This window comes from Pristis pectinata, chromosome 31, assembly GCF_009764475.1.
Source record: "Pristis pectinata isolate sPriPec2 chromosome 31, sPriPec2.1.pri, whole genome shotgun sequence".
Lineage (NCBI taxonomy): Eukaryota > Metazoa > Chordata > Chondrichthyes > Rhinopristiformes > Pristidae > Pristis > Pristis pectinata.
Window position 1 is genome coordinate 10,889,214 of NC_067435.1, and position 72,089 is coordinate 10,961,302.

Here is a 72,089-nt window from a genome sequence, read left to right on the forward strand (position 1 = left end):
CCGAATAAGTGCAGCCTTATCTACAATGCCCTCAAAGACACGAGTTACCAACTGTGGAAGAACAAAATAGCCTTCTTTGACTATGCTGGGGGCTGATGGAATACTTGACATTGTATAAGGGAACTGGGTCCTACAGTCAGCAGTCCTGCAGGAACTGCTGAAACTAGACCCTTTGTATAAACAGGTTGTGAGTCCTGTCTTGGATGTGCTGAGAAGAGGAACTGGCTAGATCTTATCTTTTCTAACACCTTGACTAAGGATTAAGTATGTTACAATTGTAACTAAAACAGTCACAGGATAAACTGTCATCTCAAAGTACAAAATAAGCTTGTAACCAGCTGTAAGTTAGAGTCTGGGTGATGGTGGAGATCGCTGCCCACTCTCCACGGTACCATGCATAAATAAAGCCTTGGAACGAGACTTGGAGTTATCGTCTTTATTATAGATTAAGTAGAATTTCTGCGACACCAACCATCCAGAATGAAACCTCCAGGAATTGAAGGTTAATCCCCAGACCACTGCAAGCAAACTTCAGAGAAAGATCATCAGGAAAGAATTAAATTATTATTTTCACTTTCTTTGACAGATTTTATTTATTGCTTCCAAAAATATTGACAGTTCAGGGGGAAAGCGTTGTGACTGATAAACTTGAAGACACGTCAACTTCCTGCTCATGAGTGACTGATTAATGGTGGGGAATTTGACAATGGTAATGCTATTAAATGTCAAGGATTAGATGGCTTATTGCCTGTCCCTGCGAGTCAAGATAGAATTATCTGGTTCCTTTCTAATTAGTACATCTCTTCCAGTGAATAAAGTTGCACTCAATTCATATTTACCTATTCATTCATTTTCAGAATGCAGGCATCCCTGGCAAGGCCATTATGCATTGCCTATTTGTCCTTGAGATGGTGGTGATGGGTGTCCCTCTTTAAACCACTGCAGCCCTGATGAAGGTGCACCCACAATGCTGGTAGGTAAGGAATACCAGGATTTAAGAGCTTGCTTTAATGAAGAAACTACAGTACATAGGTGACCCCCACATTAGTGGGGGTGGGTTGTGTTCTGAGAAAACTGTATCACGATTTTCCAAAACCTGAAGTAGTGTCATCTGCACAGGCATCAAGGAATTCCAGCTGAAAAAGAAAGTTTATTTTCTTTCCCCTCACACAAATTCCGTAAGAGTGAATTTTATTTTCTATCTCCAATTTTTGGGGAGTGATTCATCCTTTACCCCAACAGGGATAATGCAGGAGGTCTCCTGTATTTCCAAGACATAATGATGCATGACTTGAGAGGGGAACCCAGAGGCACTGGTGTTCTCACTACCTTGTTGGTAGCAGAAGCTGTGGGTTTGGGAGGTATTGTCAGATTAGCCAAGGCAAGTAAATGCAGTGTATTTTGTAAACATTACACAGTACAGCCACCGTGCGTGAGTAGTGTAGGAATTAAATACTTAGGGCTGTGAAAATCAAAAGTGGTGCTAATCAAGTGAACTGCTCAGTCCTAGGTAGTGTTGAGCTTCTCGTGCTGTTGGATTTGTGTAAGTGGAGATTATTCAGTAACACTCCTGACTTCTGCCTTAAGAATGGTGGGAAGGCTCGAGGATATCAGAAGTCTCTTTCCGCAAGATACTCACTTAGTCTTGTAGCCACAGTTGAGTTTCAGCTCAAGGGCAACTCCCATCAGAGGTGGGGCTCAGCAATAGTAATACTATTGCATGGCAAAGTTGGTGGTTAAACTCATTGCTTGTACTTGCTTTGAAAGTGTTAATTACCACTCATTAGCCCATGCACAAATGTTGTCTAGGTCCTGTTGCCTGCAGGTGTAGACTGCTTCATTTTCTGGAGGAGTTGCAACTGGAATTGAAGATTTTACATTCAGAAAGTATCTCCACTTCTGACCTTCCAGAATAAAGGTTATTGAGGAAGCAGCTGAAGCTGGTTGAGCCAAGGACATCGCCCTGAAGAACTATTGCAATGAATATGCTGGGACTGCAGTGATTTCCATCCGGAATGTTCTCCCTTCCATGCCACACTTGGTCAAGTTCTGCCTTGATCTCAAAGACCATTACTCTCACCTCACCACTGCAATGCAACTTTAGTGTAAACAGAGTTGAAATGAAGTCTGGAGTCAAGTGATCCTGGCAAAACCCATAGTGGGCACTAGTGAACAGGTTATTGGGAATAAGTGCAATTTGATAGCACTATCATGATGCCTTCCATTAGTAGGCTGATGTTTGAGGCTAGACTGACTGGGCTTTGTTGTACTATACTATCCACAAAAAAAAAACATTTTCCACTGTTGAAACTGTACTTGAACAGCTTGACTAGATGTACGTCAAGTTCTGCAATACTAGTCCTCAGAACTACAGCTAGAATGTGGTCTGATCCCATAACCTTTGCTGTGCAGTGTCTCAGACATTTCTTGGTATCATGTGGAATTAATCAAATTTGGCTGAAAACTGAGTGATGGTGGATATTTATGAGGAAACAGATTAATCATCCACTCAGAATTTCCAGCTAAGGCTGGTCTTCCATACTCGTGTTGAGGATGTGCATGGCTGATCTACACCAGGCCTCATCTTCTCTGCTGTACCAGTTCCCCCATATGTCTCAATTCCCTGATCTTTCAAAAATTTATCTACCCTATCACGTTACCCCTTGTATCTTCAGTAAGATCACCCCTCATTCTTCTAAACCATAAAAGAGACCGATTTAATTTCTTTCACCACTCTTGATAGGACAACCCTCTCATCTCAGGAATTTGCCTGTATTTCAGTCACCGAGTCACAGTATGCAAGCAGTCCACACCAACTCAAGCACCCATTTACAGTAACCCTACACTGAATCCACTTTTTATTCTCCCCATATTCTGATCAACTCCCCCACCCCAGGATTGTATCATTCAACTAATCCACAGCAGCCAATTAACCTACCAACCTACATATCTTTGAGATGTGGAAGGAATCTGGAGCACCTGGAGGAAACCCATATGGTCACAGGAGGAACTTGCAAACTTCGCAGTCAGCAGCCAAGACTCTGGCACTGAGGCAGCACCTCTACCAGCTGTGCCATTGTACTGCCCTCTCCCTTTTACACTGCCTCCAATGCCAGTGTAGCCTTTCTTAAATGGGGGAATCAAAACTAAGCACAGTACTACAGGTGTGACCTCACCAGTACCCTGTAATAGTTCCCCACTTCTGAACTCCAACCTCCTTTTCATAAAGAACAACATACCATTTGCTTGGACAGGTACATGAATAGGAAAGGGTTAGGAAGGATATGGGCCAAATGTGGGCAGGAATCTTGGTCAGCATGAACTAGATTGGCCAAAGGACCCGATTCCATGCTGCATGACACTATGACAGTAAACTAATGAAGTCCTCAATACCTTATTAACTTTATTGGCAGAGAATTGTTGGGGGGAGCAAGGGTGGGCTTAAAACAAAAATATCAAGGCCTTCAGTTTGGTGTCACCTTTACCTGACAACTCATGCAAGGTTAGGAACTGCAAAAAAATACTACAAATGCAGTAGAAAATAATTCATTTAATGTGCATTGAAGTTAAAACAATCCAACATGAACACATTTCAGTCATTATGTCTCAAACCAAAGACTTTGCCCAGATCTCAGGTTTTCTCCCCATCATTATACTGCCAACGACCATGAGTGCAAACATGGCCACCCTTAACTACACACCCAGACCAAAGCAAACAGTTACTGCAAGCTGCCAAATAGCAAAACTTTTGTAACAAGAGCTTTGAAAATTAGAGAGAACATAATTCACGACAACCCTAAAATCTGAAAAGGCAACAGGAGGCAAGGAGTTATAAAGTGCCGAGGTAATCCTTTACCAAGTGCTGCTACCAACCACATACACCTGTCCATAAAAATAGCAGAAAATCTGCAGCTCACCAACAGAGCAAACTGCAACTTCATTATACAGTGACAAGTTTCATTTTTGTGATAATGTACCAGCATTATATTAGCAATGTAAAAACTATTCTTGGCTCAGGTTATTTAGATCATTAACAGAAATGACTACAAGGGCTAAATGGCCTGCTCTTGTCCTGAGTAACCAAGTGTCAGCTTTAGCTTAGTGTTGGCCAGAGAACAGTCTTCAAGTCTCACTCCAGATCTTCAACGTACAACATATACAGAAGCACTGCTTCACCACGGGCATCATATTTTCCATATTGTCCTTTTGACAATAGGAAACCTTTCAGCCTGTCAAGATCATGGTAGCTCTCTCAGAATTCCCATTCCCCTCTTATTTCCCTGTAATCTACTCTTGTTCATATCCAACTTTGTCTGATTCTCCTGACACCCACATCACTGATCAACAATCTACAATGTGGGAGGCAACCACAGTCATACCAAGCACCCAAGGTCAGGATCGAACCTGGGTCTCTGGAGCTGTGGGGCAGCAGCACTACCTACTGCACAACTGTGCCATGTTTCAACCACACTAAACTGTAATACAGTACACCGAGATTCCACAACACTCAAGTAGCAAGTTCTCCCTGTGTTCTGGCCAACATTTAGCCTTCAGCCAATATCATCAGAACACATGAACCAAATGCTTAGCTTATTTGCTGTTTGAGCAACTCACACTATGCACTGATCAGCTGATTTTTCTACATCACAATAGCAACTTTCCTGCAAAAGTGACAAGAACAGCAGATAAAAAAGGTGCTATAGAAAGAGGGGTCTTCTCCACTTCCAGGGACAACATGCTGTAGATATCCAACTCAGTGGAGGGAACCTGGAAAAATAGCACAAAATTCCTCATCTCAAAAGCTGTGCTTTCTCCAAGATGTGGGATGCACAGATGTTGACATGGAATGGGGCAAGGTCAGATGATGGGCTTCCACAGGAACATGAAGCAAATCAGGCAGATTTGCTGTTTGCGCCCCAGCACAAGGATCTGCAAATGTAGCCATGATCTAAACTTGTAAGCATCTAAATACCAGTACTAAACTACATACCATACAACTGTTATTGGTTAGTCAAGGATTTTAATAAATGGGCTGTGGAGAGAGACTGGTGGTCATAGCTAGTTCTCATGGTTGACTACAGAGCCGTCATGTGCAGCATATTGTGTATTACAGACAGCTACAAAGTGAGAAGTGCATTAGAATCAAAAAATATAAATACAACAAAACATTTAGTGTTGATAGCTAACTTTGTACAAATTCTTTTAATTGTATACAATTCTGATAGCAGCACTCCAAGGGGAAGGGAGGAGACAACAGAAGGGGCAAAATGCTCAGTGAAATTCTACCACATTGAAAAATTGGATAAGATTTATCTATTCTGTATTTAACAACAAACATGACTATTGACAAAAGGAATGGTTATTAGTGTGCATGTTGATAATATAACTGGATGCCAAAATTGCTGCTCAAACTCAGGCACCTTGCTCCCGTTTGCAAGTATCTGTTTAGTTGTGAGACTCGATAATTACAACAGGCAGCAGGGGCTAAAATTACATGGAGGCAGAGAAAACTAGAGTTGCTCTCCTTTGAGCAGAGAAGGGATTGATTTAAAAGCATTGAAGATTATAAATAGTTTTGATAAAAGTAAATAAGGAGAAACAGAGTATCAGTAACCAGAAGAATTTTCATTTAAGTGCTCAAAGTAATGGGGTGAGAATTTATTTATTTTAAATAGCAAGTTATGGTCTGGAATGCACTGCCTTACAAGACCAGTGGAAACAGATTAAACAGGAATTTCTGAAAAAATAGATAACCACTCGAAAATATTTGCAGAGTTTGGTGGAAAGAGCAGGGAACCAATTGGATTGTTCCTTCAATTCAACAAAGGCAGGACACAGTTGACTGTTGACCATATGGACTTCAATGTTGTAAATTTAAACTATTACTGTGAACTGTTGAGCCCAGCTTGAAGAATTTACTTGAAGGCTTTCCAAATAAGTAATTAATTTTAAAATCACATTCCAGAACTTTATTACATATCCCTTCACAAAAATACTTGGTGCTCAACATGACCCATCAGCAAATCTTTTGTATTTTAACTCTTTAAATGCTAAGGTACAGCCCAACATCCCCCCCTACCTAGGAAGGGAGCAAGAAGAAAATCCAAACCAGCTAATTAGGCTGAGGAAACATTTCTTCAAACTGCTGCTGAACCTGTTAAGGCTAACTGCACATTATTGTGGATACAGCCCAGCCCATCACCAAAGCCAGCCTCCCCTCCAATGATTCTGTCTACACTTCCCACTGCCTTGGGGAAGCAGCCAACATATTCAAGCACACACACCCCTTCCCCCACCTTGGTCACTCTCCATCAGGCAGAAGATACAAAAGCTTGAAAACACATGCCACCAGGCTCAAGGACAGCTTCTATCCCACTGTTATCAGACTCTTGAATGGACCTCTTGTACAATGAAAAGATTCTCGATCTCTCAACCTACCTTGTTGTGGCCCTTGCACCTTATTTGTTTACCTGCACTACACTTTCTCTGCAAATGTAATTATAGCACTTTATTCTGCATTCTGATATTGCTTTTCTCTTTTTACTACCTCAATGTACTTGTCTGGAAGGATCTGTATGGATGGCATGCAAAGTCTTTCGCTGTATCTGGGTACATGTGACAATAATAAATCAATTACATCCTCATAAGCTCCTCCCACAAACCTTTACAAAAAGTCTAATTAAAGCAACAATGCTGGAAATACTTGGATCAGGTAGTATCTTTGGAGGGAGAAGAGTTAATATTTCAGTATTGTTTGCTTTTATTTTAGACGCAGCTTCTGGATTTTCTGCTTTTCAATCCCAGTTAAGTGTTTGGTAAAAGTATTTAATATATTTGTTTTAAATGCTTTAATTCATCTCTTTCCAGACATTACTCAAAGATGGAGCATGCTTGACAGGCAGTCAAAATCTTAAGGGGTTGACTTGAAGGAAATATTTCCATTGCCTACAGGCTCAAATATCAGAGGATGAAGTTAAAAGAAAAAAAAATCACAAATTGCAATCTGGAAGTCAAGTCCAAAAAGGTGGTCAAAGCAGATTCAATAGAACTTCAAAAATGAACTGGATAAATATTTGAAAAGGGAAGAAAATTTTGCAGGGGTACAGGGAAACAGCAGGGCAATGACAATGACAGTAGAGCTCTTTTAAAGAGTTAGTATGTGCACAATGGGCCAAATGGCCACATCCAGTACCATATCATTCTATTTATTTCTGTAGGTTCGGCTTAGTTACTCTGACAGTGCAATGGATTTAATTTCTACTGCTGGTCACCACCAGGTTTTCCACACGCAATATTTTCTTTAAAAAAGTTTACAGGGAGAAGTTTTAAATTTATGAAGTATTGTTTGGACCAGATAATGAACTAAAGGAAGATAAACTGGATTAAGTAACTTGATAATGTAGCTTTTCTTTCCAGAAAGGCAACAGCATGGAGTCAATCACTTGAGATGAAGTCATGCACAAATCAGAAAGAGACAATGCAATCATTAATTAAAAATAGAAAATGCTGGAAACACTCAGCAAGTCAGGCAGCAACTGTGGAAAGAGAAACAGCTAGAACTGGGAAAAAGAGAAAACAAGTTGGATTTTAGTAGTAGAGGTGGGGGAGAGATGGGAAGAACAAAAGGGATCATCACTGAAAGGGTGTAACCAAACAAGTAAATGTGGCACATTGTGCTGCGTTACTAATAGCGGGGCTGTGGAACACGTCCAGCTGATCAGACTATACTGAAGTAGAGAGAAACAGAGCTAAAAAAAATCACATGAACAACCAACAGAAATTGATGGTTCTAACAGACAGAAAGAACAAGTGATCTAAAGTTGGAGAATTCAAGAGTCCAGAACGATGCAACATGTTCAGTTTCCGATGAAGGATCTGAAATCTGAAATGTTAACAGCTTCTTTCCACAGATATTGCCTGATCAGCTGAGTGCTCTGTTTTATTTCAGATTTGCAGCACTTGCAGTTTCTTTTTGCTTTTACTTTACTGTGCAGTGATCAACCTAGTGAGTCACCATGTCCTGACCTACTGTACACATAACAAAGACGATTTAAGTAAATATGCTTATTCAGCTTACATATGATATATAATAACCAGAGAATATTGTACCGCTATGCTCTGAATTTATAGTCACGTAACATCTAGCAGCATCAGAAGACCTCCACATTAAACCCAAACTATGCAGACAAAAGATCCCTCGGCACTGTAGGGGGAGTCCTGTCCACTATCATGGATGACATTTAATCCTCAGCCAATATCACAAGACATCATCACATTGCTGTTTGTGGGATTTTTACTGTGTGCAGTCTGTCTGCTTCATTACAATTGTGGTTGCACTTAAGAAGTATTAGTTGGCTGTAAAGTGCTTTGGGACAGCTTGAGGCTGCGAAACATACCAGCTCTTTCAAGAGAATTCACCACAGGCACTATTTAGGCTGGAAGGTCACAACTGTGACACTGGGTACTTTCATTCCATTTGACTAGAAACCATATGAATATTTCATAGACCCAATATTACAATTCAAGCTCTAATGACATCTCAAATGGGTTAAAAACCAATAGTGCCAAGGGACTGTAGAGCAATCAGTGGTAATGCTTGATGGAATTCCATAGTCCTCTCTTCTAATCTACTGTTTAAAACAGCATTAGTTTATTTCACAAGCAAAAATAGTGCCAAAGCATTTCTTGCAACTCATAATTTTGCAAGTGAAACACCTTGCAAGAGATGGGGGAGAATGATACAAGCCTTTCCCTGCCTTCGCCAAGAGTGCTGCTTCCCAATTCTCAGCCTGAAAGACACCAATGCTTGGCATCTGAAAGTAGAAAAATCAGTACAGACAAAAATATAAAGTACCAGTTAAGAAAGTTAAGATATATCAAGTGTTTCAGTGAAAGAAGCATTCCCTTAGTGCAGTGGTCCCAGATTAGACTGCAGGACCTCTCTTGTGTCAGAGGAGCACTGACAGTTACAGAAAGGCTTTAATAACATTGAGGTAATTTAATTAAAAAGTTCACAAGTAATAAATAAAAATATGCTAGGTGCACTAGCAACTCCAGGTGCAAGGCTACTGGCAGCCCCCAGGAATCCCCAGAACAACCCCATTTCCTTAAAAGTAGAGGCTGTGACATCAGGCCTTTGTGGGTGGGTGCCTATTTCAGCAACTGTGAACAGGTGTGACTTCATTCTAAGGTTAGGAACCAGTGCCTTACTGTTGAGCTCAAACATTTTTTTTTAAATCTGCAGCCTACAAAACCTGGCTGGAATTCAAACCTTGAGAGATTTTTTCCCTCCACATCTACCCCCCGCCCCCGCACCACCACCCCCCCCCCAAAAAAATTGATTCTCATTAGCACACCTGTAAAAATATATTAATAACATTTGCATAATTGTCACAGAAAAATGCTCTCAAAAATCCACTTTGCAGACTCCAGCAGCACGCCACAGTTTAGCACCTAAGCGCCACATGTACCTCCCTACATAAACAGATGTAGTCTAGAAACAATTATTGGTCGATGCAACCGTATAAAACCACTCAGAAATGTTTGTAAAAAGTAACCCAGCACCCAAAGTTCTAAAATTATTAGCATATTTTCTCTATATAAATATTTTTCAATGACGCTTCTATTGAGCTTGAAGTCCTTGCAACTGGCCTTTGACAATCATCGGCCAGCTTTTGCGTCTCCAATTGCACCCCAAACATCGAAGACAAACTCGTCAGGAAATGCAAAGTCGCCAAGGTCCTCGTCAAGTGCCTGTGCAAACTCATCTGGATTCTTCCGGTTCTTGCCCAGGTCCACCATAGTAGCAGCTGTAAAACAAGGCAGAGGTGGATGAGCAAAGTCTGAACATTGATATCTACAAACCCAAGCCACGTTGCCAATACAAACCAACCATTACCCCTCCTCCCTCCCTGCTACCAATTACTGGAGGTTTCATCCCCACTCAATTGCTGAGAGAACAGTCAAAAATATTTGTACAAACACCTTTAATAAAGAAATGGGTGAGCACATTTTGCAAATATATCATCTAACAAACCTGGAGACCAATATTTTAGGATATTAACTGAACTATTGGTTAAGAGAGGTAGGTTTTAAGCAGCATGCCATGGAAAGAGAGAAAAGTGGCTGAGGGAGGAATTCCAGAGGTTAGGCTTTGGTGGATGAACGCACAGCACATGATAGTGACCGGAATGAATGAGACTATAAGCGAGAGCACAGAAATCTCAAGAGGCTTGTGGGTTGGGATATACAGAGATGGAGTGAGCCATCGATGGGAGCTGATAGCACTGAATGCATTTTACAGTAAAATAAACTATGTAACAGCTTGATACAATCATATCCTGTTTTGATGAATTTTCTTGTAAATAATGTCCCCAGGGCAGTTTTCATAATATTTGCTCCCATTCAAATGACCATGTTTATTTTTTGATTCACATAAGAGGTTTTTCCAAAAGTAACTATTCAAACTCTCTGCTGCCTGCAAAAATACAATTTCCCATTTAAAATACATGCACTTTAGCACTTAACCTTCCAGGATAAAGGGAAGAAATTAAGGAACTAGAAGCCTTTTTAAATAAACCTCCACTTTAAATATCACCATGGGAATAAGCAGTCTGGTTGATATGTTAACGAGGGTTGTTAGAGGGAGAGAAAACTGGAGTTACATTTCATCTGCTGCGTGCCCATCCTTCAGTGATGCGTTGGAGCTGCATGACATGGGAGCTAGTGGACCCCATTGTGGTTTCTGGTGACAACATCTGCAGCAAGTGTTAGTTGCTCGAGGAACTCAGGCTCAAAGTTGATATGTTGTAGCTGCATTTCTGGCTTGTTGCTGGTGTTTTCCACAGTGAAGACTGACACAAAATACTTATTCAATTCATCTGCCATTTCTTTGTTCCCCATCACTCCCTCTCCAGCGTCATTTTCCAGTGGTCCGACATCCACTCTTGCCTCCCTTTTACTCTTAGTTTTTCTGAAAGAACTTTTGGTATCCTCTTTTATATTATTGGCTAGCTTACCTTCATATTTCATCTTTTCTCCCCTTACTGCTTTTTTTGTTGCCTTTTGTTGGTTTTTAAAAGCTTCCCAATCCTAGTGCAGGATTCCCTAAAGGTTAACTTACAGGGTGAATCAGTAGTAAGGAAGGCAAATGCAATGTCAGCATTCATTTCGAGAGGATTAGAATATAAAAGAAAGGATGTAATGGTGAGGCTTTATAAGGCATTGGTCAGACCACATTTGGAGTACTGTGAGCAGTTTTGCGCCCCATACCCAAGGGAGGATGTGCCATCGTTGGAGAGGGTTCAGAGGTGGTTTACGAGAATGATCCCAGGTATGAAACAGTCAACATGCAAGGAGCATTTGATGGCTCTGGGCCTATACTCACTGGAGTTTAGAAGGATGTGGAGGGAGGGATCTCAATGGAACCTACCGAATATTGAAAGGCCTGGATAGAGTGGACATGGAGAGAGGAGGTTTTCAGTAGTGGGGGAGTCTAGGACCAGAAGATACAGCCTCAGAATTAAAGGACATCCCTTTAGAACAGAGATGAGGAAGAATTTCTTTAGCCAGAGGATGGTGAATCTGTGGAATTCATTGCCATGGACGGCTGTGGAGGGAGGTTGATAGTTTCTTGATTAGTGAGGGTGTCAAAGGTTATGGAGAGAAGGCAGGAGAATGGGGTTGAGAGGGAAAAATAAAATCAACCGTGATCGAATGGCAGAGCAGACTCGATAGGCCAAATGGCCCAATTCTGCTCCTATGTCTTATGGTCTTAAACCACACTCTATACAAAAAGTTCAAAAACTTGATACCGAGCTTCTAGTTATGTCATTCCCTTCTCTGCAAGTTGATTACCGTCAACCATTTGTCCCAACTCTTTCTCCCTACTTTAAAAAAAACATTATTTTGCTAAATTCCAAATCATAACTTGCTCTTAAGTACAAAAAAAGTAATTAATCAATGCTAGCATTACTCGTTTCTGTAGGAGTGCAGTTAATAAGGACTTTTGCACATTTTATATTACTCTAGACATGCCCCTCACCATCCCTGACCAGCTTGGTCTCAGATGACTGCAAAACCAAAGAGCTGATTGTTGACTTCAAGAAGGGGAAAAGGAGGGCAAACGTGCACCAGTCTACATTGGGGGATTGGCAGTGGAGAGAGTCAGCAGCTTTAAATTCTCGGGTGTTAACTTATCAGATGACCTGTCCAGGGCCCAGTACATTGATGCATCACAAGGAAAGCACACCAGTGTCTTTACTTTCTTAGGAGGTCAAAGAGGTTTGGTTTGGTTTGTCTCCAAACACTAACAAAGTTCTCCAGATGTACTGATGAAAGTATCCTGACTGGTTGCATCATGGTCTGGTACGGCAATTCGAATGCACAGGAATACAAGAAGCTGCAGAGAGTAGTGGACTCAGCCCAATACATCATGGGCACATCCCTCCCCACCATCGGTAGTATCTGTAGGAGGCACTGCCTCAGGAAGGCAACATCTATCAGGGATCCCCACCATCCAGGCCATACCATCTTCTCACAGCTACCATTGGGCAGGAGGTACAGAAGCCTGAAGTCCCACACCACCAGGTTCAAGAACAGCTACTTTCTTTCAACCATTCAGTCTTGAATCAACCAGTGAAACCCTAATCACCACAGTTTAGCAACACTATGACCGCTCTGCACAAAAATTGACTTTGTCCGTATTGTGTTTTCTTGTAAAAATTGTGTATAATGTTTAATTTTTTTCTTGCAAATGCTGCTTACGTGATGCTGATGCAAGTTTTTCATGCCCAAGTACGTGTATGCACAAGTGCAATATGACAATAAAATAGACTTTAACTGTCCAGTGACTGATCTCAAAGATACTCAGACTGGGTAATTTATTGGTAGAGCTCCAACATTCCCACCAGACTGGCTGAACTGCCTTGCCTACAACAATCAACCATCTCGCCTCTGGCACAGGTGAGAAGTCAAGGCAAAGCTAGAACCCAGGAACTTCCAAGATGAGCACTTTGGGGAACAAATGGAGATTGGGAACAGGGACAGATAGAATAACAACATACAATTGTAGCTTAAGTCACAGGGCTGATCCTAAAATTTAAAAAAAGTTTTTTTTTAAAAAACATGTCCAAAATCCAAAAGGTACAATGCTTCTATGTTCGGTCTGCAAATCAAAAATCAAATACTCTATTGTTAGATACAAAACCACAAGCTCGGCTTGGAAGTAATTGGGAAAGTGACCAGCTTTCATGAGCCACAAGGAAACTAACCAAATTTGTGTTTTCCCACAATTTTATCCCAGCTAGGCACTTGTCTGACCCTCAAAAGCAAAAAAAATTGTAAGTAATAATTACAAGTGTCTGGATGATTTTCCTACCTCATTAATAGCTTGATTTTTAGGTCTCCCTTCCTCTAACCTCTGTGTCCAGCAATCCTCCAATACATCTCCAAAATTGCATTCACAAGTGCACACGCTGGCTGAATTAGTTATAATTCTCTCCTTTTCTCCTCAGTTGGTTCCCCTCCAAACCCCATAACCTCAAGACCCTTGAGCTACTTCAGTTTTAACCTCTTGCTGATCTCACAATTTAATCCTCTGTTGGCAGCTGTGCCTTGATCCACTGAGCCCACAGACTCTGGGATTTCCTCCCTAAACTTCTTCTGCCCCTTCCTCTCCTCTTTGAATTCACCATACTTTTGCTCACCCGCCCCAAGCAAAACACTGCATATGCTGAAAATCCAAAATGAAACAGAAAATAGTTAGCTGGTTGAGCAGAATCTTGGACAGAGAGACTCACCATTAACGTTTTAGGTTGAGGTAACTGACCTAAAATATCAACTGTTTTTGCCCAAACACTGATCTTCAGAAAAACCGGGAAATATTAGAAACATTCAGATCAATTTCTTAAAAATAACATTCCTACATAGTACCTTAGGATGTTTATAAAACTACATTAAAAGGTTATATAAAGCACAAGTTATCCTTCTTGACTTGGTAATAATCTCAAATCAGAAGGCCGAATGCTCAAATACAACTTTAGCAAAGGAGCACATTATCTACAGCTCTGACGAAGGGTCTTCAATTGGGAAACATCAACTCTCTTTCCATCGATGCTGTCTGACCCGCTTAGATTTCCTGCATCGTCTATTTTTATTATGGATTTCCAGCCCCCTAGAGTTATTTTTCACTTCAGTCTATGGTTCTCTTCAGGTGGCACCCTTGAAATGGAATGTTAAGCTTGTACATTGTGGTTCAGTTGAAGGTTTAAAATCCCACAGCACAATTAGCTGCTGAGCTGGTAGTTCTTCTGGTGTTTTGGCCAGCGTTCTAGCAAGTGGGAGGTTATGAATCCAGATAACAGTCCTGTGTTTTTTGAACCTAGGGTGTACGAAGGTTGGCTGCTGCACAATAGCCAGTACACCTCAAAGTAATTTGCTGTGAAAGTCATTTAGTGATAACAAACCATATAATGCAACATCACTCCAATGCACAGATGTCAAGGCTAATGGGTTAGCTTGTCAAAAGTTATACATAATTGCCCCCACCCTGGCGCAAATAATTTGTGATAGCATTTAAAAAATAAACCATATTGTTCTGGGGATCTCAGTGCCAACACAAAAGATTTCATATTTAATTCCTTAAGCCACAGGAGGCTATTGGCCCCAATCGAGTTTATGCTGGTTCTCAGGACCTTCACATTGCCCATTAATTTCCTTATTACCTATTCTCTCACACACACCCACAAACTCCACCCTGGTTCTCCTACCATCCACCTACACTTGGGATAATTTAAGGTAGCTAATTAACCTACAATCAGAGCTTTGAGATGAGGGAGGAAACGGGAAAACCCACGCAGTCAGAGGGGAAATGTGCAAAACACATTGCACATCTCTCCTTCAAAATAAGCAAGTTATGAATTTTAAAATAAAAAGTTGAGGTTTCATTCCCAAAAACACAAATACTAATGGCACTCTAAATATAATGATGAATCCAGATTACAGCACTCAATGTTAGATAATGTAGAAAAGCAAGAATTGTGAAATGTTAGTCTGTTATCCATCAAGAAACATACAAGACAAACTATATCTGCTCAAGTCACAAAATTCCCTTGTCTATATTCATCTCGAAGTGTAAGCTTTAATAGATAAAATACTGAACATCTTAGCCAGATAGTTTCCCCTCACCTACCCCACCAACACCTTCGAATCTTTTGCAAAGTTATTGAACATCACTGCATCAGAGTGCTAGATGACTATCAACACGATCACAATGACAGAAATGCAAATGACCCATTTTGCACATTCGGCAGGTTACAATGCAGTGGAATTAGCAAGATCCTTTTGCAGACATCTCAGCTAATGTTCAGCTCACAGCAACTCCCCAAAACAAGGAGCAGCTGAACACCAGAGACAGAATTTGCAACGACCACACACATTTACTGCACTGAGACAGCAGCACCACTACAGGCGGGAGTCAAATTTAGATTGGATTGGAGGGGTTTTTGGATGAGAGCCCAAACTGAGGCAGTGGAAAGTTCTTCACAGCTTGTGGAGATGGAGGAATTACTGTGAAGTACTTTGGGGGGGGGAGGGGAGGGGGGATATGCTGGGAAAGTGAACAGAACAATTATTCAGAGCTGCAAGGAGCAGTGAGAAGGGACGGAGTTGTGGGAGTTTGCAGATGTTGATTGTAGAACAAGGCTGCAGAGGAATCTGTAGGAAGCATAATTCAGGTTGTAGGGTAATGGTTATACCAATAGATGGGAAATACATCATCTGGATTTCAAATCCCACCACATCAGCTAGGGAATTTAAATTCCGTTAATTAAATAAATCTGGAATTAAGACAAGTCTCAGTAATAGTGACAATGAAACTGCCAGACTGACACAGGTACCCATCCAGTTTTAAAATGCTTTCGGAAGTATGCCAGTCTGATCTATTCTCAAATCAAGGTCCCACAGCATTGAGATGAACTCAACTTACCTGTGAAATAGTTTTGAATATCTTATCGCCCCTTAGCTACCCCACAACTGCCTTTGAACTTTTTGCAAAATTAGTGAACATAACTGCATCAGGACAACTGAACAGCCAATATTTGGAAATCTCAACGTTGAGATCTGCCTCACTGGACAATGTTTGCCACACTCCGCTCCCACTGGGGCCCCCTGGTTGCCACTCTTTAAACTGACCAGGATCATGTTTCCTGCACTCCCCTTAAAATTCCCTGGAAAATTTGTTGTAATGCTGTGCAAGATCTAAAAAAAATGTGAATTAAAAATGTGTTGGGGTATTGATATTGAATAACATCCAACGGTAACAAGGGAAAAACAAAAAACATGTGGCTATAATATGTACTCGTGCCACAAATCACCATACCAAAGTAATTAACAGGAGAAGCAGTTTGACATTTAACTCTCGTAAGGTACTAAATTATCTTACTGGGGTAGGGGGATGTTTTACTCACCTAGCTCAGTATCCCGAATTCCCATGTAACTTTCCAGCAGGTCATCCACTTTCTCAATGGCTTTCTCTTCAAATGCTGATGGCTGAGATAAAAATGGATAGGATCAGCAAGTCAACAAACAAGACCAAATGTCAGAAAACAGGAAATACAAGCCAATTTTTTTTAGGGAAAACAATCTAATTACATACCTGATAATGAAAGGATGAAGGAAACTTGGTCACTAATTTGCTCCCCACCCAGGAAAAGCTACATCCCTATTCATTTCCCTCAAAGGCAACCAAACACCGATTTGTGACAGCTCACAATTTTTCACCCTATGCCCCCAATCATCTGTATTATGCTTCTGAAATGCTACACAAAAACCCACCAGAATTCACAAGATAATGCTGTGTGATGTTTGCCAATCCTGATTTGTTGACCCACTGTTAGACGAATGTTAAACCAAAGACTCCTCTGCCCTCTAAAGTAGCACGAGATGCTGTGGTGTTACCAGGAGAGCAGGGGATTTCTGGTGTCCTATCCGATGTCTATTCCCCAACCAAAAAGAAAAAAAATCACAAAACACAATCCAAAAGCAGAACCACTGGAAATCCAAAATAAAACTGAAAATGCTGGCAATACCCAGTAGAGAGAAAACAGAATTGAACCCTCTCTACAGATGCTGCCTGGCCCGTTTGCTTTCATCAAAACAAAGATTGGGCTAGTTTCACACCATTGTGAGTAGGAGCTAGCTTGCACAAATTCATTGCCACAATATCTAAAGCTGCAGCAGAGACTACATTTCAAGATATTTAATTGACCAAATTGCTTTGGGATGTTCTCAAGCCACAGAAGGCAAGATATAAATGCAATCCTTTCTTGCCTCAACCCCACTCCCAAAATACAGTGTCCTAAAATTGCAAGGTAGCAGAAGTATACTCTGCCCTTCACCTAAATGCTGAAAACTAAAAAAAACATGAACAATGCACTGAGAATCCATTGGTGGATATACATGCTCTATTTGAAAGAGGATCCGTAGAATGTGAAGGTCCTAAACAGGGTGCAGAAGAGATTTACTAGAATGATTCCAGGAATGAGGGACTTCTCCTACCACATTTCAATGGTTTTCTCAAACTATAACATGTGTAAACTTAGAAAAAATTAGGAGTGGTACTGTTAATCCTTCACTTAAATTTGAGGAAATTTGGAGCCCATTTATTCAGTATTTCCATATGATGTAAGCAGACCTTTTTTGAATCCCTTTTGATAACCTTCTATTTGAATATAGAGGAGCGGAGCCAACAACATAATGCTTTTTTTTAAAAACTGAAATAACAGTCCAGTTTTTTTTATTTGAAATTTTGTTTGCTTTTATTTTTTTGATTTTGGGGTTCTGTTTTCACATAATCAAATTTCTTTTCAAAATTTTTTGTATCATGTTCACTTACTAAGAGATTAGGAGGTTCAGATTATATACAAACACAGGGAATAAAATATATGTCAATTGTTACTACTGTAATCCCGATCTCTTTGCACCATGCATATAATCACTATTGTTATGTGTATTAATTTGAAATTTAATAAAAAGATTGAAAAGGAGTGAGGGACTTCAGTTGCATAAATAGACTGGAGAAGCCAGAGACTGAGGAGATCTGACAGAGATATTCAAAATCACAAGTGTCTAGACAGAGTAGAGAAAAACTATTCTCATTAGCAGTCTCAAGAACCAGAGGAAAGTGGCAAAAGGAAAGAAAATGTTTTATCATATAAATATGCATATGTACATGCAGTGGGTGATTAAAATTTGGAATAAAATGCTGGAGGCATAGCGAAGGATGTTTCAATCTTAGCATTCACATGTAACTGAAGAATAGGGCAGGGGAGTGAGACCATCTGGCATTGAGCCAATACAATGGGCCAAATGGCTTCCTTCCATGCCATGACCTTTCCAATCTGGGTTACAAACTAAAACTGCTGAATGACTAACAGTATTTTTAATCACCTACGTTGTTTTGATTTCAGTGGAGTTCAACAACAGAGCCAAGCATGTGGGTACAAGTCTCAAGATGTGAGATGATACAAGAATTGACTAAACCAAAATAAAAAGGAAAATCTGACTGCATGCAGGAGCCACAAAATTTTAATTAGAATAAGTTTTCAAATAGACAGTGTAAATCTAATGGAGATATTTAGGGGCTGAGAGGGAAGAGACACTTTCAAATGGAGGCAGCTTGTGCGCTATAAACAGTGGCAAAATCCAACTGAACAAAGTAACACATTGATTCTATGTACAGTAAAACTCCAATTTAAAAATACAAGATGCTGGGAGTGTGCACAGATTCCAGCATCAGCAGTCCTTTGCTTCTCTAGAACTCTGATAATCTCGCATGCTCAGAACATTGGTGGTGCCAATTTTCTGGACTATTAGGTGATATCCCTATTTATACCCTGATACACTTCTAATTCACTTTTTAAAAAAATTATTCAGTACTCCAATAAATTTTCCAACAAACCAAGCTTAAGGGGGAGCACAGAAGCCTGGGCCCCAGCGAGTGGACCTGGTGTGACGGATGCCGAACCATTATTTCCAAATAGTCAGATAGCAGATAAGAGTTTTACTATAATTCTTTTTTAAAAAGTTAATCATATTGTATTTTATTAATGCATTAACTCAATGCAAGTACCCACCCAGTAAGGATCAATGCCCACACTTTCTCAGGACTTTTTGCCTGGCTTGGATGAGGAGGGAATAATTTGCTCAGCATAGCAGACCAACATCACAGCCAGACAGTGATCTGTAGGCAATGTGCTAAGCCATTTGCGGTAGGTAAAAAAGTCCGGCCAGATATTACTGAATGACTTCACAATGTTCACCCTTGGACTCAACCAATGGCACAGCCCACCTGGGGCCATCTCCATACTAACCCAGTGTGTACAAATGCCAAGAGCTCAGCTTTCCTAATTACAGACATCTCAAGTGCCTTTGCAACTAAAACTAGACTTGGATGCCTTCACAAATACTTGCATGTACCATTCATGTAATAGCCACAATGATTATTAAATTAAGTGCACCGTAGCCTAACTCTGCCTTATCTCATACTGAGAAACACAAATTGGAGGCAACCATTCAGCCTTTCATATCACTTCCAACAATTAGATCCAAGTGAATCTGCTCCATAATCATTACCCCAACAAAATCTCACCTCTAAAATTAATTGACCTCTCTCTCCTCAATCTGGTCTCAACCACACTCGTGACCAGGAGGGGATGAAGGACAGTAAGCGCTCCAGCTTTCCAGTTCCCTTTTGTGAGAAGTGTTTTTTGACATCACTGGTAAACATCCTGACTTTGTTTCTATCGTCTTGATTTGGATTTCCTTCCCCAATCACTGTAAAGTTGATCCGATCATGAAAACCAGCCTCCCCTCCATGGACTCAGTCTACACTTCCCACTGCCTTGGGAAAGCAGCCAACATAATCAAAGACCCCTCCCACCCCAGTCATTCTTTCTTCTCCCCCCTTCCATCGGGCAGAAAATAAAAGCTTGAGAACACGTGCACCAGGCTCAAGGTCAGCTTCTATCCCACTGTTATAAGGTTCTTGAACAGACCTCTTATAGATAAAGATGAACTCTTGATTTCTCAATCTACTTCACGGCCCTGGCACTTTAAATCTACCTCCACTTCCTTTAACTGTATATGCAGCATTTTTTCTTGTCTTCTCAGTGTATTATGTATGGTGTGAATCGGTCTGGATGGCATGCAAATAAAAGCTTTTCACCGTATTGCAGTATATATGACAATAATAAACCAAACCAACCAGTGTCAGCATTGATTGAAACTCCTCTACTAGCCCCTAAATAGCTGACCACGTCGTAACAGAGCCTTGCCACAGCGGCTGAGGACAATCCACCCCCATGCAGGTTAACTAATTCTGGCCCTTCTCCCTACTATTCCCCCTACAGCCCTCGACTCCAAGATTCCTCTCTCACTCTCTTTGTAGACTGACCTTATACAGTGGAATTTTAATTGATTGCTCATTTTGGTAAATTGTCACTGAAAGTCATCGGGAGACATTTAATTTAATTTCTCAAAACAATTGATACTTTTCATCCTAGAGCAACATAGAACAATAAAAAAGTGCTTCCACATAATACTTGCTTGCAGCTATAAAGAACACAAGGAATGAGTACATTCTATTCTTCACTGATGATCTATTTATGGGACACCCTTCTTATCACAACATTCAATCTGTACCATAAGCCTGTGTTATCCTGATACCAGCATGCAAACAACCAACCACTCAAAGGGTTTACATGCAGCCACAGGAACAGAATATTTCAAATCCATTTGCTTCCTATGTTGTTCCTTTCGCTACAGTGGCAGGGTAGTTGTGTTAACCCACAGCAGACATTTCACCTCTAGGAACTGAGTTTATATTAAAATAACTTGCCTTTCCATAGCACCTTTGTTTTGCTACACAATGCCCCAAGATAATTCACAGGGACTGCTACCTACTAAAGAATTCACATCAAGCTATATAAAAGAGATATTAGAGGCGACCAAAAATTTAGACAAGAAAAATAAGTTTTAATGGAAATCTCAAAAGGAGCTGCAGGTAGAGTCATAGAGATTTTAGGGAAGAACTCAAAGGTTCTGGGCAACTGAAAGGACAGCATCAATTTTGGTGGGGGTACCCAAGTCATTTCAAAACTGTCAACATAAAACAGCCTACCTCTTCTTCCACAGTGGCTACCCCTTTTGCCCGTAGACGCAGTGTGCCTTTTCCAGTACCCAGTTGCCCACTTGAAGCAGATTTTCCCCCTTTGGAACGCTGACTTATCATGTCTGTAAGAAGAGGTGAATGATGATCAGTGTCAGGCATCAAAACAGACAACAGTTTGGTCCTTGGGAAGGTCCATAAAGTTGGGAATACTCCAGGCCAGAACTCTTCCAAACTAGTTCAATCCTCCACCGCATGTCAAAACTCAGAATGAGTACCTGATAATTATATAGACAAATTACAAAAATGCTCGGAGGATTCCAAGTAGGGTAGGTGACACCTGTGGAGAAAGACAGTTGAAATTTCAGTTCAATGACTTTGCAGTTAGTTCACTGATTTGATCTTGTGGATGAACACATCTGTTGATAGCCACTTGCTGATTAGGTAATGCAGTTAAATGCCGCTGATAAAAGGAAGCTGGGGATTGAGGAAAAGGGGTTACCATCAAGTAAAAAAAAGCTGGCTTGTTACACATGAAGGCATTAAGTACAAAATTCTCACACTTACATCTTCAACATTAAACAAGGTGTTTCATGGAAATGTTACCAGATAAAATTTGACATTGAGACACACTTGGAGATGTTAGATTAGGTGATTGAGAGTTTGGTCAAAAAGATAGCCTTTAAAGAACATTAAAGGGAAAAAGAGAAAGACAGAGGAGTTAATGAAATAAATTCTAGAGTTAGGAGCCTTAGCCATTGAAGGCAGAGCCACCAATGATGGAGTGATTAAATCTGCAAGCAATCAAGCCAAAAGAGTGCAAATCTCAATGGTTCTGGGACAGGGCAGACTTAGATGGGAAGGGTCCAGTGGAGAGATTTGAAAACAAGGATGAGAAAATTAATAGCAGGACAATCCCAGACCAGGAGCCAATTTAGGTCAGCCAGACAGGGATGATCAGTGAATGCGTTCCAGTTCAAATTAGAATTTAGACAGTAGCTGACTAATTTCAAACGGTCAAGCACAAGATTGGAAGTAATCTCAAATCATTGTAAATATTTCAATAATATTGCACCCCCCACTAAAACTTGGTCAAACAATTGTTACTCACTATAAAGCAGAAGTGATTTTAAAAAGGTAAGCTGCTCTATGGAGTTCCACAGAGAACACATTCTAATCAGGACGTGAAATGATAAAAACAAATTTAATTTCTCCCCTCACAAACCACCCCCCCCCCCCACCCCGCCTAGTGATTTTAGAGTCCATGTAGTTTTCAACAGCATAAACACATCCAAGTTCTGACCCACATTAACCTGATTTGACCAGCAATAAATGCAGCAATAGCTACATACACAATAACGATTAATGACATACATAATAGACAAATTGTTTGCTCTCAGCCAAGACTTAGTTTAGCTCATAACAATGATACACAGACTACCTACATAGGTTCAATCACAATTCCCTCTATGTGACAGCAGGGACCAACATCAAAAATATACTTAATTCACTGTGAAGCACTTTGGAGTATTCTAAGTAAGAGATGCTATTGAAATGCAAACTCTCTTAAGGTTTCAGCTACTTACCACAATCACCGACAAGGGTAAAGTTCTGTTATCACTCTTCCTCTTTCTAGTCTGAGCCTCAACACTAAAACTGGACTGATCATTAATCATTGGATGGGGACAAGAATGCAGAAAGAAAATAAGACTGCAGATGCTGGAAAAGATCTCAGCATTTTTGTGTTTTTGTGGAATCCTGTTCTGATTGATGTGCTAACTGCCTACACTCCTATTCATGGTTCTCTTGCGTTTCTGGTCTTGACTAAGTAATATGTTGCTTGGCAGCCAGCAGATGAGGCCATTTTGCTCACCTTCCTAGTCTCAGCCATCATTAGGGATTAAAAAGGGTGCATGCCAATGACATAGACAGAACCCAATCCCACTGAGCTCCTCCAATTCTGGCAATTGGAAATGTGCAAAAGCTTTTCCTTTCATCACTGACACCAGTGTTTCCAGCCCCAAGTACTGATACCCCTCCTAACAATCCTTTCCACCTCTCCTTAAAACCTAAGCCATTGACCAAACTTTTGACCATCTGTCTTATCATAAAATTTTGTTTGATAACTGCACACTTGGGGTGTCTTTCACTTGTAGCAGATGCTGACTAATGAGCAATCCAGCTTTTGTGTTGGCGCACAGACTTCGAGAGATGATTACAGAACTTTACTCTGGTCCATGATGTGATTTGGTAAACTACGTGGGTAACTGAACACACAAGATTTGTTTCAATTGCACCTTTTTTACCCTTGAAATTTTCTAATGCCTTACTACAATAGAGACACAGACACAAGATACATGCAGAAATGAGAGAAATTTTAAAAGGCTGATTATTAACCAATGATATCCTAGTTACTTTTAGTGTTGTTGCTGCTGGAAGGCTTCTCCACAGAGAACTGTAGTTCCCTCTATCTATGCTATATTACCATCTAGTGGCAGTTCTGGATAGTGCCGGCATCAGAAAGAAACAACACATTGGGTTCACCAAAAACAAAATATACAGGAATTCCTGTCATGTTGTGCCTCGCAAGGTTAGTTCAGGATCCCAAATCAGTTAACTCGCATTCTAGTTCTACTTACAAGACAGCCACATTCACCTTCCACAGACTTGCGCACATAACTGTGGCTGATGCTCTCAGTACCAGGGCTGCTGAGTTCTTACAGATGGGGCGTTAATCAAATGCCCCATCCGATCTCTCAGTTAAACAAAAGATCCCATGTCACTATTTGAAATCCCATCACAAAAGTGGTGGGTGACTGGAATGCACTGCCAGGGGTACTGATGGAGGCAGACACGATAGAGGTGTTTAAGAGGCTCTTAGATAGGCTCATGGATGTGCAGAGAATGGACCACGTGCAGGCAGAAGGGATGAGAAGAAATTAGAAGGTAGCCAAAGAGATTATGGAGGCAGTAGCAGTAATTTTTCAAGAATCACGAGATTCAGGAATGGTTCCAGAGGACTGGAAAAATCACAAATGTCACTCCACTCTTTAAGGGAGGGAGGCAAAAGACAGGAAATTATAGGCCAGTTAGCTTGACTTCAGTGGTTGGTAGGATGTTAGAGTCAGGGATGAGGTTTCGGGGTACTTGGAAACACATGATAAAATAGGCCAAAGTCAGCATGGTTTCCTGAAGGGGAGATCTTGCCTGACAAATCTACTGGAATTCCTTGAGGAAGTAACAGGCAGAATAGACAAAGGAGAGTCAGTGGATGTTGTTTACTTAAATATTCGGAAGGCTTTTGACAAGGTGCTGCACACGAGGCTGCTAAACAAGGTAGAAGCACAAGGTATTACAGGAAAGGTACCAGCGTGGATAGAAGTTTGGCTGACTGGCAGAAGGCAAAGAGTGGAAATAAAGGGAGCATTTCCTGGTTGGCTGTCCGTGACTCATGGTATTCCACAAGGGTCGGTGTTGGGTCTGCTACTTTTCGTCTTATACGTTAATGATATGGATGACGGAATCGATGGCTTTGTGGCCAAGTTTGCGGATGATACAAAGAGGGGCAGGTAGTGTTGAGGAAGCAGGGAGTCTGCAGAAGGACTTGGACAGGTTGGGAAGTGTACAGTCATGCACTTCGGTAGAAGGAATAAAGGCGTAGACTATTTTTTTTAAAATGGAGTGAAATCAGAGGTGCAAAGGGACTCGGGAGTCCTGGTGCAGGATTCCCTAAAGGTTAACTTGCAGGTTGAGTTGGTAGTACAGAAGGCAAATGCAATGTTAGCTTTCATTTTGAGGGGACTCAAATATAAAAGCAACGATGTAATGCTGAGGCCTTATAAGACATTTGTCAGACCACAGTTGGAGTATTGACAGCAGTTTAGGGCCCCATATCTAAGGAAGGGTTGCTGGTGTTGGAGACGGTCCAGAGGAGGTTTACAAAAATGATTCTGAAAATGAAAGGGTTGACATACGAGAAGCATTTGATGGCTCTGGGCCTGTACTCGCTGGAGATTAGAAGGATGAGGGGGGATCTCATTGAAACCTACTGAATATTGAAAGGCCTGGATAGAGTGCACGTGGAGAGGATGTTTCCAGTAGTGGGAGAGTCTAAGACCAGAGGGCAGCCTCGAATAGAAGGACGTTCCTTTAAAACAGATGAGGAGGAATTTCTTTAGCCGGAGGATAGTGAATCCTTGGAATTCATTGCCACAGACGACTGTGGAGGCCAAGTCATTGGGTATATTTAAAGCAGAGATTGATTAGTATGGGCAAAGATTATGGGGAGAAGGCAGGAGAATGGGATTGAGAGGGAATAATAAATCAGCCATGATCAAATGGCAGAGCAGACTTGGTGGGCTGAAATGGCCCAATCTGTTCCCAGGTCTTGTGGATTAGGTGTCATTAGCTTAATTAGTTCAGCACCACTTCATGGGCCAAAGGGCTGTTCCTATGCTGTACTGTTCTATGTTCAATGTAAATCAGATGATTTTTGATTGTAATTGCATTGCAGTTTGTGGGATCTTGCTATGCACAAGTCGGGTGCCACGCTCCTTGCACGGCAACAGTGAATAAACCACCGTCGTAAAAGATCAAAAGGGGGCAGCCGTGGACTTGGGTGCTATCTGACAGCTCGTCGCCCTGTCCCCTACTTGACAGCCACAGTGCCTCCTGCGGAGTGTTGAACCGGTGTCACAGGGCTGGTTGCTTCACCCCAAGCAGGATACTTCTGGTCACTAATCCCCCTTCTCCCTCGAACAGGTTCACCTAGACATCTTCCCCTCTGCTCAAACAGCAGAGTGCAATCACTGTTGTAATGTAGAAATTTTTTTTTATTATTTTTCTTTTACATACACACAGCAAGATCCCCAAAAATCTCAATGAGATAAGAGCTTGGTGATGTAGAATGAATGATAAATATTACGGGACACTAGAAGGAACTCCCTTCCCCAGCTTTTCAAGATTACACCTTCAGATCTCTTACAGCCACAGGAGTAGACGGTACCTCAGTTTAACACCTCATTTGAAAGGCACCATTTCTAAAATGGCAATGCCCTCTCACATTTCAGGAGTTTTGCATTTGAGCTCAGATCTCTAGAATGCAACTTGAATTCTGAGATTTAGTTCAAAAGTTGAGTTGTATTTGAGTTGGAATGGTGAACTATTATACAATTAACAAGACAGTTGCATTTTATATTTCTGCTGGGTCTGTGTCAATTTTTTTTTTAGCTGATAACTTGATTGAGGCTGGTGTTTAAATAGAGCCTGGTTCAAAGATCAGAACAAGGGAATGATTTCAGGGCAGGAGCTCAAGATAATGAAGACAGACTCAAGCAACTAAACCCAATGTGGCTTTAAAGCCAACCACAACACCTCAACCCTGGCCAAGGGTTCCATATCTGCCCAGGGAAGGCATTTAAATTGCCTGCAAGGAAATAAAGTGAAGTATGTTAACAACTTAAAGAGGAAGAGGTTCCAGCCTTCCTACTTAGCAGTTGCAGAACCAGCTGCTAGCAGCAGCCCTGCACACAGTACTCACAACCATCTCAGAAGATGAAGTTCCAAGTTGAGCATAAAATGTTAAGCAGTTAGGGAGTATTTCACCATTTTTCAGATGCTAAACCAAGTCTTTATCCCTCAGGTGGACAGCTACACTTTTTCTGGATAAAGAAGTCTCTCTCTGGTGTCCTGGCCAATATTTATCGTTCAAATGTCACCAAATCAGATTATCTGGTCAATATCACATTGCTGTTTGTGGGATCTTGTGCACAAAATGGTTGCCAAGTTTCCTACATTACAAATGACCACACCAAGTATTTGACTGGTTGTAAACCACGTTGGAATGGTGTGAAAGGAGCTATGAAAGCCAATGTGTCAGCATCACTGGGGAGAAAATTTTTATGGTATTCATCAAAACAACAACAGATTTGTTTTTAAATGCAGCAAGGCATGAAATCTGGAACATGGCAATAGATTTGAAAGGAACTTTCAAAAGGGAATTGGATAAATATTTGTCCAAATTTTAATTGATTAGGTATGAAGTTAATTGGCGCCAGATTTTTTTTCCTGTTAAAAAAGACAAGCAGGTTGGGGAAAAAAAATGTGGGATGCAAGGAAAGAAAAAGGCTGCTGGACTAAAATGAGAATTCTTCAAAAGAACCAGCACAGGCAGAACGACCTCTGCCTGAGCTGTAAGATGACGTGATTTCACATTACTGATGAGACAGATCAACTATTATGCAGCACTTAAAGGTGATGATAAATCTGGAGCAAGATCAGCCTAACACAAAGAGGATGCACTTGCATGATTTGCTGAGGGAACAGGCAGGTTTCAGAAGGCAGAGGTGTTTTATTTCCCACAATTCCGTCACTTTAAAATGCATTTACTTGCATGGTAGTGAGCAGAAGGTGCACATCTACCCTTGTTGATCCTGCAATTTCTGCAGGAGGCTTGAGTGCAAAAGATTTCCCCGGGAAACAGTGAAGTGAATTCACCATGGAAGCTTCTGTATCAACCTAACTGCTTAAGCAGAGTGGCATGGCATTGAAAGGTATACTGCTGACCAATATAAAGAGGTAGGTAGGTAGAAGGAATCATAGGCTGGAATGTTATGTTGCGAGGTAACTTCAAGGCAGTGAATGCAAAAAGGCAGATCAGGGTGGGGGTGGGAATTTTGTTTTCCCCAGTTCTACAACCCCAAGTCAAACAGAAGACAGGTGAAAAGAAACTGGTCTTAAATGAAAAGATAAACTCATTTTAGGGCAGGTTGGCGATGGGGAGTACGTAATCCCTACCCTCCCCACCCCTTTAGAAGGGGGTGACAGTTTCCAACTAGACTAAAAATAGCAGCTTGCACTTATATAGTGGGAGCACACCACATGAACCAAGCCTGCTCCCTCATTCAATAAGATCAAGGCTGATATGCTCTTAGCCTCAGCTGTTTCCTGCCTACTCCCCATAATCGTTAATTCTCTATAGACCAAAAATCTTTCAACTTTGAATAGACTTAACAGAATACAACACTGGGGGTAGAGTCCATAATCCATAGAGAGCAAATTCTCCCCCAGCTGTCTTAAATAGGTGACACTTTATCCTGAGACCATGCCTCCGAGTTCTAGATTTTCCACCAGAGAAGCATTCTTCAAGTATTTGCCTTGTCGAGTCCACTCAAACTTAAGTTACTAACATACGAACATGAGAATTTAGGAGGGGTAGGTCACTTAGCCTTTTAAACCTACTCTACTATTCAGTAAAATCACTGTTGATCCAACTGTAACATCAACTGCATTACCATCTATCCATGGTAACCTCTCATCCCCTTACTTAATAAGAATCTATCAGGCTCTGCCTTAATTATTCAAAGACAAAGCTTCTACCATTCTTTGAAGAGAACTCCAGACAGATGACCCTCAAAAGATTTCACTGTGTCTTTAATGGCAATCACTTAAATCCCTAGTTCTAGATTGTCCCAGCGAAGGAAACATCCTCTCCACACCCACCCTGTCAAAACCTCTTAATTTTATGTTTCAATCAAGTCCCCTCTCATTATTCTGAACTCCAGTAGAAACAAACTGGGCCTGGCCAACTTTTCCTCACAAGTAAACGCACCCATTCCGGGTATCAGTCTAGTAAACCATCTCTGAACTGCTGCCACAAAAACAGAAAATGCTGGAAAACTCAACAGGTTAGGCAGCATCTGTGGAATGGGAAGCAGTCAACGTTTTGTGTCCGAATCTTTGTCGGAACTGGGAAGGAGAGAGATGCAAGTTAACTGAGTTTTTCCAGATTTTTCTATTAAATAAAAACGAATTTACATCTCTTTCCCAGTTCTGATGAAGGGTCACAGACCTGAAACATTGACTGTTTCTCCTTCCTTAAATGCTACCTGACCTGTTGAGTTTTTCTAACACATTTTGTTTTTGCTGTTTCAGATTTCCAGCATCTGCCCTTTATTTTTTGATTTTCATTTACTCTGAACTGCTGTCGATGCATTAATGTCCTTCATTAAATAAGTTGACCAAAATTCTACACAACAACTCCAGTTTGGTTTCAATGAAATCCCATACAATTGCAGCAAAACTTCCCTGCTTCTGTACTCCATCTCCTTTACAATAAAAACATCACACGTGCCTTCCTCATTACCTGCTATACCTGCATGTTAACTTTGTTTCTTGCATGAGGATACAAAGATCTTTCTGAACACAAGCATCCATCAGCCTTGGACCGTTATATTGTCTTCCCATTTTTAGATAAGCTCAGTTCCCCATATTACAACACATCTCTTACTTTCATTTCACCCATCAACTTTTCTATATCTCTTTATAGAAATGTTGCTCAGTCCTCACAAATTTCCCATTTTTCCATCAGCAAAAATGGATACAATACTGTCCTTACTAAGTCATTGATATTTTAATGTGGCAATGCCATTTTAAACAAAGTAAGAGTTCCAAGCAACTTTATAGCAGCAGACAGAATATTTCATCATTCACTTAAGGAGATATTGAGTTAAGTGACCAGATGCTTGTCTCAGAGGCAGGTTTTAGTAAGTATCTTAAGAGATAGAACATTATAATTTCACACGAGGATGACTCACTCACCAAAAGCTTTTAGGGGCTCCACAAGACGCAAAGTGAATAACTGCCCCTTCATGAGACCTTTCAGTAGCTTAGCAACTTCGAAGTGGCGGGAACCAATAACACTCTGGCCATTGATCGCCTCAATTAGATCCCCAACTTGGATGACTTGCATTCGGTCAATGAGGCTGCCTTCCTTGATTCTCTGCCAATGAAAACACAGGGTTAAGGGAGGCAGGGCATAGGATGAGCTTTCTGGTCTCTTTGCCATGCTGAAATGCAAAATCTTTTTTGACTGTGTCACTTTACCAAGGTTAAGGGAGCACAGAAAAATGGAATGCGTTTTGCAGCTCTTGAAGGCCTAAAACGATGACATTGCTGACAGCAACAGAACCATTAATGAGACAAGGGGAAATTTAAAACAGTGAGGAAAAACTACAGGGCCCATCACTGTGTAACAACGGGGAAGTACCTCTGAAACTGATCTCTGATAATGTTTAACACTCTTCTGGAGTGACAGAACTCAAGGGAGTGGAAAAAATTGATGTGCTGAGAAATTATGCAAGGCAGCAGGTGAGTGGGAGACCACTCTTCCACAGGAAGGAGGGAGGGCTTCAATAAAGACAGATAATTTGCTTTCTACAGGCAACTTTGCTATAAAGCAGTAGTGCACAAGTTTATTTTCTGGATTGGCCCAAATATGAAATACAAGTGTCTTCTGAGAAGCATTTTATTTTGCACAAGCCTTTCAGAAAATACATAAAGGTCAAGTGTTCTTTTTGAATATGCGAAGAAAAAGAAAAGCATCCTTTCAGATAGCAACAATTCCCATTCTCCTTCCCTCCCCCGAAGTCAGAACACATTTTCTGTCTACTCTCAAGACCACTGCATTTGAACTTCCTATACACTGGTCTACAAGAGTAAACCTCAGGACAAACCACGAAAGGGATGGTAATTCAAAGAATGCTCAATGTGTCTGTAACAGCTCTTTACAAAGGTTTTTACAATTGCATGTAGTGCCAGAGAGAGACTGGTCCCTTCTAGTAGTGACCCATATTGTGACAACACTGATTATCGGTACAATATTTATTATTAGTTAGATACATTCCGGCATATCCACTGCCAAGAAGGTTGAATCCATGGTTTGAAGGATGCAAGGGTACATGGCAGTGATTGGAAATGGCTTACTGAAGAACTGGTGACGCTAGGTAGTAGAGGGAAGTGGGTACATCATATCCAAGAGTTAGCAATTGTATCCCAGGCTTAGGGAGAAGTAGGAAGCACTTACTGAGCAGGTAATGACTGCCACTGATGTACAGGTGAAATGGTACAGCATTTTTGAATTATGAGTAGTCCCCTTCACCACTGGATGCAACTGTCCTATGTTGAATAAGGTTACTGCAAAAAGCTGCAGTATCACACCCAGTACTGACCTGTTGGGCATCGTTTTCCAACAAGAGATGTCAGACTTAGAGGAATTCCAACTTTGCACATTAATTTCCAATCTCCCAGTCTGCCATTCCATCTGGATCAGGCCAGATGTCCTCCAGGGTATTGTCTCAGCCCTGGCATCAGGGACGGGGGAGCCTGCATTCAGCAGCCACAGCCCCTTAAGTACCACTCCTGGTCCCCACGTGACAGGAATGCATGTTCTAAAACACTGTGGCTGTCCCGGGAATTCCCAGGAAGTGTGAGCAAACCTTCTGCTGGGGCAACTGGTAGGATGACTGACTGGATGGGGCAGAAGCAAACCTCACAGGGACAGGCAGCACCTGAGGACCAGATACAACCCACAGGCCACAAACTGTGTGGCACAGATACAAAAGCAGATTGGAAAGCAACTTGCAACATCAAAAAAAAAACTGGTTGTGGCACCACTTCAACCTCTGGCAGTACCCACTTTTCATGTTCAACAGCTCTACCCAGTGGCAAAGTTCAATATTACCAACCCGAAACACTGTGCAACTCCACTTGTGTGCATCTGCTCAAAAACATTTCCTGCCAGGATTCTCAGGTAATTCTTATAAAAAGAGTAAAATTTAACAAGAAAGTCAATGGAAGGAGTTCTCAGTTTAATACCAGAAGCACACAGCACAGTAGAGCACCCCAATCGAACAGACTATTAAGGAGTACACACCTGCCAAACACTGGGGGTGTTGAGGGTCAAGTAAAGCTTTCAAGATCCGGAGCACTGTGGAAGTTCTTTACCCTTTCGTTGCCCATCACAACACCCTGCAAAAAGAAATTTTTGTTTCGGGACCACTCTCTCCACGACTCCCTTGTCCACTCGTCCCTCCCCACTGATAACCCCCCTGGCACTTATCCCTGCAACCGCACCAAGTGCTACACCTGTCCCTACACCTCCTCCCTCACCACCATTCAGGGTCCCAAACAATCCTTCCAGGTGAGGCAGCGCTTCACCTGCAAATCCAAGAGCATCATTTATTGCATCCAGCGCAGCCTCCTGTACATTGGTGAGACCCGACACTGACTGGGTGACCGCTGCAATGAGCGCCTTCGCTCTGTCTGCTGCAACAGCCATGACCTCCCGGTGGCCATTCCACATCCCATTCCCATGCTGACATGTCTATCCATGGCCGCCTCTATTGCCACATTGAGGCCAGGTGCAGGTTGGAGGAGCAACGCCTCATATTCTGGCCTGGGAGTCTCCAACCTGATGGCCTCAACATCAATTTCTCTAACTTCTGGTAACTCTACCCCTTTTTCTTTTCCTCCCACTCCTTTTGTCTTCCCTTATTCCTGTGGCTCCCTTCCCTCACCTTGACAACCTGCCCCTCTCCTCCCCCATCCTTTATTCCATGGTCCACTGCCCTCTCCTACCAGATTCCTCCTCCTCCAGCCCTTGGCTTCTACCTATCAGTTTATTACATCTTCTCCCCCTCCCCCACCCACCTACTATCCCCCTCTCACCTGAACTCACCTGTCCCCTGCCTGCATGTGCTCCTCCCCCTCCTTATTCTGGCTTCTGTCCTCTTCCTTTCCAGTCCTGATGAAGGGTCTCGGCCCAAAATGTCGACTGTTTATTTCCCTCCATGGATGCTGCCTGACCTGCTAAGTTCTCCAGCACTTTTTGTGTATTGCTCCAGAATCCAGCAACTGCAGAAGTTGTGTCTCTGAAATTTTCATTTAGCAATCTTAAATCTGTGTTCCCCTCCACAACACCAGACATGTCACAATTGTAAAACGATTAAAAGTTATTGCTTGCAGTGAGGGTTGGGATGATTCCCATTTAGACAGCATTAAGAACATTTTTTTTGAATGTCTACTTTCTCAAGCCTCTCCCAGAAAGACCAGTTCTACTTAGGTCTGCAAAACCTGCCTGACTGGTTTCTCCTAACATGGGTGGATCTCAAGGATATTGCTGCTGGGAAATTGGTGCTCACAGTAGCTCAATGCAAGGAATCCTTTTGACAAAGGCAGGAGTGCAAATCCCACACCACACAAAAAATGTAGGCAGATGTACCCAGTACAAATCGAAGGGAGTGCCACACTGCCATCATTAGGAGGAGATGTTACTTGCAGCCACACCTCAGCAACAATGTAATTTGTACATAACACAGTATGCCTAGTTTAGGGAGACAAGAGACTGCAGATGCTGGAATCTGGAGCAACAAACAATCTGCTGGGAGAACTCAGCTGAGAGTTCTTCCAGCAGATTGCCTGGTCTAGGGTTGCCAATGTTTCTTCTAAAATATGGAATAGGTTATTGCTGCTGTTCTCTCCCCCTCCGCACCAGAAGTTAAATGTCAACATTTGACAGATGACGTGGTCAATATAGGCATTGCAACCCATCAGTCTTTGTGGTAGCACTGGTTCTTGACTTGCCAGGAAGAATTCCTCCCAGCAGTTCCCTGGAATTTCCTTATGGGGAAGTACTTAGTCAGAACTTACTATTGAAGTAAGCCTCAAGTCAAGAATGCTATCATCAAAATTCAACCACTATCTGTTGGGTAACACCACAAATATTGCTCAGGACAAATACTGCATCAGTTCAAGACTTTGGGTGCCCAGATTGGGACAACTATACAAGGGGGGAAAAAGTGTTTCCTGTATTAAACAAGGCAACTAACTTCCTGTTAAGCAGGAGGCATCCCATTACATAGTGTCTGGCAGCCCTAGTCCAGTTCCTGAAACAGAGCATGTCACTTATTTAGTACGATCAATGGGAGACTGTTGGTTGTAAACCTTTAACTGTTTCAACTTCAAGTGCAATTAAGGATGGCAATAAATGTTGACCCTCCCTAAAACACCTGCATTCCACAAAAGTAAGAACATCTACACATGTCGAAAACCAAGGCACAAGTCATTTGCAAATGGTGAGTGTCTTTGCATTGTCCTCTCTGGACTGCATTCCAATGTGAAACTAAGAGAGAAAGCACCAATCCAAACTGCTTCACTCAAAGACAGTTTCACTCCTTACTGGACTCACCTTTATGAATGCATAACCCGCTCCATTGTCAGTGATGGTCAGTCCCAAAGCATCTTCCGATTTGTAGATCTCCACTTCTTTCTTCTGCCCTCTGATGTGAGCAAAGATGAAATCCTCCAGGCCAATCTGGCCACCCAGCAGTTTGTCCATGTCCACTTTATGGGTGTTCAGAGTGCAGAACATGATCTGTGGATAAGCACGGGAACACACACAAGCTCATTTCATCCAACATCTTGTCCACAGCAGGAAAATAATTGCTGAAAGTTACTTAGTTCCTAATGCAGTCCCTGGCCTCTACTGACTTCATATAAACCTGACAGTACACCATTCAGTTCTCTACCCGATTTCACTCAGCTTCTCCTAATGGCATCCATTTCATTCAATTCAAGAATCTTCTGGTCACAGTCTTAATCTCATCAGCTGAAGAAATTTCTACAAAATACTCAACTGGAATTATAGTGCATTTAAACAAAGATCATTTTACATTTATGGATCCTAGTTCTGGTCTCCACCGCAACTAGAAACATTGCCATTGCTACTCTACCCAACAATTTTTTTAAAATTTGGGAAGAGTACTCCAGTCTGCCAGTCGAAAATACAGCCTACCTCTTCATATTTAAAAATAAAACTTCCAAAGCTGGGGCAGAGGAGGCCATTCAGCCCCTTGAGCCATTCCACCACATGGCAAGGTTGTGGTTGACCTGTGGCTCAAATTATCCCCTACATCCCATGGGGAATAAACATTTGTCACCTCGGATTTACTCACTGGCAGCTACTCTTCCCACACCTGCTCGTTCTGCTATCACAATTGTTTGTGTGATCATCTCCCACACTCTGCTTTTGTTCATTTCCAACTTACAAACAGTTCTCAGGAACAAAACCTTGTCATAACCTGGGGACTGCCTGTAGGTTTCCCAACTTCTCTCCTGAAAGGCCTGGCTCCAGTTTTTAGACGACGATCTAGGCAGAGTTTTCCTCCATCTACCTCATCAGTTCCCCCCAATTTCTCGCAAATCTTTATTAAAATCATAGCTTGACCTCCTAAATTCAAGAAACTATAATCCTGGTTTTGGAATGTCCTCTTCAACTCTGCAAAGTCCAGGTATCATTCTGGAGATTCTACACTGCTCTTCCTCCAAGAGAAATGCATCCTTAAGATGTGGTGCTTAGTACTCTAGATATGGTTGACACCAAGTTTTCATGTAGCTGTAGTATGATTTTTATTGCACTCCTTGAATTGAATTAAAGATACAAAGATAACCGCTCCGTAAGTATCTTTGATAGATTTTCTGTACACTTCCATGAGATTTTATGCAACAACACAACAAATGCACCACCATCCTACAAGTCTCATCATCATTTTAAATGGTGAAAAACTAGAATATATTGAGTTATCTCCCTTTTAGGTCAAGTGCACAACACAACTGCATTTACCAAAATCCACTTACCACATCTTTGACATCTAACTAATCTATTAATTTCCACTTTGCAACATGGTACTTCCATTACACTGCTTGCAACGCCAACTATCTTTGTCAATGACAAACTTTTAAAATAACTTACAGGATGGAGAAACACTGCTCCACTAATTTACCAATAGGCACATGATACCTTTTACCAATTGAATATACCAAAGCATTTCAGTCAGTGAAACACTTTGATATGCAATCTCTTCAGTAAAGGCACTTGCAAAGCATCCAATTACTTGAATAGCTGACTGTCTTACTCATATTGGCTGTGGGATATCTTCACTGAACCAAAGAGAATTCTCAATAATTTTCTTTGCCAGAGAGAGCAGGCTCACCCGGAGTGTGGTGCGGGACTCTCTAGTTTAGCTGAGATAACATGCTTAGATTTCAGAAGGGAAATAGAGCCAAATTGACAGCTTCAGCACAAGAACAAAGGTCACCATGAAACCATCCAACTAAACGTGGGAAATGCAAACTGTCAAATTTAATGTCAGCTTAGCAGTTTGGGACAAGGAAACATTAATTTGCTACATCATATAGACAATACTTGCAAGCTTGTAAAGTCTCTTTCTCACTATGTTTGGATTATAGTGCATTTGATGTTGGGAGTTGAGAACCACTACTGTAACCCTAATACTTCAGCTGAATTTGGTTTTTTTTGGAAAGTGGTGCCAGGATGCATTTCTTCACAGAGGTTAGAAATCTGGAACTTTTCCAAACCTGAACAAACATTATCAAGGTTGGGAATCAACTGAAAGTGTTAGAGTGATAAAAGATGGATTTGTTTTGATGGGCCAGGTTTTTTAGGGTTAGGGAACTAATGGGACCCTTAAGATTCAGACCAGCCACGATCTAACTGATAGACAGAACAGGACTGAATGGTTTGCTGCTGTTCTTACAAGTTTGAACTTGTGGATTTTTCTATTAAACCTGGGGATTACCTACTTTTTAAAATTAAAGACTGCTGCTGCGGAGTGAACAAAAATGATGCAATTTAAGAATCCATATTAAACACTGAAAACAGCTCGAAATCTTGGATCTCAATCCTCTAGAGTGGAGCACGATAAACATACTGCTTTCAAACCAGGTATCTATTTCAAACAGACTTCCAAGAAGCTTTACAGACCCAACTGCTAGAATCATTGGCTGCTGATTAGTCTTCTCACAAACAATGTTGCCTCTAATTCAATGTCCATGACAAGTTACACCAAGAAAACACTCTCAACAACAGCGACATAAAAAATTCTTCAAATGCTGGAATCTGGAGCAATACACAAGGTGCTGGAGGAACTCAGCAGGTCAGGCAGCATCCATGGAGGGAAATAAACAGTCAATGTTTCGGGTCGAGACCCTTCATCAGGACAGTCCCGATGCAGAAGCAATGGCTGCATTTCAATAGTAATTTGAGGTGTCAAGGATTTGAAAGATGCTGGACAAGTGCAAGCTCCTCCTTAAAGACTGCCCAAACTACCACCGTGATTCTGTACTCTCTACTTGTCTGGATGACTGCAGCTCCAACACTACTCAAGGAGTGATGTGGCACTCAAAGAGGACAATCCTCCAGAGACCCAGGTTCAATCCTGACCCCCAGTGCCGTCTGTGTGGTGTACACACGTTCTTCCTGCAACCACGTGGGTTTCCCCAGGTCCTCCAGTTCCTCCCACATCCCAAAGGTGTGCAGGTTTGTAGGTTCATTAGACACTATAAATTGCCCTTTTAGAATCTGGAGGGAACTGATGGGAACACGAGGAGAATAAAATGGGATCAGTGTAGAATTCATATAGGTGCACGTCGAGCACCTTTGTTCCATCCGCCACAAAAGCAAGGATCTCCCGGTGGCCAGCCACTTCAATTTCACATCCATACTGACAAGTCTGTCCACAGCCTCCTCTACTGCCAGAGGCCAGACGCAGGTTGGAGGAACAACACCTTATTCTGCCTTGGTAGTCTAACCCGATGACCTCAACATCAATCTCTCTAACTTCCGGTAACCCCTCTTCCCCACCCCACTTTGCTTTCCCTCATTCCTGTGGCCCCCTCACCTCTTCTCCTTCCCCGCCTCCACCCTCATGACCTGCCCATCCATTCCCCCACCTCCTTCCCTTTATTCCATGGTCTACTATCCTCTCCTACCAGATTCCTCCTTCTTCAGCCCTTTGCCTCTTCCACTCATTACCTCTCAGCTTCTTACATCACTCCCTTTCATTCCCCTCCCCCACCACCCCCCCCCCCCTTCACCTGGGCACCCATCACTTGCCAGCCTGTGCTCCTCCCCCTCCCATAACCTTCTTATTTTGTCTTCTGCACTCTTGCTTTCCAGTCCTAATTAAGGGTCTCGACCCCAAACATCAGCTGTTTATTTCCCTCCATAGATGCTGCCTGACTTTCTGAGTTCCTCCAGCACTGTGTGTATTGTCACGTAGATGGGTCCTTGATAGTCAGTGCAGACTCAAATGGACCCGGGGTGCTACACGACTATTCTAGTGTTGCCATCAAGGACAAAGCAACCCATTGGACCAGCATTCCACCCACACCCTTAACACTGACCCCCTCTATCATCAATCCACTATGGTTGTAGAGTACCATCTACAAATTTCCCTGCAGTTACTCACTAAGGCTTCTCCAATAGCATCTCACACACCCACAGGCTCAACCACCACCACCAGCAGCAAGGACATGCTGAGCAGGTGCATCAGAAGACCACCATCTCCAGGGTCTCTTCCCTTGCCCACCTTACTCAGTGAAACATGCCACTCCGTTATCACTGGGTCAAAATTGGAACTTCGTCATAATTGCATCAAGAGTACCGTTCTCACACAACTCAGTATCACAAGAGAAAATGAGGACAACTGTTTGCATTCTATGAAAATCAGTCATCTCAGCTCTCAGCATTTTCGCCCTAATGTCACAAGTCACATATACCCATCCTCAACCAACGCCCACTGAAACTACGTCGAGTGGGGGCATTAGATGGGAACAATTTTTCCACTCCACCTTCCCCACCCACATATTTATCCAGGAGCTTAAGCCACCATAATAGCCAGACCACCACTGTTCCCAAGGTGCACTACACTAGGAGACGAGCAATTGTTCTGCTGTTGGTCACAAACTCCACCACAATTCGTTGCTGTTTGTGCACTTCTTAACATCTCTCCCTAAGGGGTTCAATCACCTTCTGCTGCATTCCTGAAAAGCTATCCTGTGCCTTGCCACAGCAGCTGCACACCGGAGTTACACAGCAGCCATGCAAACGGGTTCACTGAATAGAAATACTGCACTCTCTCAACTTGCAAACAGAAATAAACTTGCAAAAAACAGTGAATGGGCTAAACAGTGAAGCAAGTTAAAACAACAGGTGCCTGTAGAAAGATAAAATTATAAACTGGGCCAGAGTCTGTGAACCAGAGTCTCCTGAACATTCACAAAATTCTTTGAAAATTTAAAAACTCAACAACAAAACAACAGTCTGCTACAACACTCCACAACTTTTGCTTCTGGTCTCTGCTTGCCCCAGATTTAATCATTTTATCAGTGGTGAGGGGGCCCATAGCTCAAATTCTCTCCACGATTTTCTCTCTCCCTCTCCTTCCTTTCCCCACCACCCACCCCCTTTTAAAATGTACTACCTTGCCCAACCATTTGGTCAACTGCCTTATTATTTCAGCATTAAATTGTATCAGGATACTTCGCTACATGAATAACTTGCATTCAAATTGTGCTTTTCATTATTTTCAATAATGGAACTATTTACAAGGTGTCGATCACTACCATGTGCCCAAATAGGCAAAAGCCCATGTGAATAACATAACGTTGAATCTATTGGACCTGCCAGTGCTGGTGTAATGTGCTGTTGTTGATCTTCATGCTCCCTGGAGGTAGTTAAGCCTGAAGGTCTGCCTCCCTCACTCGTCCTAAAAGATCAACACATCTCACACTTGCACCTGTGACTCTCAGCTCTTCCAGGCTTCAAGGTGGAGCTGGAAACTGACAGTAGAAATGTTCGCCATGATAAACACTGTTTATTCTCACAAATTCTAGAATATTCTTCCATCAAACCCCACACATCCAGAAATCACAATACAGAAGGACCAGGATAGCACTGCCAGCATTTCAGAGTGAATACCTCTTTAACAGCACTGCCTTGGCTGGCCGATTTGAATTTGCATTCCACATTAGCCTAGCATGAACAATAGGGCAACCTTTGCAAACTCACTGATGCTGCTGTGATGTTGTGCCTCTGGACAAACCCTTCTCAATACAACACAGTTGCCAAGAGACTGTTTCCTCTGCTTGGTGAGGCAAGAACAATGGCTGAGTCTCAGATTCACAATGGCAGCCCTTAGGGACTAAGGAAGAGAAATTCTTTTCCAGAGGGTTGCAAATCTTTGGAATTTTCTCCATTGGGAGGCTATGGATGCTCAGATGTTGAGTAGACTCAAGACACAACAAAAATCATAGAATCTGCTCATCCCCAAGACGCCACACATGACAGTGTCCTCAACAACAGTGCCCTCTTATCCCTCCTTAAGCTGTTCTAAGCCTCAACACAGAGTTTACTTCCTTTACCATTCCCCTACCCAGATAATATCAAGGACAATATCAATAGATATTGGTGCACCCTGGGAACCAAGGCATTGAATTTTACAGTGAATAGACCATTCCATCAAAACTGGCAGCCAATTCACAATCCAACATGTACCACCCCTAACACCAACGAATCTAGTACACTGGCCATCCCACCAACCTAAAGTAACTAACATAACCCCAGTACCACCTGTGCACCAGGACACTGCCAACATCCAACTCACTACACAGTCCTATCCACTGAAACCTTCCAGGATTCATCCAATTACCCCAGAGCCTACACAAGTGCTCCCTCATGCTTCTCCCTTGAATCATCAGCTCTTGGCTCACCGTACACAACTCAGCAATTCTCTCTGAAGGCAGATCTCTCCCCCACCCACTGCCCCCCAACCCCAGGTGTTTTCTATACACACACAGCACAGAGAAGGCAGCCTCTCTCTCCTCAGTGATCTCTCTCTGCCCCTACCCCACTGAAGGGGGCTCCCACGCCACTGCCTGCTTTTGATAGCCCCACGCTGCTTTCTCCTGCCGCCACGTCCCCCCCCCCCCCCGACCCCACTTCCCCCCCAAGGCACTTCTAATCCCTTTCCATACCCCGCAGTGGGCTCCCTACCCACCCTGGGGCCCTGAGGAGGGCTCCCAACCCCCCACCACCCTCAGGGAAGCTCCCTACCCCCCACCACCCCTCTCTCCCCCCAACCACCCTCAGGGGAGGTCTCCCCACCTTCCCTACCCCCACCACCCTCGGGGGGGGGGGGAAGGGGGCTACCTGCCCCCCACCCCTCCCTCTCCCTCCTAAACCTCCCTCTACCCCATCCTCTTCCCCCCTCCCCTTCCCAACCCCTGGTCTTTCTCCCCTCGCCCCTGACACATACCTCCGACGGGTGCAGACCGAACGCCTCCCCGAGCTTGGCGTACAACTCCTTCACGTTGCTGAAGCCCTCCACTCGCCCAGTGGCGCTGCCGTGCGCCAGCTGCGTGTGGAAGGCGAGGCGCGGCCTGAGGGGCAGGGGGCCGGGGGCGGCCGGCCCGCTCGCCGAGCCCGAGGCCTCGCCCGTCGCCGCCGTCCGAGGCCGCTCCGCTTCCAGCCAGCGCTCCCGGGCCGTGGCCTCCGCCTCATCGTTTTCCATCAAGGGGGCAGCCTTCTTCCAGCGGCCCAGCGGCATCGCCTCGACCCGCCGCACCTCCCCAGCCGGCTCCGCTCGGCGGCCCGACCAGCGGGGGAGGGCACCATGACCGTGGGAAGAATGGGGACTGACTGACAGCACCTCCAGCCAATCAAACCGCAGCCAATAATTAATAAACCCATCAGCCAATGGCGGAGGAAGTTCGCTTAACCAATCAAATTACGTCAGGGTGAGCTAATGAATATTAATATAAAAGGAGGTGACTGACCAGTCGTAAAATGAGATGCAAATTATGTTGAATATTTAATTTATTGTTGAACAAGCCTGTGGTTTCTGGATGAGAAGGTTGTAGGTTCACATCCCATACAGGAGACCTAAACTAACTCCTGGGCAGGATTGCGGGAAAGCTGCAGGGTCGGAGGTGCCATAACTTGAAATGAGATACCCAGTTCTTCTTGTCCCAGAGCACTATATTGTAGAAAAGTAGAGGATGTCAATTTTGGATCATATTTATCTGCCAGTGGGCTCGGTGGGGAAGGACTACAGTTTAGGGTTCTTCTGCCACTGGAGAGGGAGGGGAGGGCACAGGGGAGAAAGCCCCTAAATATTGTAAATATGGACCGGGTAGCTTCCAGGGAGCCACACGTGTGGCATTGGTGCTGTTTTCTATATAAAAAGGTAACACTAATGAATGATCTGTACAAGAATGTTAAAGGTTTGCACTGTTTTGTAATTGTATATAGTTTGTCTTTTATTATGAATAGTGCGGAGAAAACAAAAAGTGCGGAGGGACGCACTGAAGCTGGCTACAGCCAACGCAAGGGCTCAGTGGGGAAGGACTACAGTTTAGGGTTCTTCTGCCACAGGAGGAGGGGCGGGGTCAGGTGAGGAAGCCCCTTAACTATTGTTAATATGGGATTGGGGTAGCACCCCAGGGAGCCACACGAGTGGCATCGGTGCTGTGGTTCTTTATAAAAAGGTAACACTAATGATTGATTTGTATGCGAATGTAAAGGTTTGCATTGTTTTATTGTTGTGTATAGTTTTTTATGACGAATAAAGTTTAATTTGGAATTTTAAAAAAAGACACCACCAAGAAACAGATTACCTGGCCATTGGCAGGGATGCTCTTGGATCATGCTGTTGTCAAATTGGCCACTGCATTTTCTTTATGCTGGACTTCAAGGAAGTATTTCATGCTTCAGGGTATCCAGAATGGATTGTAAAAGCCATAATATAAATGCAAATCTTGCCTTTTCAGTACATTGGATCCTCATCTAATACCAAACAAAAGAACATTCAGAATGGTACTGAGAATCCTGAGGCCATGTATCGGTAATACACAGAAGCTGGAGACACAAGAGACTGCAGATGCTTGAATCTGGAGCAACAAACAAAATGCTGGAGAAACTCAGCAGGTCAGGCAACATCTGTGGAGCGCAATGGACAGTTGCCGTCTCAGGTCAAGGTTCTTCATCTGGACTGAAAGATGGAGGGGAGATAGCCAGTTTAAAGAGGTAAGGGGGAAGGGATGGAGCAAGAGCTGGCAGGTGATAGGTGGATCCAGGTGAGATAGGCAGATGGAGGAGGGAAGAGTGGAAGCAGCGACAGAGGCTGGGAGGTGATAGGTGGAGGCTACAAAGGGCTGCAGATGATGGAATCTTTTAGGAAAAGAAGGCAGAGCATGGAACCAGATAAGGGAGGTGGGGTGGGCAGATGGGAATAGTAGGGGGACGGGACCCAGTGGGAGGAGTGTGTGGGTGCTCCCCTTCTGTCCTTTCTCCTCCTGAACTACCCAGTTCCTCCTACACCCAACCCGCCCCCCATCACCCTGTTTCTTTGCCCTCCTTCACCCACTGCATCTGTCCATCACCCACACACTCCAGAACACAGAAGCTCTCAGGAGCAGAGAGAAGCCGAGCACAAGTGGCAGAAGGAGCAGACTACCTCAACAACTACCCATCCATCCACTCTGTCAGCCACCTCTCCTGCCCAACCTCTGGGAGAGTCTGTGATTCATTCACTGGCCTCATTAGTCACCTCAGTATCCATAAAAGTGGTCTGGAAGCAAGTCACCTTTAAGTCATTAATACATTGTTTGTGAGAGTTCATTCTATGTTTTGTGCTCTAGAAGAATCAAGGGCTAAGTGGAGACCATGATCTTGTTGAATGGCAAAGCAACCTCCAAAGGCCCTCCTTCTGTTTGTCCTTGTCTTGCATCACTGATTAATTCCATGCTATATAGCTCTATGACTCTAATCCACAGTATTTTGCTTTTGCATTTTATATACTATGAGGATTCAGTCATTGATTATTGTTAAAGATTCCTCATTTCAGAACTAAATGATTAACCAATAAAGCATGTTATATCTTCTCTGCAACTACCTGCTGCTAAGTATGCACATTCCAGAAACATTTCTATAATATCCATGTGTAATTACTTCTTAAAAACCTTTTTAATGGTTAGCATTATTCTGTCTCAAGTACATTAATCTTAGGTGCTAGCTCGGCAACGAGTTACTCTAAACAGCACAGCTGTCCAAAACTCAGAACCATAAATAGTCACCGGTAGTTTCCAGTTGTCATTAAGGAACTTAGAGGGAAATTCTTCACTCATGGAAAGTGCCTTCATTTTTAAAACACGTTTCATGACCTCAGATGATGATCCAAAGCACTCTTAAACCAATTAAATGTCTTTACATAAAAACAGAAAATGCTGGAAATGCTCAGCAGGTCAGGCAGCATCTGTGGGTCTGAGCTTACATTTTTGTCAGAGCTGTAAAAAGATGGAGGAGAGTAAATAAAGATATCTTATAAGTTTGAAAGGTGCAGAGATATGGGAAGGGGTGAACAAAAGGAGAGGTCTGTGAAAGGGTGAAAGGCAGGAGATGTAAATGAACCCATTCTCACAGGAAGTGTTTGACACATTGATGCATTTAAATTGACGTATAGCACATTATCTGATGCTATGTGCCTGCGATGTTGCTGCAGGTAAGGTTTTCATTGCACCTGTGCATACAGGTACTTGCGCAGATGACAATAAACTTGACTTTGACTAAAGGGGAGCTATAAAATGAAAATAGTGGAAAACAACGTCAACCTCCATTGATGCAGTGCCTTTAATGTGGCCTAAATTCCCCAAGGTGCTTCACAAGGGCACCATCAAACAAAAGAATTGACACTGAGTGACGTGGAAAGGTAGTAGGGCAGGTGACCAAAAGACTAGTCAAAGAGGTAAGTTTTGAGCAGTGTTGTAAAGGACAAAAATAGAGAGGTGGAGATGTTTCGGAAAGGACTGCATGGTTGTCAGTGATTAAATTGAAGGATGCTCAAGAGGCCCAAGTTACAGCAGAGATCTGAGAGAGTTACACGGCTGGAGATGGTTACAGAGATAGGGAGCATGAGACCATGGAGAATTCTAATAGTAAGGCATTGCATAGCCAAGAGCCAGTGTAGCTCAGCAAGCTAAGGGTGCTGGACGAACAGGACTTGGTGTGAGTTAGGGCATAAGGAGACTGAGTGGGACCTGCAAGGAGTGCATGGGGATAACCATCGAGGGGTAATACAGACACAGATGAGGGCTTCAGAAGCAGAGCTGTTTCATGGTACGAAGCTGGAATAAAGCTCCTTATTGACAGCATGGATTGAGGACCAAAGCTCAGTATTATAGGCCTAATATGGGCCTATAGTATATATACAGAATCATCTGGGCCAAACGTGGGCAAATGGGCTAGTTTTAGATGGGCATCTTGGTTGGCATGGACAAGTTGGGCTGGAGAGCCTGTTTCCTTGCTTTATAACTGACTCTATAACAGCTTGTGAACATTCTGGTTCAGTTTTGAACAGTTGCCAAGGAGACAGATGATGTTGATAGCTAAGAACAGGTTATGACAGATAGATGTATTAATGGTGTGCAAAGAAACGGGTAGGAGGAAATGTTTACAGAGTATAGACCCCAGTGCAGACTTATTAGGCTGAAGTGCCTGGTTGTGCACTTGATCTGGCTTATGCAAGTGGCGCGGCAAATAGACCCACTGCCTCATGGCGCCAGAGACCTAGGTTCAATCTGATCCGGTGTTCTCTTTGCGGAGTTTGCGCCTTCTCCCTGTGACTGCGTGGGTTTCTTTCACGTGCTACAGTTTCCTCCTGCATCCCAAAAACGTGTGGGTTGGTAGTTAATTGGGCCACTTGTAAATAGCCTCTAGCGGGTAGGTGAGTTGTGGAATCGGGGGGAGGGGTGGAAGAGTTAATGAGAGTGTGTGAAGAATAGAAAATGGAATGGAAACAGGATGAGTGTCTGATGGTCAGTGCGGACTCAGTGTGGGATGAAGGGGCCTGTTTCTGTGCTGTATCTCTCTATTCCTCTAAGTGTATAAAACCAGCTCCCTGTGTTCACTTTGCATGAACAGACAAGCTCGAATAGATGCTACATTGTTTTGTAAGTTTCTTGAATGCCGGCCAATTCAAAGCCAACATTGCAGAATATGTGTGTCATCACTACAGTCCTGGAATGGAAATCTGTGAAGGTGGGGTCAAAGCAGATTCAATAGAAACTTCTTGAATGGGAATTGGAGGAATACCGGGAAGGTAAACAAAGTGTAGAAAATTTGGGGATAGAGTAGGAAAACTGAGCCCTACAGGATAGCTCATTCAAATATCTGGGTGGTGTGTATGTGGAATAAGCCGCCAGAGAAAGTGGTTGAGGAAGGTACAATAACAGCATTTAAACGACCTTTGGATAGGAGAGGTTTACGGGCAGAGGGATATGGGCCAAACACAGGCAAATGGGACTGGCTTGCTGGGCACCTTGGTTGGCATGGACGAGTTGGCCGAAGGACCTGTTTCCATGCTGTAATATCTATCTGTCCCTGCTATGAATAGCCTGCTTCTCTTCCCTATGATTTCTGTCAAAAGACAAATACTATTTATCTTACTACATTATGTGGCATTCTTCCTAATCTCTCCCAATTACTCTTTCCTCTGCTATATAACGTTGAGAGACAGAGATGGAAACACAGCATATATTAACTTCTATATAGTTCCATTCTGCGCAATATCCACTTCTGGTCATAGAAATCTCAGAAATGTTACAACACAGGAGGCCATTCAGCCTGCACCAATCAAAAGAGAGACACCTAAGACTCCATGAGTCCAGTCTAATCTCATCTAGGTAACAAAGTGTATTGACAAGGGCAGGGCAGTAGATGTGATTTACATGGACTTCAGTAAAAGTCTTTGATAAGGTCCCACGTGGGATCCAGGGCAAGTTGGCAAACTGGTTCCAAAATTGGGTTGGCAATTGGTGTCAGAAGGTGATGATAGAGGGTTGGTTTTTGTGACTGGATGCCTGTGACTAGTGTGTCCTACAGGGATCAGTACTGGGACCCTTGTTCGTAATATACTGGAATGACTTGGATGTGGATATGGGAGACTAGATCAGTGAGTTCATAGAGGACACAAAGATTGGCAGAGTTGTTGATAGTATGGAAGGTAGTCTTGGGCTGCAGAGAAAAAATCGATGTGTTGGTGAACTGGGCTGATGGAGTTTAATCCAGATAAATGTGAGGTGATGCATTTTGGGAGCACTAATGAAGCTAGGACATACACCATGAATGGTAGGGTCTTAGGGAGTATTGAGGAACAGAGGGCCCTTGGAGTATAAGTCCATAGATCATTGAAGGTGGCAATGCAGGTAGATAAAATGGTTAGGAAAGCCTATGGAATACTGGCCTTCATTGGTCAGGGCATTGAACACAGAATTATGTTCCAACTTTATAAAACCTTGCTCAGACCTCAGCTGGAGCACTGTGTGCAGTTCTCGTCACCAAGGTATAGGAAGGATGTGATGGTGCTGAGAGGATGCAGAGGAGATTCACTAGGATGTTGCCTGGGATGGAGAAGTTATGAGGAGGAGAATGGAGAGGCTGGGCCTGTTCTCCCTGAAGCAGAGGAGGTTAAGAGGGGATGTGATTGAGGTATGTAAAATTATGAGGGGTATACATAGGGTAGGCTGCCAAGAAAACTTTTCCTCATCGCAAAGGTAGATAGAAGGTAGACATGGGTTTAGGGTAAGTGGGAAGAGATTTAGAGGGGATCGGAGGGGAACCTCCTTCACTCAGAGAGCGAAGTACCTGGAATGCACTGCCCGAGAGAGTGGTTGAAGCTGGGTTGATAACATTTAAGAAGTGGCTAAATGAGCACTTAAATCGCTTAAGCACTGGGGGCGATGGTCCAAGTACTGAGTGATGGGATTAATTCAGAAGGGTGCCCACTGGTCAGTATGGAATAGTTGGACGGAATGGCCTGTTTCCCTGCAGTACGATGCATGATCTTCCAGCCCTCTATCTGTAGTACAGCAGATCAAGCTCTCAAAGTACACAACAAACTCATTTTGAAATGTTAATGAGTTGCTGCTTGCCCAATGCTCTGGTTAAACAACCCGATACTTAAAAATCAGTTTTCATATCACTTTTTTCATCAAACCATGCAGAGCAGGGAGCTTTGGGAAAATTGGTGGTACAGCGATACAGTTGAAGTTTTCACAGGATGTTTGTAACAGCTACTGCCTGTATGTACATTTACCTTTATACCTGTAGCCATTTCCTTTTGCATTTTATTCCAGTCTCAGGAAAGAATTAAAAGCTTTTTTCAACCCATTTTTATTTTTTAATCAAAAAATGCTGGAAACATTTTGAAGGTCAGACAGCACCTGTGAACAGAGAAGCAGTTAATGTTTCAGGTTGAAGATTCTTTGTCCAGAGACAGTAAATGGCTTCTCTTTCCACAGATGCTACCTGAACTGCTGAGTGTCTCCAACATTTTCCCTTTTCGTTCAGATTTCCAACATCTGCAATTTTTTGATTTCAATTGCTCTTCAAACTGCTGACAACAAACAATGACAGATACAAACTGGGTTACAGAACAAAGCAGCATATTCAAGATACAACACAAAGTTTCAACATGTTGTTGACCATCAAACATTAATATTTCAGGTTCAGTACTGACGTACTGTCAATTGCTATTTCCTAATGAGCAGCCACAGAATAAATTCACTGAGGTTAGGGCCATTCAAAAAAGGTCACCCTTTATCTATTACAAAGTTAGAATGTGTGCAGAGTAGAATGCACAGTCTGTCCCACCCAAACATTTACACTATAAATGTGCATTGTCTGCACATGGGATGCCTGTCAAAGTATCTTCATTCCTGAGGAGTACACAGAAGTGCTGGTTCATGAGTCACAGACACAACCAAAAGACTTTTTTCTCTCAACTCCCAGAGGCAGACATGAAACTGGTGCATTGAGTGAACTTGTTCTGTTTAAGTATATACAAAGCAAAATGTTTTGTATAAATACTTCTCCTTTAGCAAGATATTGTCCCCAGTACGTGGGTGATGTTGGACTTATTGTCCGACCCTCCTTGCTCTGGAGAGACGGCAAACGTTACACTGTACTCCCTAGCCACAAAGAGGAGGTGAGGAGCTGGCAAAGTATTGTAGGGTTCAGATAGGTGTGAAATATCACACAGCACAATTCATTGGAAAGGAGTAAATATCTTGTTAACATTTACTCTCAAAACCACTGCATGGCTTGAGGTCCTCCTGTGCATTAGTGGGTAGATTTGTTTGCCAACGTTGCAGCATTGTCTGCTAAAGTCTTTGTGATGTCTTGTGGTCATTAACAGAGCTGCACAAGAACAAGTTCTTTCCTTTGTTTTAAGGAATAATTAAAAAATAAAAAGGAGCTACTCTTTTCATTGCAAATTGATAAAACCTTGCAGCTAACTAGTAAAAACATCCCTGGTGGCCATCAAAATTTTACAGGGAGCATAAAATATTCGGGCATATTGCAAAAGGCTTAGTCACATAGGTACAAAATGTTACAAAGGAAGAAAATAGAGATAGAGAAGTTCAGGGATGGAGTTCCAGAGTGCAGGCCCTTGATCGATAGAGGCCTGGCCATCAAAGGTGAAAATGGAAAAAGGGACTCATTTCCATAGTAATTTCTTAAGATGTTCCAAATTGCTTTACAGCAAATAAAGTATGTATTTTTTGAGTATAATAACCACATTTTAATGTAGGAAACACAGGCCCAATTTGTGAACATCGTTGCCAACAAATGGCAGTGATCTCAGCACCATTGGGTGAATGACAAATATCAGAACAACCTTACAGGGGCGTTTACATCTACTCGAGGCACCAGACAAGACTTCTGGTGCATGTGGTCTAAAGTGAATGCGGGTCCCTTGGAAGATGAGAAGGGGAAATTAATATTGGGTAATGCGGAAATGGCCGAGGTTTTTGAAGGACTATTTTGTGTCAGTCTTCCTGACACATCTAACCTGACAAAGAGAGATATCATGGATGCAATGGGAGGTGAGAACCTCGATACAATTGCTATCACTAAAGAAGTAGTGATGAGGAAACTAGTGGGCCTAAAGGTAGCCAAGTCCCCTGGTCCTGCTGGGATGCATCCCAGGGTACTGAAAGAAATGGCAGAAGTTATAGTGGAGGCATTTGTGATAATTTACCAAAATTCTCTGAACAGGTCCGGGGGATTGGAAGACAACGAATGTCACGCCACTGTTTAAAAAAGGATGTAGACAAAAGGCAGGTAACTGATAGGGCCAGTTTGGCTTAACGTCTGTCGTCAGAAAATTCTTGAAGCTATCATTAAGGAAGAAACAGCGAGACATCTGGATAGAAGTAGCCATCAGGCAGACACAGCATGGATTCAGGAAGGGCAGGTCCTGTTTGACAAAACTTACAGGACTTCTTTGAGGATATAATGAGTGCAGTGGATAGAGTGGGAACAGGGTGGATGTTGTGTACTTGGATTTCTAGAAGGGCATTCGATAAAGTGCCGCATAAAAGACTTATCCATAAGGATGCATGGAGTTGGGGGTAATGTATTAGCATGGATAGAGAATCGGGATACATGGGTGTTTTCTCTGGTCGGCAATCAGTGGTGAGCGGGGTGCCGCAGGGGTCGGTGCTGGGCCGCAACTGGTCATAATATACATTAACGACTTGGAAGAGGGGACAGAGTGTAACGTACCCAAGTTTGCTGATGACACTAAATTGAGTGGAAAAAGCAAATTGTGCAAAGGATGCGAAGAGTCTGCAAAGAGATATAAAGTGAGTGGGCAAGGGTCTGGCAGATGGAGTACAATATTGGTGAATGCGAGGTCATTCACTTTGGAAGGAAAAATAGAAGATCAGATTATTATTTAAATGGTGAAAGATTGCAGCATGCTGTTGTGCAGAGGAACTTGGGCGTGCATGTGCATGAATCGCAAAAGGTTGATTTGCAGGTGCAACAGGTTATCAAGAAGGCACATTGAATGTTGGCCTTCATTGCTAGATTGAACTTAAGAGTAGGGAGGTTAGGCCACACCGCGTGCAATTTTTGTCTCCTTACTTGAGAAAAAATATACTGGCTTTGGAGGCGGTGCAGAGGAGGTTCACCAGGTTGATTCTGGAGGATGACGGGGTTAGCCTATGAGAAAAGATTGAGTTGCCTCACCGGAATCAGAAGAATGAGAGGAGATCTTATAGAAGCATATAAAATTATGAAGGGTATAGATAAGATAGAAGCAGAGAAGTTGTTTCCACTAGTAAGTGGAGACTAGAACTAGGGGACATAGCCTCAATATTCAGGGGAGTAGATTTAGGACAGAGATGAGGAGGAACCTGCTTTTCCCAGAGAGTAGTAAATCTGTGGAATTCTCTGGCCAAGGAAGCAGTAGAGGCTGCCTCATTAATATATTTAAAGATGCAGTTAGATAGATTCTTGCATAGAAGGAGAATTAAGGGTTATGGAGAAAAAAGGCAGGTAGGTGAAGCAGAGTCCACGGCCAGATCAGCCATGATCTTATTGAATGGCAGAGCAGGCTCGACGGGCCAGATGGCCGACTCCTGCTCCTATTTCTTATGTTCTTATTGGCTCCTTCCCTGCCTGTTCACATCTGTCCAAATGCCTCTTAAGCAATTGCTATCATCCACTGAAATAGTGTGTTCTCCATATACTAATCCTTTATCCATAATTCTTAATATCTTTAACAAAATGTCTACTGATTGCAGATTTTAAAAATTACCCTCTTTTGGAGAACAGTGCTCTAAATCTCTACCGCCATCTGTGTGTATACTTTAAGTGTTTCTGAACTTCACTCCTGGAATGCCCGACTCTAATCTTTAGATCCAGACTCCCCAAGAAGCAGAAATAGTTTCTCTCCATCTGCCCATCAGTTCCCCTTGTCCAGAAAGCTTTAAATCCAATTGTCCTTTACTAATTTGAGGAATCTAGCCCTGGTTTATGTAATCTAATTTAACCTTTGAAGTGCAGATATTATTCTGTTAAATGTAGACCAAACTCCAAGACCAGACCAACACAACTCAACCTGCCGCACTGATTCAGCACATTATCTCGCATTCCAGATGGTTCAAAGAGCATTTCCTTCCATAATTTGAAGTGTTCCAGGTTTACCACCTGCTCAGCAATAGTCAGTTTTACTTTAGCAGAATCCCTTGATTCCAGACCTCATTTGTCCACGTCTTGGGCCAAGTGTCTGTGGAGTTTGCATGTTCATTCTGTGACAGCACAAGTTCCCCCAGGTGCTGTGGTTTAATCCCACATACCCCCTCCCCACCCAAAATATATGGATTGGTAGATTATTTGGCCACTGTAAATTGCCCCTAGCATTTAAGTGAGTAGTAGAATCTCAGGGGGGGTGCGAGCAGTTGATAGGAATGTGGGGAGGATAAATGCTAGAATTGGTGTAATATGGGTGCTTAGTCAGCACAGACTTGGTGGGCTAAAAGGGCCTGTTTCTATGCAGTATCTCTCCATGACCGCAAACAACTGAATGCCATTTGCTCTCAGGCTCGAATCAGCATTTTACCACGTGTGATATCAAGAGGCCTGGCAGAAGGAAAGCTACTAATAATTATGTAAAAATTCCACATCAGAGGGAGAAAACAGGAAGATTGTATTGGTTGTACGAGGCTGGACCATCTCAGCTGGAGACAACAGGGCAGGTGTTCTACAGTTCTAGGTCTAACTGTACTCATCGTAATATCAGTGACCTTCCACAATAAAACTAGATGCTGAGACATTCACTGATGATTGCAGTGGTCAACTCCATTCACAGCTACTCATGGCTTCTTGCAGCAATAACCCGGCAGCATGAGCCAATAAGCAGCAAGTAACATTCACCTTTCACAAGTGTCAGGTGTCGACCATCATCATAGGGTCTATGCACCTCCCCTTACCAGAACCATTGCTAAAACCCCCATATCAACATCCTGTGGTCACCACTGCTTACAACTTTGATGGGAACGATGTAGATAGGACAGTTCAACAGGATGTCAAACACTAGGTATCCTGCAGAGTGACTCATCTAACTCCCCAAAGCCTTTCCTCCACCCACCTCCAAGGTACAAGTCAGGACTGTGATGGAATTCTCTCAACCTGCCTCAACACATGCAGCTCCAGCAAAATTCCAGAAACCTGACAACACTATCCACCATCAAAGCATGGCATAAGTAACGTCTACCATCACGAGAACACACAGAAATTCTTTAGCATTTTAACCCTGACGTCTTCCACCAGAAGGACAATATCAGCAGCTGCACAAGAAATAAAGCTGCCCTATCCTGATTTAATTAAAATACTATTCCTTCACTGCTGGGCTAAATTCTTGGAACATCTTCCCACTATCACTGTGGAAATACCTTCACTAATCATGCCTATCTCTGGATCACTGTCCAAAGAAAATTGCCCAATGAGTTCCCCACCATAGAACGCACAGCACCAGGCTCTTCAGCCCATGATGTCCTGTGCTGAACATGATGCCAATTAAACTAATCCCTTCTTGCCTGCCATGATGCCAATCCCTGCACCAATCTAACAGCCTCTTAATGCCACTATTGTACCCACTTCCACCACCTCTGGCAGCACATTCCAGGCACCTACCACTGTGTGGAAAAACTTCCCTGCACATCTCTTAAAAAACTTTCCCCTTCTCAGCTTAATGCTATGCCCTCTACTATTTGACACTTCTAATCTTGGAAAAGATTCCAAATATCTTACCTATATCCCTCAGTTTTATAAACCCCTATCAGGACTCCCTCAGCCTCCAGCACTCCAAAGAAAATTAACCCATTTGCTCAACCTCTCCTTATAGCTAATACCCTCTAATCCAAGCAGGATTCTGCTAAACCTCTTCTGCACCCTCTCCAAAGCCTCCACATCCTTCCTGTAATGAGACAATCAGAACCGTACACAATATTCCAAGTACAGGCCTAACCAAAGTTTAATACAGTTGCAACATCTTTTAAGGGCAATCGGGGTGGGCAACACTGGTTTTATTATGACATCCAAGAAGGCTTTACACCAAGTCTCTGTAATTCACAAGGAATAGGGGCCACAGACAACAACAAAATACATCCAAGGCCACCGGCAATGACATCAAGACTGTAATGACATAGTGGTCAATCTCTCCGAAGATACAACTACTAAGTTTCAGTTTGTCAGAAACTATCCACGTTCTTAAGCCTCTAGTGTTCCCAACCCCAGCCACACTCCACTATTGACATTGCATTATCTGCCAGCACAAAACCATCAAATGCAATCCATCTTACAAACAGGATTCACTGAACCCCACAGGGAAAGCGCTCAGGAACATGTCGTATATACCAACAGTCTTGGGATACTTGGCAGACCCTGTGAATATGCAGATGGTAATGTCCGTGGATAACAAGGTTTAGTGTATTTAAGAGCTTGAAAGCAGGACTGAGAATCAGTGTAGATGCAAAGGTTTAGGAGAAAAAGAAAAATGATTTATTTTAAACAAGTAGTCAGCCACATTACAGATAAACTATGTGAATAGATTAGGCAATACTTTTTGTACTGTATATTTGGTAACAAATGTGTATTATTTACACTGAAGGTAGCATGAAGTTGAACACATGTTGCAGTATTTTGAAGGTACAGTCTGTATACCAACAATTTCCAATTATGTAAAGACTGAGATATAGGATTTATTATTTTTTTTAAAAACACATTAAGCAACTTGCTCAATGGTAGGTCCAAGTTGATGTGGCCACCCAGACCACAGTGTGGCAGTTACAGTCCACTACAATATGATTTTGTTCCTTCCCCACCCTCAATCACTCATCTCCCCCAGGACCTCTGCAGCTGTTACAGTGGCAGCAGCTCCTTCAGCTTTTCCCGTGTTGCGTTTGACAGAGATTCAGGAAAATGCACTTGGAACTCGATCACCAAATCGCCTCGGTGGTCAGGTTGCTTTGGCAGTGGTAATCCTTCCCCTGATATTCTCCTCTGTGACCCTGGCTGGATGACATCCTTGAAGGCCATCATGTGAGTTTTCTTATCCAGTGTTGGTATCAACAGTGTGCAACCACATAGTGCCTGGGTCAATGAAAGTATCAGCAGTTAGAAAATTTAAATGTTAACTTGTTCCCCACACGTGCCAGACCCACGATGAGCAATTCCCATGATTTCAGATTTCTAGCATCCATTGGTTTACTGCTAAAGCGAAGCACAATGATAATTACTCTATTTACTTAAACAAGGCAAAAATATTGTCTTGTAATCTACATTAATATACAATGCCTTTACCGTGATAGACAAGATATTTATTAGCCACATGTACATTGAAATACACAGTTGAAATGCATCTTTTGCATTACTGAGAATGTACTGGGGCAGCCCATAAGCGTCGCCACTCTTCTGGCACCAACATAGCATGCCCACAGCTCCTAACCCGTACGTCTTTGGAATGTGGAGGAAACCAGAACACCCAGAGGAAACCCACACAGACATGGGGAGAACGTACAAACTCCTTACATACAGCGGCCAGAATTGAACCTGGATTGCTGGCGCTTTAATAGTGTTACGCTAACCGCTACACTACCGTGCCGCGTCCTATAATGCATCCTAAAGCACTCGGAGGACGAAAAAAAAACAAGCCAAATAAAAAGGACGTGTGACAAAGAGATTGGTCAAAGAGGCAGGTTTTAAAAGGAGCATATAGGAGGAAAGAGCTGAGGTGGAGCACTTTGGAGGGGCAAGGAAAATCCTGGAACTTATCCACCATTGAAATGGGATTGTCAACAATTAAGAGGCCAAAATTGGCAAAGCATTCAGGAACCCAAGGTTGAAGAGATGGACGAGGCTATCTAAAAAAGAGAAGACAGACCAAAGGGGGGGGGGGCGATTCAGCTGCACAAGTGGCAGCCATTTGGCCCATCATGCCTGGACTAGCTCTCTGAAAATTAACCTATTAGGCCCATATCTCCTTCAGCCATTCTCCAAAGCCCTGCACATTTTGCCCCCAATCCAATCCCCATTTCAATTACTGAAATCACTACCCTCTGAGGTGTTGTGTGATGCTGTACAGTCAGACCTACTGGGGTGCGCTGAGCAAGTCAGAATATACAAATGACGAAAGGAAAAACAAAATAGAAATGGCGCGTACAAATGGACAGTCCAGGCACAAATAGAATAAAAGAAAAAAAATTATCTGAAGTTGGAAAATTCAATAGAGTTCTACAGGCTTCAACATGCCCAGATGAAAAAAGTGTCATGCCTCAAGCTTACATTAGGCAAGCGGTCTCAGGGTCAGAGTGGGAGTAAGGTAGTGAATTAAAATGGCTGGCAACTGGAAGCTCAAGGTCACTCCTGTGGACTGTGTGCAGGTGCTTCACAAAGCCATCCCCCAAAAATTGTTTAGCAACTGTGTGGGATAAAATATTGGCTGGGATAACTTTCTTGACCGATTTAAATTTTGTCAACGAGCGAGAGCGAGCCGTCAGGGCCACAGTTTATTGTCTCAGCCAAGGGCCAGTATCTTTGGCAGTCCAGCATTCCCTCAGTATCTCACAAGGGTGCATTTTTATGCTAATTTTTTTGGAGTGGGATCCAAGCTCAGACCCGAGTCAGTATTAAGTAAAAGAAAAAGAAAAGAACGTTACCTCACGGAGGGTGATTTTTGCCATGTAGATGATATCAGATCCATTCCGCTTGAAGACAGGATGTGGCTTGTCCTTTAGAACAAAGATGATGTCTGCAGGAATGTTGTTGGCAGTTTCATCACCTTGCTTGGGGAAGGTGATTTTTGTCCCTTCCTTCCAGCCCTTCTTGATATCAATTGTCAGGATGGTGTCTTCCTGCCTCAACGTTTGCCGATCGGGATTCAGGCGCTTCCGCCGGATCTTCATCTTCTTGGTACAGCCAGTGAAAATCTCTTCTAGGGAAACTTTCAGCTCATGAGTCACTGGAGGATCCTGCTTCTTGGCCGACGTCCGTGCTCGCTGGAAACCAGGCATGCCGCCCATGCCACCCATTCCCATGCCACTCATGCCAAACCCACTGAAGGAGCTCAGCGGATCCTCATCGATCTCCATGTCATCCTCGCCGTTTTTCTGACCAAAGAAGATGTCGAAAGGGTTCCTTCCACCAAAAAACTCTGCAAAGACTGCATGAGGGTCTCCATGGAAGGTATACTGGAAGTTGGTACCATTGGGACCAGCAGACCCACCACCCTTTAATCCTAAAACAGAGGTAAATAAAATGGGATTAGTGTTCGAAAACAAACAGAAATACTGATATTTTCAAGCTATCAAACTGATTTATTGCTCCTATGATTCTGAAAATACCGGTGAGATTGAGCTCCAGTCAAATGAATAACAGAGGGAGAAATTCTAAGTGTTCCTCAAACTAGAATCACTTACAGCAATCACTTTCCTCAGATACAGTAATTTGTTTGTAGAAGCTTTCCCATTGGAATATACTCGAAGGTGGTTAATAAATATTGATACAAGTCCCAACGTAGATTAAAGTGATTTAATAGGTAGACTATAGTAAATAGGTCTTGGATTAGATTAGGAAATTCCAACTTCAGGCCTGAGGCAGTTGAAGGCAAGAAGCAAAGGAAATAAGTGAAGTAGATGATGTTACAGTTGCATGAAGGAAGAAGTCTAGGAAGAATGTAGGGCTGAAGGTTACAGAGATATGGAGTGAGAGACCATAAAAGGCATTGGAGGATGGTTATTTTTCTTTATACAAGAAAAATATTGTCAAAATGGGAGTCAAAGGTAGTCTACGAGTACAGCTATATGTAGAATATGGGTAAATTAGGACATGGGCATTACAGTACTAAGACAAAGGTTTTGGATGATGAAAGCAGAGAGGCCAACCAAGAGACAATAGTCCAGGAAGTAACAAAAAGTGCAGATCAGAGTTTCTATAGGTGTACCAACGGCAACAAATGGAGAATATTTTCCCATCTTAGTTTTCTAAAGATTTTAGAACACTTTAGGCAAAAGCATCACCAGATTCAAGAACATGTCAAGCTTTTGCTCCTTGTTAAGAGTTTAATGCTCCAATTCAAAACAGATCGAAATACTTTTGATAGGGAAGGGCATTCAGATTGTGGAGCCCAGTCAGACAGATGGAATCAAGATACAGATTAGCTGTGATATAACTGGATGGACAGTCAAAGGGATCGACTGCTCTCCTTCAGTTCTTATGACTCCATCTGGCTTTCCTTAATACAGCATTTATCATTAGCCAGTGTGATGCCTCAAGTGAAGACGACATTGAATGTATAGATTCTGCTTCCTGACAGTTCTGCATGCTCTGCCAATGGTGGTGGGGAGCTTGAATGGACTAAGATTTCATTTCCCTTATGATCACAATGCATCTGTGCATTGGGAGGGGGAGAAGCATCGGGGAAGAGTTAGTATTCAGCTAATAACGACTAGAACTTTCCTTCAGACAAGAAAGCAATTTTCCTTTGTTTGACAGCTAACCAGAACTGGACAAAATGATTTAATCAGCATTCAGAGTGGATATTCATTAAAAGAGAGGCCTCATACAGACAAAGCCCATGGTTCACCACCTCGATAGCTGAATGGGCAAATATCAGAAGTCAGAGGCCAGGACGGTTGCAGATTTGATCTCAACTGTGCGCAATTTGCTGATTTCAGTCAGTGCATGGCATTAGTGGTCTGCAACTGGCTACAGCCACACTGGGGATGGAAAGTCAGGGAATGGCCCTGTACCTTAAGTACACCCACTGCACCAGCCTTTCTGCAACAGTGCAACTTCTCACAACTTTGAGACCCTTCTTTTGCTTCGTCTTGCTCAATCTACAAAACACTTGTGTTTTCTTTATTTTACTGGCCAATTTTATTTTCTCTCCTACATTTTCTATACTCATCTGGGCTTTCTGCCGTATTAAGCTTGTGTCTGAGGCGCGCTTCTATTTTATTTTTGCATTAGTCTTCCCTCTCACACCGAGTCATCCAGGGGCTCTAGATCTGGCAATCCTACCCTTCTATGAGGACTGGTTTAGCCTGAAACCCCTTGATATTTCTTAAGCGCCTCCTACTGCTGAGATTGATTTAGCTTCAAGGAGTTGTTTCCAGTGCACATCTAAGATTTTATTTTCATCCTTTTCCATATCTTCATTCCACAGCCCTGCAAATTCTTTCCTTTCAGATACTTATCCAGCTCCCTTTTGAATGCTACAACAGAATCTGCCTATTACCAGACCTGGCAGTGCTGTTCCACATTTTAACCACATTCCTGTATTTATACACACACAAAAAAAGTGTCACTTTTGGTTCTTTTGCCACTCCACATCCCCTAGTTCTTGACCACTTCACCAAAGAAAATCTCTTATCTGTCCACGACCTTCTTGGTCTTAAATACCTTATCAAATCCCCTCATAACCTCCTCCGTTCAAAGGGAAATCATCTGATCTTGTCCAGTCTATCTGCACAACTAAGATCGCTCATCCCTGGAAGAAATCAGACCCAACCCAAACATTGACTGGTATCTCTTTCCACAGATGCTGCTGTGCTGAGACTTCCAGCATTTCCATTGTCATTCCAGAATTCACAGTTTTGTTTCCCTCATCCCTAGAATCACTGTGGTAAATATTCTTTACTCTTTCTAAATCTTCCACGTCTCTCCTGACATGTGGTGCCCAAACTGCACAATACAGACTTATCACAACTTCCTTATTCTTGTACTGTATGCAATGATACTCAAAGCTGTTTTTAAAACCACTTTCCAAGCTGCCTTGCACTATCAAGAACTATGCACATATACACCCAGGTCTCTCTGTTTCTGATACCCTTTTCAGGATTATGTCCTCCAGTTAATATTGACTCTCCCCACACTTCCTACCAGAATGTAACAAGCAGTAAAACCTCATCTGCTTCTATCTGCCCAGTCCCATTTCTCCTTAAAGTTTATTATCACTGGTGGGAACACACACGTGTGAGCTTTTGGTGTCATGCATCACATAGAGGTGGCTGATAAATCGACAATGTTCAGTTGATACAAACTGTATACAGTCCAGACTCACAAGTCTCCATATCCATTTAAAAATATATTGTGGTACCGTACTTTTGTCACAGGTCTGATGAGACTTATTTATCCAACTATTAGGAAGCATGAAGCATGCAAAAAAACTTATGGCTACATTCAAAATAGCTCAAGATCATGATTTGTGGCATTACTTCCAGTTCTGGACATCAGGCTAATGCTACTCAAGAAACTGCTTTTTAATTTGTTCATGCATCATGGATAGTCAGTCTTTTTTCCCCAGGGTACAGTGAAAAAACTTGTCTTACATACCGTTCATACAGATCAATTCATACCGTTCATACAGATCAATTCATTACAGTGCGTTGAGGTAGTACCAGGTAAAACAATAACAGAATGCAGAATGAAGTGTTACAGTACAGAGGAAGTGCAGTACAGGTAGACAATAAGGTGCAAGGCCATAGCAAGGTAGATTGCGAGGTCAAGAGTCCATCTTATTGTACTAGGGAACTGTTCAATAGTTCTTATCACAGCAGGACAGAAGCTGTCCTTGAGCCTGGTGGCTTTATCTATTTTCCAATAGGACAAATACTAGAGGGCGTAAGTTTTAAGTGAGGAGAGAAAGTTTAAAGTCGATATGCAAGGCAAGTTTTTTTTATGATGTACAAAGAGCGGTAGGTGGCTAGAACTCACTGCCTGGGGAGGTGGTAGAAGCAGATATGATAGCGTCACGCTAACTGCTACACTATTGGAACAAAAACAGAACAACTGGAAAAGCTCAGTGGGTCAATCATCCTTGGAGGCAAAAGGCGCAAGTCGACGAGGGAGGAAGAAAGATTGCCAACAAACAGCAGTGCAAGAGGAGGGGGTGGGGAGAAGTATGGGAGAAGTGAACAAAGGGAGAAGAAAATGATGGTTGAAGGTGATGTGGGATCAGGACACCAGGGGTGTGAGTTACCCGAAATTGGAAATTCAACATTGGGTTGAATGCAAGACATTCTTCTTCCAATTTGCAACAGCCAAGGCAGAGGACAAACAGGTCCGTGTGGGAGGGGGAAGGAGAGTTTAAAATGACATGCGACCAGAAGCTCGAGATGGCTGTTGTAGACAGAGTGCAGGTGGTCCGCAGTATAGCTGCCTAGTCTGCACTTGGTTTCATCAATGTAGAGGCGGCCACATTGCAGACCTGACCCACCAGCCTATCCCACCCCTCATACTGCTATACAATGCCAATCATTCGTCCTCTCTCACAGGCCCCCTGAGGTTTCCAATTGGGATTAAATCTCCATTGTCTTTCTTACCTTCCTCTCCAAACTGGTCGTAAATCTCCCGTTTCTTGGGGTCACTGAGTACATCATAAGCTTCAGCAATTTCCTTGAACTTGTCCTCTGCATCCGGAGATTTGTTTTTGTCAGGGTGGTACTTTAAGGCCATCTTCCTGTATGCCTTTTTGATCTCATCATCTGCGGTTCCCTTCTGAATGCCAAGGATTTTATAATAATCCTTCCCCATTTTATGCCTACAAAGATAGAAGAGATCATGCTGAAATAGTTTAGCATTCAATTGTCACTCTCAGGAATATACACCTTCCCTCCTGACCGTTGCTGCTTTCTGCTCCCATATCAATGGGCCAACAGTTTCAATTATGAACTCTCGGAAAGAATACAGCTGAAGGACGCCTTTCAGCCTACAGGCTGCCCGGGTAATGAATTGGTTTCATTTTTACAGAACGCCACAAAGTTGATTTTGTCCAAAGTCACAAAATACACAAAATCTCTCAATATGGTAACCATACATCCACAGTATTGTAATGATTGGCAAAGGCACTCAAGATTGGTAAGAAAGAACAATTACTAATAGTGGAGAGAGAGGAACAAATGTACATCAGGCCTTTGAATTTAATATTATGGGAACTCTTTTGTACGTAGGGTTCCCCATTCGTCGGGTGCTTAAAACCCAGTGACTGTGTATTAAGAAACTTAAGACGGAAATTAAGAGGACATAAAGGGGCCATGAAATGGGCAGGCACGGTAGTGTAGTGGTTAGCGTAACGCTATTACAACGCCAGCGACCCAGGTTCAATTCCCACCGCTGTCTGTAAGGAGTTTGTACGTTCTCCCTGTGTCTGCGTGGGTTTCCTCCGGGCGCTCCGGTTTCCTCCCATATTCCAAAGACATACAGGTTAGGAAGTTGTGGGCATGCCATGTTGGCGCCGGAAGCGCGGCGACACTTGTGGGTTGCCCCCAGAACACTATGCAAAAGATGCACTTCACTGTGTGTTTCGATGTACATGTGACTAATGAAGATCTGATCTTACTTTAAAAAAAATAATCTTGGCACGTAGGATTAAGGAGAATTCTAAGGTATTCTATAACAGGAGCAAGAGAGTAGGCAGGGAAAGAACAGGTCTCTTGGAGACCAAAGAAGTAATGTGTGTGGTGCCAGGCAATGTGGGCAAGGTTTTAAGTGAATATTTCTCATCTGTATTCATCAAGAAGGGCTTGGAAGATAGTAAATTCAGGGAGGGGTACATGGATAATCTGGAGCAGGTCAGTGTTAAGGAGGCAGCAGTGTTAGATATCATGGGAGGCATAAAGGGTTGATAAGTACCCAGGGCCAGATGAGATCAATCCCAGGTTGCAATGAGAAAAAAGGGGAGATAGCTGGGGTCCTGATGGAGATTTTTGCATCTTTGTTAGCCACGGGTGAGGTTCCAGAAAACAAGAGGATAGCTAATGTTGTTCCTTTATTTTTTAGAAAGACAGCAGGGATAAACCAGGTAACTACATACCAGTGAGCCTTATGCCAGTGGTAGGGAAATTGTTGCAGAAAGTTCTAAGCGACAGGATTTATGTAGATTTGAAAAGGCAGAGGCAGATCAGGGATAGTCAGCAAGGCTTTGGTGGTGGGGGGGGGGGGGGGGGGGGGGGGGGGGGGGGTGGTGAAGAGAACTCCTTCCTCATTAAATTGATTGAGATTTTTTTTTTGAGGAGGTAACTAAGATGACTGAAGGCAGGGCAATAGACATTGTCTATATGGACCTTAGTTACACATTTCACAAGGTCCTGCGTGGTAGGCTGGTTCAGAAGGTTACGGCACATGGGAACCACTGTGAGCTGGATACAAAGGTGACTTGGTGATAAGAGGCAGTGGGCGGTGGTGGAGGGATACTTTTCTAAACGGAAGTCTGTGAGATCAGTGGTGTACTGAAGGGATCGGCGCTGGGACCCTCGTTGTTTGTGATAATATATTAACAACTTGGATGTGAATGCAAGAAGTATGATTAGTAAGTTTGCAGACACCATGAAAAAAAAGTGATATGGATAGCAGGGAAGATCACGCAAGGCTACAGCAGGATATAGAAAAGGTGGAGAGTTGGACAAAATGTAATCTAATCCCAACAAGTGTGAGGTGATGTATTCTGGGAACTCAGATAGGGATAAGACATATGTAGTGAATGGTAAGGTGCTATGAAAATGTTGATGAACAGAAGGACCTCAAGGTTCAAAATACATAGTTCCCTAAAAGTGGCCACACAGTAGATAAGGTGTGGAAGGTTGCATATGTCCTGCTTGCCTCCATAGGTCAGGGCATAGAATATAGAAGTTGGAGTGTTCTGTCACAACTTTACATAATCCTGGTTAGTCTGCACTTGGGGTATTGTGTGCAGTTCTGGTCACCACAGTGTGGGAAGGACGTGATTGTGCTGGAGAGAGTCCAGAGGAGATTCATCCATATTGAAGGACTTAACTTATGGGAGAGATAGGATAAGCAGAGTTTGTTTTCACTGAAACAGAGGGGTGACCTGACAAAAGGTATAAAAATAAGAGGCATAGATATGGTAGATAGTCATCTTTTTCCCCATAGTAGGGGTATCAAAAAACACAAGGACATAAGTTTAAGGTGAGAGGAAGGAGTTTTAAAGGGGATCTGAGTGGTAGGTTTTTGTTTAGACCTGCACAGTGAGTGGTTGATGTCTGGAACTCACTACCAGAGGTAACAGTGGAATCAGATACAATCACTATATTTAGGAGATATTTCTACACGTACTTAAATAGGCAAGACATAAATGGATACAGACCCAATGCCGGTAAATGGGAATAGTGTTGATTGCGCAAAAAGGATGTACAGCACAGAAACAACTCTATGACTCTATTCATTCCATGCTGGTTCAACACAAGAGCATCCCTGCTTGTTCTACTTTCTCTGCTCAGCCCTGAAAGTTATTTGCTTTCAAGTACTCTGTTCTATTATGAATGCCACATTTGAATGTCTTCATGACATGCAATGTCCATTCATTTCAGATCCTAGGTGCTCACTGCATAAAACTTTTTCCTTCATGGCACTTTTGGCCATTACCTTCATTTGATATCCTCTGGTTCTTGACCCTTATGTCCACGGGAATGTGGACCAAGTTAGGGTTATTTCTTGGAAATCAAGAAAAGCTGCAGATGCTGGAATTCTGAAATAAAAACAAAATGCTGGATACACCAAGCAGGTCAGGCAGCATCTGTGGAGAGAGAAACAGAATCAACGCTTCAGGTCAAAGACCCTTTGTCAGATGAGGAAAGAGAAAATGAATTATTTTTATGTTGCAGAAAAATTGAGGGAAGGGATGGACAGGACAATCTGTGGCCAGGATTGGCAGAGGTATAACTAGTGTTTGGAAGGTTAATAGTGGCAGTTAAAGAGTGACAATACAGACAAACTAGTGTAAACTGTAGGATGACGGACTTGGGAGATCAGGGATTCTTGTGCCAGAGTGCATGTTATTCAAAAAAAAAACAAGTCAACATAGGGGTAATTTTGGTACTCCAAATAATTGTGGGAGCATTATTTCTTCACATGCTTTGTTGGGTCACCCATCATTCTTTTAAACCGCAAACATTTTTCTTGATAGGACAAGAATGATGGGTGACCTAACAAAGACACAACGTCCTGAGAAGGCATGACAGGGTAGATGTTGAGATGTTTTCACTAGTGGGAGATCCTTGAACGAGAAGACATTATTGATTCAAACAAGGGGCTGGTCATTCAAAATAGATGTGTGTAGGAATTTGTTTTGGCAGAGGGTGGTGTATCTCTGGAATTCTCCATCCCAGAAGCTTGTGGAGGTTAGATCAGTAAAGTAGTTAAAGTGGAGGAAAATACTTTTTTTTTTGAAAGATTGGGGAATAGAAGGCTATGGGGAACTGGTGCAGAAGAGGAGCTGAAGCCTGGAGCAATCAGCCATGATGGTTTTGATTGGTTCTATAACCACCAATGAGTTATGCTGGTTGTCAGTTTGGTTCAGTCAGCACAGACAGGGACTAATTGTTTGATGGAACTATTTTCAAAAAGTTAGGCAATTGTGTCAGAAGTGAGAAACAAAATTGACCAAAGATGGTGATAAAAACACATCGCGAAGTCAAAAGGCACGCACAGGAAGCATACATTGACAGGAGGTTTTGTTTTCCCTCCACAAGCCAGACAAAAACTAAGATCGGGTGGTGCACAGAGCAAGTCAAGACCATGTAAAACTACAGGAGGAAAGGAGTTGGGAACTGTGGGATTCTTGTGCCAGAGCGCGTAAGATTCAAATAAAAACTACACCTACTTTTGGGGTAATTTTGAACAATCAGCAGGACTCCTGCATTATACCTCCAAGCATGAACATCATCTCAACCTGATCACAACCTAAAAAGCACAAACCACCTTGAATATGACAGGGAATGTTTCAGCTGCTGAGCAATTTTTCCATGAGCAGCAGGAGAATGATTGGAATAGGTCAGGTTTTAATCACAGCTGTCAAATGCTTTGACTCATCTGCTGCATTTGATGCCCAGTTATTTGAAAGCAAACATCACATAATCTATTCTTTGACTCTGTGCTGCAAGGAAAGAAATATCTGCAATAGGAACCTTATATTGTCTGACGTACTTGAACATTTTAAAAATGCTAGAGTACTCGAGTGCTAGATTATGTGAAGGTTTCCTCCCTGTTCAATGTCTGGATTGACAGGAAATTGGGATGAAGGAATATAGGAACAAAGCAGTTTTGGTTTTTTTTAAGAAACAGACAATTTGGACTGGTTGGGACAATGACCTGAAACTTTGCTTTTATTCCACATATATGCAACAGATTTCTTGGGATCAAAGTTTAGTTCTTCCATGAACCAAATGAATGTTTTTTTTATCTGATTTTACTACCTCGGGGTTCTTAGTCCATGAGATAATCAGACCTGTGGTGTTCGACATAATTTATTACCCAATCCTTTGCTGTAGAAGGAAACAATAGTATGATGGTAATGTCATGGAATTAAGTATCCCCAGACACTGGTTTAAAATGCTGTCACGGCACTAGGAGAATTTAAATTTGATTAAATACCAGAATTAAATTATGGGTGTGGCCAGGGCATTACTAAAAGTCAATTTGTCAGAACATTGAATTCCTTAGAAAAGGAAATCTTCCCTCCGGACCATGTGTGACTGCTGCCCACATTAGGGTAGCCGATTCTCAATTGCCCGTCAAGTGACCCAGTTCAAGAGCCTCTTGGGATGGGCAGCAACTATCAGTCTAGCCAGCAATACCCACATCCAGTAAGTAAAGAGTCCACCTCAGGGCCTTGTGTTGATGAGTTACGTAATTAATGTCCCATTGGCCAAGATTCCATTTTTTTTTCTAAATGGTGATACAAAAATAAATTAGAATTTATAGAACACTACAGCACAGTACAGGCCCTTCGGCCCACAATGTTGTGCTGACATTTTATCCTGCTCTAAGATCTATCTAACCCTTCCCTCACACATAGCCCCCTATTTCTCTATCATCCATGTGTCTACCCAAGAGTCTCTTAAATGTCCCTAATGTATCTGCCCCTACTACCTCTGCCGGCAGTGCGTACCACACACCCACCGCTATTTTTCTGTCCCCTATTTTTCTGTCATTCATGTGCCTATCTAAGAGTCTCTTAAATGTCTGTAATGTATCTGCTGTGACCAATGAATGTAATGCTGTGAATTTATTAAAAACCATCTAAAAAAATCTAAATCCTACCATCTATGACTGCACATCAATGAGTTCTTGAATTCTGCTTTGCTGAAAACCAACAAGTTTGCCAACTGCAGCTCTTTTCCTTCCTTTGGCTGGTTGGTAAGCTCGCAGATAAATCGAGCATAGGCGTGCCAATTTTTTGTTGGGGAACACCCAGCAGAACTTCAGAAAACTATGGCCGAAATATTCTACATCAGAGTACAGAAGGCCATGTAAAAGGGACTTCTCAAATTCTAGAAGCGGACTATTACACATCACACTATCAGGTGTCATTAGCTTTTGTACTGCATTTGACAGGATGTACCAGTTCATTACACAGTATACTACCCTTGTCCTGCAAATAAACACATTGCATACCACAGAAAGCAAAATAACTCCAGTTGAACACTGCCTGCAAAAGAAAAAATACTGCATCTTAAAGAGGGACAATTACCCCAATTAACGGTTTACACAATTTCCATAAAGTAGATTTACTCTTTTCAAATGCTCTTATTTAACAGTTGAAATCAGCACAATTAGTTGAACAACTAGTGCAAAATCTCACCTCTTGCACATCTTAGTTTTGTTTATTTACCATTAGCAACCTTGTCTTCAGCTGCCAAATCCCCTAAGCTCTGGAATTCCTTACAAAACTTTGCTAACTGAATACACAGGCTAAAGTAACTTTAAAGGCAAAAACTGCAATTGCTGGAAATACACAGAGACTCGCGGCACCATCTGGAGAGAGAGAAAAATTAATGTTGTTTCATGTTAATGACCATTACTTTGTTTTTGCCAGAACTGGGTCACACATTCTTACATCTCCCTCCATGGCTCAGTGTCACAATTCATTTGGAAAGTGATCCTGTGAAGCATACTTTACTACATTAAAAATCCTTTTAAACTGTACTAAAAATACTATATTAATTCAAGAAAGGAGGAAATAAGTACTGTCAGCTCAATACAAAACCGGTGTTGGGACTTGACAGAATTGTGTAACATGCAACAGCAACAGTGTGAAACTACAAAACTCCAATGATCCAGCACAGGCAGGACTTGTGGTGCCGGACAGCAGATTTTCTGGATCATTGGATGTCATTCCATAATACCTCAACATATTTTCAATTCACCTTTCTTCTTAAAGATGCCACACAATATTTTAAATAAATTCCCCAGTGAACCTGCTAAGTGTTAAAGGGAATGAAGGAACCAGGGCCCTGATGAGATGGGTGCTGAATCATTGGGATTTCCGAATGGTCGGACAGCAGATTATTGTATACGGGAAGAGGCATGATGGGGAAAGAGCTGCCAGGCCAACTTTCGTTATCCTAGTCCCCCCACCCATCCTAATACTTCCACTACCCAATGAGACAAGCTGTTCTAGGCATTTAATTATCAATAAGCAAAACTCCAACAGGAAACATTGGCTCAGTTTCTCTTCCCACAGATGCAGCCTGACCTGCAGAGTATTTCCAGAATTTAAGATAAAATCTATTAGTCACATGCACATTGAAACACACAGTGAAATGCATCTTTTGCGTAGTGTGTTCTGGGGGCAGCCCGCAAGTGTCGCCACACTTCCGGCGCCAACATATCATGCCCACAACTTCCTAACCACGTACGTCTCTGGAACGTGGGAGAAAAACCGGAGCAACCAGGAGGAACCCACGCAGTCACAGGGAGAACGTACAAACTCCTTACAGACTGCAGCCAGGAATTGAACCCAGGTCACTGGTGCTGTAAAGCGTTACGCTAACTGCTACACTACCGTACCAAGATTGCCATCATAAATTTTTTTTTTTTATTTTCACTTCAATCTTAGCACCTGCTCCAAATGTATATCATTTGATACAATCATCAGTTGGGTACCTTTGCCCTGCCTTCAAGAACTGGGTCACAGGTTCTCTGAACCAAGGTGTGACCTGCCCGTGGTTGCTACTGCATACCAAAGAACAGTGATGCATCTTTCTCTCAGAACTCATTCTTACTTCTGCCCAAAGGCACACTATCTATCTGCAATCCCCATTGAATCACAGGTTGGAAATTCACTCAAGCTGGAACAAACACTTCTCCACCATACCTGCCTTCCAACCTGTCAAATACCAAACAATTCCACAGTAAGTGTATAAAGTCTCCCGGCTGTCTGCTAATGTCAGTGCAAGGGGCCATCGTGTGATGCCCAGGACCACAGGGGGTTGAAGACACAGCTCAACACATCATGGAAACTAGCCTCCTCTCCATGGACTATCTACACCTCTTGCTGCATCAGTAAAGCAGCCAACATAATCAAAGACCCCCACGGAACCATTCTCTCTTCTCCATCAGGAAGAAAGGAAAGCACATACCACCAGGCTCAAGGGACAGTTTCTATCTCACTGTTATAAGCCTACTGAACGGTTTCCCTAGTGCGATAAGATGGACTCTCGACCTCACAATCTACCTCGTTATGACCTTGCACTTTACTGTCTACCTGCACTTTCTGTAGCTGTAACACTTTACTTTGCATTCTGCATTGTTTTACCTTGTACTACCTCATGCACTGTGTAATGAATTGATCTGTACGATCAGTATGCAAGACAAGTATTTCAGTACAAGTGACAATAATAAACCAATTCCAATGAAGTGGCACAGGAGTATTCCCACGCTTCACAGCAGATCTGGGTATCAATGCAGACTCTGGAAAGAATGTTAATTCTGCACTGCAATCAGAACAACTGGACTTCAGGGGCTTTTCTACAGGAGATCACGAATTAGAGATACATTTATTGGAATTTAAGAGTAAGGACTAAATTTGACTGGTGTTAAGATCTAAAAGGCCAACACATTGGGTGGATACAGAGAATTATTTCCAACAGTTGGGAAGCATAAAGCCAGGAACGAAGTTTGGAAACACTTCTGCAGTGACTGAGGGCAGTAGGAATTTGTAACTTCTGCAAATGGCCATTGACACTAGGCCAGTTATTAATTTTAAATCTGAGACTGACAGGTTATTAAGGATATGGGACAAATAAGCAGGGCTGTGGAGTTAGATTACAGATCACATCTCTCCGAAGGCAAAAAGCTGTTAACCGGACACCTCCCGTTCTTGTGCTCCTACCGCAATCCACCAGCCCCAGCCGCCACCCCCCCCCACCCCCCCCCAACTAAAAGTGTTCGCTTTCTGTCAAATCTACAAAGAAAGGAGAACAGCAAAGTCCTCTCAGCACCCGGGACTTACATGCGGCCAGGAATCTTTACCCCACCCCACCCTTATAAATGTTGCATCTCATTTTTCACACACACCCCCCCCCCCAAAATACCGATTTTTTTTTTGTTTAGAAAAGTATAACATGTAATGGCCTAACCTGCCCCGCCCCTGCCTACGCCTGTCACAAAAGGGCAGTGGCTTCAATCACTAGACACACACAGAGGCCCGCATTAACCAGACAGAGAGAGAGAGAGAGACGCACAATAATACATACTCACATACACACACAAGGCCACATCAAACATCCATCCCTCCCTCCTGCACCGGGACACAATGTATCTAAACCAGGGGCAAAGGATACAAAGTATCCAGTTGCTTCCTTCCCCCTTTCCCGGATCCATTGTATCCGGTGTCTGTGATACATTGTATCCGCCACCTCGTCCTCGACCAGAGGCTGCTGAACCAGCCGCAGTCATACCCTGCCTCTCTTCTTTCGCTCTCAGCGACACTTCCAGCAAATTGCTGGAACTTTCAGGAACATTTCCATCTCTCGTCACTTCCCCTGCACCTCCTCCTCCTCCTCCCCCCTCCCCCGCCCCATGCTTCCTCAGACTCCGCCCCCGCCTCCTCCTGACACAGGAGGCGGGGTTTGAGTGTGACGTGGCGTCGCCTGGCGACGGCCCTGGGAGTTCAGAGCGCCCGCTCGGGTGCCTGCGACGGCGGTGGATGCTGCAGCACGTTCGCCGCCCTTCTTCACCGTCCCCGGGCGTCGCTCTTCAGGGATCCGGGCTGACTTGATTCCACTGCGGTTCTGAGGCCCGCAGATTGAAGGGGCAGGAGGCGGGTGACGGGCCGGTCGGCCAGGTATTTTATTGTCCCTTTCTTTCTGTTTTGCATTAAGCGCAGCCCACTTGTGGCTGCCCTTCCCTTTCAGTAAAAACCAATAATCGGCAACGCTTGCGATTTGTGGTGTCGAACTGGCTAATTTCTGGACTATTGGATGTTGCTCAACGTTAAGAGAGACACCAGAGACTGCGGATACGGGGGATACTACACAAAATGTTGAAGAACTCAGGGAGCCAGGCAGCATCTGTGGAGGGAAATGGAGAGTCGACCTTTCATCAGCCAATATAGCGGTTAGCGTGACGATATTACAAGCGCCAGCGACCCGGGTTCAATTCCGGCCACTGTTTGTAAGGAGTTTGTACGTTCTCCCCTTGTCTGCGTGGGTTTCCTCCGGATGCTTCGGTTCCCTCCCACATTCCAAAGACATACGGGTTAGGAGCTGTGGGCATGCTATGTTGGCGCCGGAAGCGTGGCGACACTTGCGGCACCAACATTCCAGGCAGAGGTGTGTGTTTCCATGTACATGCGACTAATAAATAAATAAACATAAACATTGTTTCTGCCGACTCCTGCCCTACTGAACTCACCAGTCCTGATCAAGGGTCTCAAACCAAAACATCCACTGTCCATTTCCCTCCATGGATATTACCTGACCAGCATTTTGTGTGTTGCTCCAGATTTCCAGCATCTGCAGTCTTTCTAGTGTCTTGCAAAGCCCAGACGGCAACTCTCAAAATCATCCTCTTACTTACCCCTGAACCAGGACCCCACTGAGAAGCACGAGGCTACTGTCTCCTGCACCATCACTGACCTCGTCAACTCGGGAGATCTCCCCTCTACAGCCTCCAACGTCATTGTGTCCCAACCCCGCACTGCTCATTTCTACCTCCTACCCAAGAACCACAAGCCAAACTGCCCCAGTAGGCCCATTGTTTCTGCCTGCTCCTGTGCTATTGAACTCAGCAGTCCAGATGAAGGGTCTTGACCTGAAATGTCGACTGTCCATTTCCCTCCCTGGATGCTGCCTGACCCGCTGAGTTCCTCCAGCACTTTGTGTGTGTTGCTCCAGATTTCCAGCATCTGCAGTCTCCATTTTGCAGATCTTGGGTGATACACAAGGTGCTGGAGGAACTCAGCAGGTCAGTCAGCATCCATGGAGGGAAATGGACAGTCGACGTTTCGGATTAAGATTCATCTCAACTGACAAAAGGTCTCAGTCCAGATGAAGGGTCTCGACTCGAAATGTCGACTGTCACTTCTCTTCGTAGATGGTGCCTGACCCAATGAGTTCCTCCAGCATCTTGTGTGTTGTTCAA

At 43.0% G+C, this 72,089-nt stretch overlaps 2 protein-coding genes across 2 annotated transcripts; both read right to left on the bottom strand.

The window, feature by feature from the left end:
- Window positions 1-3,535: 3,535 nt before the first annotated feature.
- LOC127585026 (PDZ domain-containing protein GIPC1-like) lies at window positions 3,536-41,522 on the bottom strand. The gene is made up of 6 exons (XM_052042148.1): window positions 41,119-41,522; window positions 34,191-34,376; window positions 29,765-29,945; window positions 21,179-21,291; window positions 16,467-16,548; window positions 3,536-9,809 (listed from the first exon to the last, which is right to left on the bottom strand). Exons 1-6 carry the CDS (start codon window positions 41,407-41,409, stop codon window positions 9,661-9,663), a joined length of 1,002 nt encoding a protein of 333 aa, XP_051898108.1. The 5' UTR covers window positions 41,410-41,522; the 3' UTR covers window positions 3,536-9,660.
- Window positions 41,523-54,186: 12,664 nt separating this feature from the next.
- LOC127584954 (dnaJ homolog subfamily B member 1-like) lies at window positions 54,187-70,469 on the bottom strand. Its single transcript, XM_052042004.1, has 4 exons — window positions 70,406-70,469; window positions 61,031-61,247; window positions 56,366-56,943; window positions 54,187-54,800 (listed from the first exon to the last, which is right to left on the bottom strand). The coding sequence occupies exons 2-4, from the start codon at window positions 61,239-61,241 to the stop codon at window positions 54,570-54,572; spliced, it is 1,020 nt and encodes a 339-aa protein (XP_051897964.1). The 5' UTR covers window positions 61,242-61,247; window positions 70,406-70,469; the 3' UTR covers window positions 54,187-54,569.
- Between the last annotated feature and the right edge of the window lie 1,620 nt (window positions 70,470-72,089).

Coding starts and splice junctions, on each gene's coding strand:
- LOC127585026 (XM_052042148.1), bottom strand. CDS start 41,409: ATGCCGCTGGGCCGCTGGAAGAAGGCTGCCCCCTTGATGGAAAACGAT. Junction 34,377..41,118: donor TCGGTCTGCACCCGTCGGAG/GTATGTGTCAGG, acceptor GCTTATCCACAG/ATCATGTTCTGCACTCTGAA. Junction 29,946..34,190: donor CGGGTTATGCATTCATAAAG/GTGAGTCCAGTA, acceptor TTTCATTGGCAG/AGAATCAAGGAAGGCAGCCT.
- LOC127584954 (XM_052042004.1), bottom strand. CDS start 61,241: ATGGGGAAGGATTATTATAAAATCCTTGGCATTCAGAAGGGAACCGCA. Junction 56,944..61,030: donor CGACCAGTTTGGAGAGGAAG/GTAAGAAAGACA, acceptor CCTCTGTTTTAG/GATTAAAGGGTGGTGGGTCT. Junction 54,801..56,365: donor CAAAAATCACCCTCCGTGAG/GTAACGTTCTTT, acceptor TCATTGACCCAG/GCACTATGTGGTTGCACACT.